The 71,796-nt window shown below is 45.8% G+C and overlaps 1 protein-coding gene and 1 pseudogene across 2 annotated transcripts; both read left to right on the top strand.

Annotated features, from left to right (window-relative positions):
- The first annotated feature begins 40,683 nt into the window (after positions 1-40,683).
- Positions 40,684-40,861, top strand: LOC104674484 (annotated as a pseudogene).
- A 2,330-nt stretch (positions 40,862-43,191) lies between these two features.
- FMOD (fibromodulin) lies at positions 43,192-53,986 on the top strand. 2 transcript variants are annotated; one of them, XM_030930556.1, is made up of 4 exons: positions 43,192-43,401; positions 46,168-47,153; positions 52,117-52,284; positions 52,784-53,986. In XM_030930556.1, exons 2-3 carry the CDS (start codon positions 46,175-46,177, stop codon positions 52,266-52,268), a joined length of 1,131 nt encoding a protein of 376 aa, XP_030786416.1. In that variant the 5' UTR covers positions 43,192-43,401; positions 46,168-46,174; the 3' UTR covers positions 52,269-52,284; positions 52,784-53,986. The 2 variants fall into 2 exon arrangements, with proteins under 2 accessions (XP_030786416.1, XP_010377113.1); XM_010378811.2 differs by having other exon boundaries at positions 52,117-53,986.
- The last annotated feature ends 17,810 nt before the right edge of the window (positions 53,987-71,796 follow it).

The following is a 71,796-nucleotide window of genomic DNA, read 5'->3' as shown; positions in this document are numbered from 1 at the left end:
GGAATCTATAAACAGTCAAATGTGCAGATGCAGATAATAAAACAGCTTTACTGGGATGGAAGCAGGCGGGGGAGGAGTGGGAGGAAGAAATGGGAAGAGGTAGGTCAGAGGATACAATGTAACAGGTGTGTGGAGAGACCTAATACAACATGATGGCTGTAGGTCATAAAATTGCACTGTACTTGGGATTCCTGCTAAATGACTAGATTTTAGCTGCTCTTACAACAAAAGCAACAAAAATCGGTAACTATGTGGGGAGATGACAGAGATGTTCATTTGCTTTGCTATAGTAAATATTTTACTATCTATGTGTATCCCATAACATCATGTTGTATACCTTAAATATACACAGCACTATTCACAATAGCAAAGGCTTGGAATCAACCCAAATGTCCATCAGTGACAGACTGGATTAAGAAAATGTGGCACATGTATACCATGGAATACTATGCAGCTATAAAAAAGGATGAGTTCGTGTCCTTTGTAGGGATATGGATGCAGCTGGAAACCATCATTCTCAGCAAACTATCGCAAGAACAGAAAACCAAACACCGCATGTTCTCACTCATAGGTGGGAGGTGAACAATGAGATCACTTGGACACGGGAAGGGGAACATCACACTTCGGAGCCTGTTGTGGGGAGGGGGGAGGGATAGCATTGGGAGTTATACCTGATGTAAATGATGAGTTGATGGGTGCTGATGAGTTGATGGGTGCAGCACACCAACATGGCATGTATATACATATGTAACAAACCTGCACGTTGTGCACATGTACCGTAGAATTTAAAGTGTACTAAATAAATAAATAAATAAATAAATAAATAAATAAATAAATAAAATAAAATAAAATAAGTAGGATTGAGCTGGGAAGGAGGAGAAGTTTTTCTGAGAGAAGAACCAGGAGGCAGAATATTAAAAAGTGATGATAAATGTACTCCGTGTGTTCACAAAGGTAGAAGAATGTATGAGCATGATAAGGGAGAGGATGTCCTCAACCCACAGCGCTCTGATGCCCTTTATCCAGCAAACTGCAGGAACTGACTCTTGAGGAGGTTAGTCCTCCTAATTGTCTGATTCAATAGATATTTTTCAGTGCTTACCAGTTTGGACCCCTCTGATGCATTGGACCCTGTCAGTCCCTCTTCTCTGCTGCTGTTGTTGTTGCTTAAAAATAATTTCATTGTATAGCTGATGGCAGTAGTTTCTCAGTGATGCGATCATTTTAGCAGAGGGGGGTGATGAGATAAAAATAGACAATCAGTAAGTAACACGGCTGGCAAGTTGTTATAAATGTTTAAAAGTGAATAAAGCAAGGAAAGGTGATAGAGTGTTTTTGGTAATATGACATTTGAATGGAAACCCAAATGAAGTTAGGGAGAAACCCATGGGGACTGCTTAGGGAAGAGTGCTCCAGAGAAAGGGGACAGCACTTGCAAATGAACGAGGAAGTGTGCAAGAAGTTCAGGGTGGTGAAATCAGAGTCCTGGGAGGGGTGGGGATTAAGAGATGAAGTCAGATAATTAATAGAAGTAAGTGATCATGAGTGGCCTTTCCAGCCACATCCGGCATCCAATCAAACCTTAACAGGCATACAAAGAGGCAGGAAAATATGACCCAGGACCGGGCCCGGTGCCTCACACCTGTAATCCCAACACTTTGAGGGGCCAAGGCGGGGGTACTGCTTGAGCTCAGGAATTCAAGACCAGCCTGGGCAGTATGGCAAAACCCCATCTCTACAAAAAAATACAAAAATTAGCCAGGTGTGGCGGTGCGCACCTGTAGTCCTAGCTACTCAGGACGCTAAGGTGGGAGAATCACTTAAATCTGGGAGACAGAGGTTTCAGTGAGCCGAGATCATGCCACTGCAATCCAGCCTGGGAGATAGAGCGAGACTCTGTCTGAAAACAAAACAAAAAGAAAATACGACCCAGAATAAGAAGAAAAATAAATTGATTGAAACAGAAATGACACAGATGCTAGAGTTACATGGAGCAGAATATTAAAAAGTGATGATAAATATACTCCATGTATTCACAAAGGTGGAAGAATGTATGAGCGTGATAAGGAGAGATAAGGAGAACATAAAAAAGACCGAATTAAATTCTATAGATGAAAAAATACTGGCTGAGATGAACAGCATCTTAGACACTCCAGAAGAAAAGACTAGTAAACTTCAAGATATACCTGTAGAAACAATTCAAAATGTAATGCCGAGAAGAAGTCTGGAAAAAAGAAACCAACAAAGCATCAGTAAGCTGAGGAACAACATCAGACGGGCTAATATACATGCCATCAGAGTACAGAAGAGGGAGCAGAAAAAATAGTAAGAGAAAGAATGACTAAAACTTTTCTGAATTTGACAAAACAATAAAGCTGCAGATCCAAGAAGCTCAATGAACCCCCAAGCAGAAAAAAAAAAAACATGAAGAAAACTATATCAAGACACATCATAATCGAATTTTAAGAACTAGTGTTAAAAAGAATGTCCAAAAGCAATGAGAGAAAATCAACAGCAGAACTTTAAGAAGCATTAAACGAAGGTTTTTTTGCACAAAAGGAAAATGATACTAAATGGACATTTGGATTTATACCAAAAAAAATAAAAGAAGTTTCTGGAAATGGTAAATATGCAGATAAACATAAAAAATTAATTGAAATATCTAAAAGGGATAATTTATTGTTTAAGACAAAAATAATAGCAATGCATTGTGAGGTTTACAGCATCTATAGAAATAAAATGTAAGGCAATAATAGCACAAAATCTGGGAGAGCAGAAATAGAAATATACTGTTGTAAGGAGCTTATATTTTACATGAAGTGGTAAAATATCACTTGAAAGTAGACTATGTAAGTTAAAGGTGTGTACTATAAACTCTAAAGCAACAAATGAAAAAAATGAAACAAGGAGGTATTGCTAATATGCTAATAAAGAAGATAAAGTAGAATCATAGAAATAATTAACCAACAAGAAGAACAAAAAAGGAAAAAGTGAATTAGGAAAAGATGGAACAAATAGGAAACATTAACAGGATAATAGATTTAAGCCCAGCTATATTAATAATGACATAAAATGTAGTTAGTATTAACACTGTAATCAAAAGGCACAGATTGTCAGATTGGACTTTTTTTTTCTTTTTTTTTTTTTTTTTTTTGCGAGATGGAGTCTCCCTCTGTCTCCCAGGCTGGAGTGCAGTGGTGAGAGCTCAGCCCTCTGCAATCTCCGCCTCCCAGATTCCAGCGATTCTCCCATCTCAGCCTCCCAAGTAGCTGGGATTACAGGTGTGTGCCACCATGTATGGCTAATTTTTTGTATTTTTAGTAGAGATGGAGTTTCACCATGTTGGTCAGGCTGATCTTGAGCTCCTGACCTCAAGTGATCTGCCCGCCTTGGCCTCCCAAAATGCTAGGATTACAGGCATGAACCACTGCACCTGGTCCATGGGACTTTTTTTAAAAAAAGCAAGACCCAATTATTTTCTGTCTCTAAGATACCCAAGTTAAATATAAAGGCAAAGACAAACCTGGGTACAGTGGCTCGAGCCTGCAGTCTCTGCTACTCAGGAGGCTGAGGCAGGAGGATCTCTTAAGTCCAGGAGTTCAAGGCCAGTCTGAGCAACACAGTGAGATCTTCAACTCCTAAATAAATAAAATAAAAGCAAAGGCAGATTAAAAATAAAAGGATAGAAATGATATACCATTCTAATACTAATCAAAGGAAAGTTGTAATGACTATGCTAATATCAGACAAAGTAGATTTCAGAACAAGAGATATCACTAGGAATAATGAGAGTCATTTCATGATGATAAAGGTGTCAATTCTTCAAGATAATGTAATAATCCAAAAATATTTTTGCACCTAATAGCATAGCTTCAAAATACATGAAGGAAAATCTGAGAGAAATATGAGAAAAAATAGACAAATCCACAGTTGTAGTTGGAGATTTCATAATTTCTATTTCAATAATTGATAAAACGAATAGACAGAAGATAGCCAGGATATTGTAGACTTGAGCAGCCCTACTAACCTATTGGACCTGACTGACATTTTGAGAACACTCTTCCATATAGCAACAGGATGCATATTTTTTCTAGTGCTCATGGAACATTTACCAAGATAGACCATCTGGACCGTAAAGTGAGTCACAATAAATTTTAAATGATTCAAATTATACAAAATATATTCTCTGGCCACAGGAGAATTTAATTAGATAATAATAGAAAGATATCTGAAAAATTCCCAAGTATTTGGAAACTAAGCAACACACTTTTTAAAAAGCCATATGTCAAAGAAAAACTCACAGGGGAAATTAGAAAATACTTTAATCTGAACAAAACATGACACATACAATTACATGGGGTGTAGCTACAGTAATGTCTAGAGGAAAATTTGTAGCATTAAACATTAATATTAGAAAGGTAATACCAGATTTATTTTCAATGACCTCAGCTTCTACCTTGGAGAATTATGAAAAAGTACAAATTAAAGTAAAAGAAAGGAAATAAAGATAAGAGCAGAATATAATTAAACTTTTAAAAATAGAAAAAAATTAATGGACCCAAAAGCTAACTCATGGAGAAAATTAATAAAATGATAAAACTCTAGCCAGATTAATTCGGGAAAAAATAGAGAAGACACAAATGATCAATATCAATAGTGAGAAAGAAGGCAGCACCATAGATCCTACAGACCTTAAAATGGCAATAAGGGAATATTGTGACAACTTTATGGCAATAAATTCAACAATTTGGTCTTAACCAATGCAATAAGACAAGAAAAACCAAACAGACGCATACAGATTGGAAAGAAGGTAGTGGTAGTAAAACCGTCTGTATTTTCAGATGACATGATCTTCTATGTAGAAAATCCTAGGGAATCTACAAAAAAGAATACTAGAGCTTTTGAGTGAGTTTAACAAGATTGCTTGAGAGAAGGTAAAATCAAGTGTATTTGTATATACTAACAATAAACAACTGGACATTGAAATGTTTTAAGTACCATTTTAACAGCATCAAAAATAGAAAATAGAATAAATTTGATAAAAGATGTGCAAGACTTTTACACTGAAAAGCATAAAACATTGTTGACAGAGCTCAAAGAGGGCCTAAATGAATGGAGAAATATTTGTGGATCCGAAGAGTCAATACTGTTCTTTGTTTTTTGTTTTTGTTTTTGTTTTTTGAGATGGAGTCTCGCTCTGTCACCCAGGCTGGAGTGCCATAGCGCAATCTTGGCTCATGGCAAGCTCCATCTCCCAGGTTCAAACCATTCTCCTGCCTCAGCCTCCCGAATAGCTGGGACTATAGGCACCTGCCACCACACCCAGCTAATTTTTTGTAATTTTAGTAGAGATGGGGTTTCACCTTGTTAGCCAGGATGGTCTCGATCTCCTGACCTTGTGATCCACCCACCTTGGCCTCCCAAAGTGCTGGGATTACAGGCGTGTGCCACCGCACCCAGACAAAGAGTCAATATTGTTAAGATATCATTTCTCCCATATTGACCTACAATATTACACAATCCCAGTCAAAATCCCAGTAGTCTTTTTGTAGATATTTGTATGTAAAGGGAAAAGACCTAGACTAGTCAAAATAGTTGGGAAAAATAAGAACTAAGAAGACTTACACTACCTAATTTCAAGATTAATTATAAAGCTACAATAAGCAAGACAGTGTGGTATTTGCATTAAAATAGGCATATAAATCAATGGAACAGAACCCAGAAATAGAGCCATATGTACAGTCAATTGATTTTCAAAAAAGACACCTAAATGACTGAATGAGGAAAAGGAATCTTTTCAACAAATGGTGCTGGAACCATTGGATAACTAAATGCAAAAAAAAAAAAAAATTACTTCATATCATATACAGAATTAACTCAAAGTGGGTCATAGACCTTAATATAATAGCTAATATATAAACTTGTAGAAGAAAACAAAGGAGAAAATCTTAGTGACCTTAGCTTAAGCAAGCAGAAGCAGCACAAACTATAAAGGGGAAAACTTGAGTCGGGCATGGTGGCTCACACCTGTAATCTCAGCATTTTGGGAAACCAAAGTGGGAGAATTACTTGAGACTAGGAGTTCAAGACTATCCTGGGCAATATATTGAGACCCCATATCTACACACACACACACACACACACACACAATTAGCCAGGTGTGATGGTGCACACCTATAGTCCTGGCTACTTGGGAGGTTGAGGGGGAGAATCTCTTGAGCCCAGGAGTTCGAGGTCACAGTGAGCTATGATCACACCACTGCACTCCAGCCTGGGTGACAGAGCGAGACCTTGTCTCTAAAAAATAAACAAATAAACATATTTTTAAAAATTTATTTTAAAGATCAGTATATTGGACATCATTGAAATTGTATTAGTCGCCTATTGATGTCACAAATTATACAAACGTAGTGGCTTTTAAAAACCTCATAAATTTATTAACTTATAGGTCTATAGGTCAGAAGTCTGACATACAGCTCCCTGTACTAAAAGTCAAGGTGTTAGCAGGGCCAAATTCCTTTCTAGAGGCTATAGGGGAGAATCTATGCCCTCTCCTTTTCCAGTTTCTATAGGCTTCCTACATTCCTTGGCTGTGACCCTCTTCCTTCCTCTTCAAAGCCAACAATGGCTAGTTGAGCCCATCTCATATCGCATCATTCTGACCTTCTCTTCCTCCTTCTTCTTTTGTTTTTCAGGACATTTGTGACTAGTTTGGGCCCACGCAGATCATCCAGGATAATCTCTCTTATTTTAAGGTCAACAGATTAACAATCTTAATTCCATCTGCAATCTTAATTCCTCTTTGCCATGAAAGGTAATATATTCACAAGTCCCAGAGATTAGGTTGTAGAAATATTTGGGGTGGGGCATTATTCTGTTAAGAAGAAAATTTAAAATTTCTACTCTTCAAATGACGTTGTTAACAAAATTAAAAAGCAAGCTGCAGACTTGGAGAAAAGATTTGCAAAACATATATTGAAAAAAGACTTGTATCTAGAAAATATAAAGAACCCTTAAAACTCAATAAGAAGACAAACAATCCAATTAAAAGTTAGGAAAAGATTTGAAGAAACAACTCACCAAAGAAGATATATGGATGGCAAATAAGCACATGAGAAGATGCTCAGTATCATCAGCCAATAGGCGAATGCATTTAAAATCACAAAGAGATACTACTACACACCCTAGAACCAGAAATACCATTTGACACAGCAATCCCATTACTGGGTATATACCCAAAAGATCATAAATCATTCTACTATAAGGACACATGCACATGTATGTTTATTGCAGCACTATTTACAATAGCAAAGACTCAGAACCAACCCAAATGCCCATCAATGATAGACTGGATAAGGAAAATGTGGCACATATACACCATTGAATACTATGCAGCCATAAAAAAGGGTGAGTTCATGTCCTTTGCAGGGACATGGATAAAGCTGGAAGCTGTCATTCTCAGCAAATTAACACAGGAACAGAAAGCCAAGCACCGCATGTTCTCATGCATAAGTGGGAGCTGCACAATGAGAACACATGGATACAGGGAAGGGAACAACACACACTGGGGCCTGTCGGGGGGTGGGTGCCAAGGAGAAGGAGAGCATTAAGACAAATACCTAATGCATATGGACTTAAAACCTAGATGATGGGTTGATAGGTTTAACAAACCACCATGGCACATGTATACCTATGTAACAAACCTGCACTTTCTGCACATATATCTGGAACTTAAAGTAAAATTAATTTTTCTAAAAGTAAATACTGTATGAGTCCATTTATGTAAAATACCAGATGATTAAATTATAGTAGCAGAAAACAGACAAGCAGTTGCCTGGAGATGGAGTTGGGGGAAAAAATGTGTGGTGGATTACAAAAAGGCATAATAAAACTTTTGGGAGTAATTTATATTGTACTAGTTTTTATTGCTGCGTAACAGATTACTACAAATTTGTTTAAAACAATACACAATTGTCATCTCAAAATTACTAGGGATCAGCAGTCTAGGCATGGCTTAGCAGGGTACTCTGCTCTAGGGTTCCTCACAAGGCTGCCGACTCATCTCAGTGCGTTCCTGGGGAAGGATCTGCTTCCAAGGTCACATGATGTTTGGCAGGGTGTATTTCCTTGTGGGTTGTTGGACGGAGAGCCTCAGTTTCTCACTGGCTATTGGCCAGGGGCCATGCTCACTTCTTTGCCATGTGGGCATCCCCACAGGGCAGCTCACAGCATGCAGCTTGCTTCATCAAAGCCAGCAAGGGAGAGAGTCTACTGGCAAGATGCAAACTGCACTCTTACATAACACAATCACAGCAGTGATTTATTCTTTTGGTTAGAAAAAAGCCATGGGTCCTGCCCATACAATGGGGTTCACAGGGCATGGATACCAGGTGGAGGGGGGGACAACTGGGGGTCCTCTTATAGTCTGTCTGTCAGAGGTATGGTCATTTACATGATTGTACTGATGATTTTATAGGTATATATTAATGTCAAAATTTATCAAATTGTGCATGTTAAAAATGTGCAGTTTTTGTCCATCAATTATACTTCAACACAGTTGTAAAAAGCTAAGAAACAGGACGGACATGGTGGCTCACACCTGTAATCCCAGCACTTTGGGAGGCCGAGGTGGGTGGATCACTTGAGATCATGAGTTCGAGACCAGCTTGACCATGTATAGTGAAACCCCATCTCTACTAAAAAATACAAAAATTAGCTGGGCATGGTGGCAGACGCCTGTAGTCCCCGCTACTTGGGAAACTGAGGAAGGAGATTCGCTTGAACTGGGGAGGCAGAGGTTGCAGTGAGCTGAGATTGCACAATTGCACTCCAGCCTGGGTGACAGAGTGAGACTCCTAAGAAACAAAAAGTTTGACAAATTGATTATAGAATAATATGGAAACACAAACAGCCAAAGCTAACCATGACAGAGGAAGGGAGTTTTGCCCTACCAAATATAAAGACTTGTTATAAAACTATTTTTGTAGTTAAGAGTGTGGTATTCATACAGGGATAGACAAACAGTCAAACAGAACAGATTAGAGAACCCAGAAACAGAGCCACACATATGTGGAAACTTGATAAACAACAGAGATGCCATTCTTAAACCAACGGGGAAAGGATGGACTTCTAAATAAATGAGGCAGCGACAACTGGGTACCCATATGGAAAAAAATAAAATTAGATATTTACCTCATAGCATTCACAAAAATAAATTTCAGGTGGAGTAGACACCTAAACGTTTCAAAAGCAAAACTTTAAACTTTTAGAAGAAAATATAGATTTATCTTTATGCCTTTTGTGTGGGGAATAAATTTTTAAACAGTATATGGAAAATGTAAGCTATAAAAGAGCAATCAATTTGATTGACTTAAAATTATAATCTTCTGTACATCAAATTACCATCTACTAAATGAAAAGACAAGCCACATAAGAGGGAAAATTATTTGCAACTGAATAAAAGATTTGTACTCATATAAAAAACTATTCAGAATTGGCCGGGCATGGTGGCTCACACCTGTAATCCCAGAACTTTGGGAGGCTGAGATGGGCAGGTCACGAGGTCAGGAGATTAAGACCATCCTGGCTAACACGGTGAAACCCCATCTCTACTAAAAATACAAAAAAAAAAAATTATCCAGGAGTGGTGGCAGGTGCCTGTAGTCCCAGCTACTAGGGAGGCTGAGGCAGGAGAATGGCATGAACCTGGGAGGTGGAGCTTGCAGTGAGCCAAGATCGTGCCACTGCACTCCAGCCTGGGCGACACAGTGAGACTCCATCTCAAAAAAAACAAAACAAAACAAAACAAAAAGAAAACCACAACCTATTCAGAATCAGTAAGAAAAGCATACACCCAGTAGACAAACTGACAAATTATATAAACAAGTGATTCACAAAAGAGAAAACTCCAAATCCTGTATATTTGCAGAAAGATTCTTAAATTTACTATTAATCAGAAGCATGTAACTCAGAATATTAATGAGTCTTTATACCCATCATACTGAAAAATTTTAAAAGTCTGACAGTACTGGACACTGGGAAGAAAGTAAAAAAAATGAACTCATTCACCCCTGGTTGGAATGTAAACTGGTAAAACCATTTTGGAAGAGAAATTTGGCTCTATCTAATAAAGTTGAAGATGCACATAGCTTATTCTTCTGTTAGATAGATATTTTAAAGAAAATCATACAATTGCATAAGGAGACAAAAAATGTTTATTTCAAATGCTTTTAATAGTGAAAAATTGTAAAACTAAAAGTTCACCAACAAGAATATAATTATATTGAGGTATATTCATACAATATTATACTGTACAGCAATGTAAAAGAATAAGCTAAAGCTATACATTGAAATATGGATAAAGCACAAAAAGAATCCAAGTCCTGGTTCCATCGCTCATGAGCTGTGTGACCTTGGACAAGTCACTAAACTTCTTCGTGCCTCAGTTTCCACACCTATGAATAGCGATTATAATTATACAACTTCCTACAGAGGCTGTGAAGATTACACAAGCTCAGTTTAAAGTGTCTACGATGCCTAGTACCTAGTAAGCACCAAGAGCATTAGCAACTATTATTTCTTTAAAAAATCTGAGTAACTATTTCAAAATATTATTTTATTTTATTTTATTTTTTTGAGACAGAGTCTCCCTCTATCATCCAGGCTGGAGTGCATTGGCACGATCTTGGCTCACTGCAACCTCTGCCTGCTGGGTTCAATCTATTAATTATCCTACCTCAGCCTCCCAAGTAGCTGGGACCACAGGCGGGTGCCACCATGCCAGGCTAATTTTTTGTATTTTTAGTAGAGACAGGGTTTCACCGTGTTGGCCAGGCTGGTCTGGAATGCCCAACCTCATGATCTGCCCACCTCAGCCTCCCAGGCATGAGCCACCACGCCCGACCAAATTACAGAGATTTTTAAAAGTAGCCTTTCCCCGGCCGGGCGCAGTGGCTCACCCCTGTAATTCCAGCACTTTAGAAGGCTGAGGCAGGCGGATCATAAGGTCAGAAGATCGAGACCATCCTGGCTAACGTGGTGAAACTCTGTCTCTACTAAAAATACAAAAAAATTAGCTGGGTGTGGTGTCGGGCACCTGTAGTCTCAGCTACTTGGGAAGCTGAGGCAAGAGAATTGCTTGAACCCAGGAGGCGGAATTTGCAGTGAGCCGAGACTGCACCACTGCACTCCAGCCTGGGCAACAGAGCTAGACTCCGTCTCGGAAAAAAAAAAAAAAAAAAAAAGTAGCCTTCCCCTTCCTGAAGCCATTAGGAAGGCAGAGGAAAGTTGGCATCCACAGAGAGGGATGGTTTGTGATGGTGAGTCATAGCCTGAGCAGGGCAGGGCCATTCACACAGGGGAGAGTAGATTGTTATAGGGTGTGAGATGCTAAGGCATCTACATGGGTGTAAAAGGGTGGCTTGCACCTTTCACAGAGCCTCCACAGGGAGACAAGATGTCCACATACAAGGGTGGCCCATTGGAGGATATCAGAGCCCAAGCCAGATGAGGAGGCCATCAACATGGCGCAGGGGCAGTAACAGGGATGGGAAATTGGTTACTTACAGGGGAAATAGATTGAAGAAGAAAGCATTTTTCTTTTCTTTTCTTTTCTTTTCTTTTTTTTTTTTTTTTTTGAGACAGAGTTTCGCTCTTGTTGCCCAGGCTGGAGTGCAATGGTGTGATCTTGGCTCACTGCAACCTCTGCCTCCCGGGTTCAAGCTATTCTCCTGCCTCAGCCTCCTAAGTGGCTGGGATCACAGGTGTGCGTCATCATGCCTAGCTAATTCCTTTTTTTTTTTTTTTTTTTTTTTTGAGGTGGTGTCTTGCTCTGTCACCAGGCTGGAGTGCAGTGGCACAATCTCGTCTCACTGCAACCTCTGCCTCCTAGGTTCAAGCAATTCTCCTGCCTCAGCCTCCCGAGTAGCTGGGACTACAGGCACATGCCACCACACTCAGCTAATTTTTGTATTTTTAGTAGAGACAGGATTTCACCATGTTGGCCAGTCTGGTCTTGAACTCCTGAGCTCAAGCAATCCACCCTGTCTTGGCCTCCCAAAATGCTGGCGTGAGCCACTGCACCCAGCCAAGAATGGTTTTTATGGGGGAACATTCACAATCAATTTGATAGTAGGGAACACTCCCTTTGAACCCAAATTAAGTCAAATGTTACCCTCACAAAAGAATTCCTCTCTTATTAGTAGACCTGCATTAAAAAAAAATTTACTCAATAATTATTACAGTTTTAATTTCATCAATAACAATTTTGCAAAATTTTTTAAATTTCTTGTTGCAAAAGTACCTATATACTATCCTTGATTTTGCCCCCTGGACCACAAAACCTAAAATATTTATTATCTGACCCTTTACACAAAACAGCTGACCCCTGGTCTCAACTAACCTAAATAAATAAATGAGTAAATTCCATGGTTGATGAGAAGTGGGATATTTGAATAGTTTTGAAGTACTGCCCTGCAAGATTCTTTTTAGTTACAAAGGGAAAAGGAAAATGTTACAGTGAGAAGCCCAGCAGACACCAGTTTAAGTAATCAAAGCAAACATCTTCAGTAATGGAACAAACTGGAATTGAGCTCCACCTGCTAAGATGCAATGGGAACCCAGATCACTCCTGTGATCGTCTTTCCAAAGAGGCACAACCTGAATCTAATCAGAAGAAAACAAACAAACCCACACCAAGGGACATCTATTATATAAAATAACCGGCCTCTAATCTAAAAGTGTCAAGGTCATGTCAAGGAAAGACTGAGGAACTGTTCCAGACATAAGAGATGAAAGAGACATGGCAACCAAACGCTATACAGAATTCCAAACTGGATACTTTTGCTATAAAGGAGATCCTTGGGACAGACGCCAAAACAGGAATGGGCTCTGGGGATTAACAGGTAATACTATACCAGTGTTAATTTCCTGATTTCCATGGTTGTATTGCAGCTATGCAGCATACAGGAGAACATCCTTGTTTGTAGGACATACACATAAAATTTTTCAGGGGTGCTGGGGCATTGGTTGGAGACTTATTCTCAGCAGTTCAGGGGGAATAAAGATTTTTGTACTATACTTGCAACTTCACTATACATTTGAGATTATCTGAAAACAAGCAAAATGGAAGGCTTTGACAAAGTTAGGGAGTTTTCTATTAGTCTCACTTTCCTAGACTCCCTTAGAGCTAGGGATGCACGCACAGTTCCGGTGAATGAAACACAAGCAGAAGAGTGCTGGGAATTTATGGTGGAAGCTTGTGCTTTTCTGATACAGACTCCACCCCTTCCTCTGTCTTCCTTCTTTCTGCCCAGAGCATGGACGCAATACTCAGAGGAAGAGCATTCTGGATTTTATAACACCAAGATGACAAGTATGGAGAGTAAAACCCTTACACCAAAGATGACAGAGAGCGTGCACAAAAGATGCTGGCTGCCCCCAAGCAAGATGACTACCTACTGCAGAAAGCTCTGAGTGGGACTTCAGGGTGACTCAGGAGGACAGCAGGGAGAGGTCAGTCATTCTGCTGTGCAGTGTGGCCTCTTCCTCCTGTATTGATTAGTATCTTCGCTCTTGAGGTTACATACCCCCTACTGCATGTACATGGTAGAAATACTATGAAATGGGGTGCTCCTGGGCATCTCCTCCTACCCCCACACTCAGTGACTTCACTTAGGTAGTTCCAAACAGGCCATGGAAATCAGCAAACACTGCAAGGTAATGCCCCACCCCTACCTCCCAGACAGCTGATTGTTAAACCTTTACCAGCATATCACTGGACTCCAGGGGCCCAGGAGGGTCAGTTGGAATAACCACAGCTTCAGCCCACCCTAGGAGCCTGCCATTTTCCCTGTCCAGTGCATGCCCCCTCCTCTGTGCAGGGAGAGGGCAATACTGCATTTACTCACTTGAAGGGCATCCTGGCCAGATGGTTTCCCTCAGACAGCAGTGCTAAGGAGCTGGCTAAGAAAATATTTTCCCAACTCTGCCTGGCTTCCTTTGAACAGGAATAAAACTGGTTCTCAGAAATGCAGCCAGTAGGTAAGTAAATAAAGCAGCTGTGCTGTGAGTTCCAGCTGAAATAAAGAAAACTTATGAGTCTGGTTTGCATAAAGAGAAAGCTTATGGATTCAGATTTTCCTCCCTTCCTGCCCTCCGGTCTCTCTCCTACAACAGGACCCCATCTGTGCCTGCATCGCCCTCCCCGCTTCCCCGGGGATGTGATCAGCACCTGGTTGTTCATTGGCTCTAGTACAGGATAAACTTGCAGCTTTCTGGAGACTTGTTTCCAATGGTGGAGCTATTTATTTCTCTTTTCGTAGTAGACATTGCCTAGCCTCATGGACCCTGTCAAGGGCCCATGTTCAAGGATCTCCTGTTCTGAGCTGGAATAGCCCCCCACCCCTAGTCCATTTGAAGTTAGGTCATTTCACTTGAGGGCCAAGGACAGAAGAAGGAGACGGGGAACCTAGCAGGTTTAGGAATTCAGCTAGATTTCTGACATGCCCTGAAAATAGGTGTTTGTCTACCCTAAAATCTGATGGTGAATTAACCACAAGCAAGATGCACTTTGCACATGCACTTCATGTTAGTATATGCCGGGGGACACTGCAGAAATAGCTCTATTCACTGGTTTCTATTTATTCACATTATGTGTTACAGTGTGGTGTGTATGTGTATGAACGTGTTAGGGTGTGGTCCGTTGTGAACCCAGATGCAGGTATACATGTATGTGTGTAGATGGGCACATGTGAGTGTCATTTTCTAGATGCCTGGGTGTTTAAACGTGTATGAAATTATGTGTGAGTAGCTATGTATGTTTCTCTGTCTGTCTTTGTATAGGCAGATGTGATTGTGTGTGTGCAGGACTGAGCCTCGTGACTTCTGAAAACCTGGTTGAAATGCTGGGAGAATGTCATCGTCTTCTAAAAATAGAGGAGCTGAAATATTTTGAAGAGAGGATTGAACACACACACACATGCACACACCCCCAAACACATTTCTGTTTTGAGATTCCCTATGTTCCCTTAAGCCCTGTGTGTAATGGAAAAACACCAAATATTTGCAGTTTTCTGTCATGATAAGGATTGTTAACTTCATCCAGGGACAGAATTTTATCACTCAGTTGTCAGGGGAAGGGTGTGGGAGGGGGCCCTGAAGGGGTCAGATTTAGACGAATCAAGCCTAACCTTGCTTCTCTGCAGCTGATTCCATCTGTCTTTAAAACATCTTGGCCTGCTGCCCACTGTTCAAAGGGAAGGAGCTTGTCTCTAGCTGTGGATCCATTTGGCATACAGGCAAGGGAACAGAGGGGCCGTGGTCATCTTCCTTTTGAGGACAAGAAGACACAAAGACATGAGATCCTGTTGTAGCATAATGGGATTAGAACCAACAGAAAATGTCTACTTCTTTGTGGGTTGTGAGATATAATAAAGGCTTTCTGAAGTGTTTATGAAGTCTGTTCCAGGTGATTCTAAGAGAAGACTCCTAGTTCTCTGAGATGAATTAGAATCAGAATCATGGAGGTTCATACAATCATCAGAACAACCTCTGGAAGTTTGTTTGTTTGTTTATTTGTTTGTTTGAGACAGAGTCTCACTCTGTCACCCAGGCTGGAGTGCAGTGGCGCAATCTTGGCTCACTGCAATCTCTACCTCCCGGGTTCAAGCGATTCTCCCGCCGCAGCCTCCCAAGTAGCTGGGACTACAGGCGTGCGCCATCATGCCCAGCTAATTTTTGTATTTTTAGTAGAGATGGGGTTTTGTCATGTTGGCCAGGGTGGTCTTGAACTCCTGACCTCAAGTGATCCACCTGCCTCAGCCTCCCAAAGTGCTGGGATTACAGGTGTGAGCCACTGTGCCTGGCCAACCTCTGGAATTTGTAAGAATCTTATGTTTATTGGGCATTTATTATAATAGCATGGATCACTGGCTTTGTGTGCATCAACTTATTTAATTTCCACCACAATCATGTAAGGATAATTATTATCCTATTCCACAGGTGAGAAAAATAGCACACAGAGGTGGAGACACTTGTCCAAGCCCACAAAGCTAGTAAATGATGAAATAATTTTTGAATTTTAAAACACAATAAAGAGTTTAAGTAGAAGATTAAACATAGCTGAAGAGAAAATTAGTAAACCAGAAGAGAAATCTGAAGAAATTATTAAGACTAACAGTTAGAATATGTAAAGGCATGAAGCAATAATGGAGGATGGAATGAGAAATTGAATAAACATCTACTCAGAATTCCAGAAGGAGAGAAGACAGTGAATATTTGAAGATAATTTCTCAGAGGAGAAACATGAGTCCATAGATAGAGGATACAACACATACCAAGCAGAATAAACAAAACTAAATTCATTACTAGACACATTTCAGAAAACCTGAAAAATAATAGAGTCAAAGAGATCTTGTAACCAGTAAGACAGAAAAGAGAAATCACCTGCAAAACAATGGCATAGATTTATTGTATAATCCCCAGTAGTAATAATAGAAGCTCGAAGGAAGTGGAACCATATTAAGAGAAAGAAAAAACAAACCTCTCAACCTGAAATTGTGTACCTAGAAAAATCTGTTCTTCCTAAAAGAGGGTGAAATAAAGATATATTCATAACTCCGGGATTCCAGAACTCATGCTTTTTCCTCTATGTTATACTGTTGCTACCAGTTCTCAGATAGTTTAGATCTGAAGTTTTATAGTCAGTCATGCCTCATTTTATTGTACTTTGCTTTATTGCACTCTGCAGACATGACTTTTTTAAAAACTTGAAGATTGGTGACAACCCTATGTCAAACAAATCTATTGGTGCCAATTTTCCAACAGCATGCGCCCACTTTCTGTCTCTGTGTCACATCTTGGTAATTCTCACATTATTTCAAACATTTTTATTATTATCATACCTGTTACGGTGACCTGTGATCAGCGATCTCTGATGCTACTACTGTAATTGTTTTGTGGTGTCATAAACCGCACCCATGTAAGATGGCAAACTCAATTGATAAATGTGTGTGTTTTGACTGCTCCCACCAGCTTTACCCCATCTCTCTTCTTCTCCTTGTGCCTCCCTATTCCCTAAGACACACAACATTGAAATTGAGCCAACCAATAACCTTACGATGGCCTCTAAGTGTTCAAGAATCACATCTCTCACTTTACATGAAAAGCTAGAAACTGTTAAACTTAGTGAGGAAGGTATGTCCAAAGCTGAGACAGGCTGAAAGCTAGGCCTCTTGTGCCAAACAGCCAAGTTTTGAATGTAAAGGAAAAGTTCCTGAAGAAAATTAAAAGTGCTATTCCAGTGAACACATGAATGATAAGAAAGAAAATAGCCTTACTCCTGATAGAGACAAAGTTTTAGTGGTCTGGATAGATCAAACCAAGCACAATACTCCCTTGAGCCAAAGCGTAATTCAGAGCAAGGCCCTAACTCTCTTCAACCCCATGGAAGAAGGCTGAGAGAGGTCAGGAAGCTGCAGAAGAAAAGTTTGAAGCTAGCAGAGCTTGGTTCATTAAGTTTAAGGAAAGAAGTCATCTCCCTAACATAGAAGTACAAGATGCAGCACCAAAGCTGATGTAGACACTGCAGCAAGTTATCTAGAAGATCTAGCTAAGAAACTTATGAAGGTGACTACACTAAACAACAGCTTTTTGATGTAGATAAAACAGCCTTCCTCTTTAAAGAAGAAGATGCCATCTAGCACCTTCTTAGCTAGAGAGGAGAAGTCAATGTCTGGCTTCAAAGTTTCAGAAGACAGGCTGACTCTCATGTTACGGGCTAATGCAGCTGGTGGCTTTAAGTTGCAGTCAATGCTCATTTACCTTTTTGAAAACTCTACGGAATTATGCGGCTAGGAGCAGTGGCTTACGCCTGTAATCCCAGGTCTTTGAGAAGCTGAGATGGGAGAATCACTTAAGCCCAGGAGTTCAAGACCAGCCTGGGCAACAGAGCGAGATCCCGTCTCTACAAAATTAAAACAAACAAACAAACAAACAAACAAAAAACTTCAGCCAGGTGTTATGGTGTGTACCTGTAGTTGCAGCTATTTTGAAGGCTAAAGCAGGAGGATTGCTTGGGACCAGGAGTTCAAGGCTGTAGGGAGCTATGATTGTGCCACTGCACTCCAGCCTGGGCAGCAGAGTGAGACCCTGTATACTCTGTCTATGCTCTATAAACGGGGCAACAAAGCCTGGATGACAGCACATCTGTTTCCAATATGGTTTATGAACTATTTTAAGTCCACTGTTGAGACATACTGTTCAGAAAAAAAGGTTCCTTTCTAAATATTACTGCTTGTTGACAATAAACCTGGCTACCCAAGAGCTCTGATGGAGATGCACAAGGAGATGAATATTGTCATGCCTGCTAACACAACATCCATTCTGCAACCCATGGATTAAGGAATAATTTCAACTCTCAAGTCTTATGATATAAGAAATACATGTTGTAAGGCTATAGCTGCCATAGATAATGATTCCTCTGATGAATCTGGGCAAAGTTAGTTGAAAACCTTCCAGAAGGGATTCACCATTCTAGATGACATTAAGAACAATCTAGGTCAAAATATCAGCATTAATAGGAATTTGGAAGAAGTTTATTCTCACCCTCATGGATTACTTTGAGGGGTTCGAGACTTCAGTAGGGGAAGTCATTGCAGATGTGGTGGAAATAGAAAGAGAACTAGAAGTAGAGCCTGAAGATGGGACCAAACTGCTAAAATCTCATGATGAGGAGTTGCAGCTTCTGGATGAGCAAAGAAAGTGGCTTCTTAAGATAGAATCTACTCCTGGTGAAGATGCTGTGAACATTATTGAAGTAACAACAAAAGATTTAGAATATTCCATAAACTTAGTTGATAAAGCAGTGGCAGAGTTTGAAGACTGACTCCAATTTTGAAACAAGTTCCACTCTGGGTAAAATGCTCTCAAACACCATCATATGCTACAGAGAAATCTTTCATGGACGGAAGAGTCAATCAATGTGGTAAACTTCATTATCATCTTGTTTTAAGAAATTGCCACAGCCACTTCAGTCTTCAGTGACCACCACCCTGATCAGTCAGCAGCCATCAACATGAGGCCAGACCTTCCTCTTGCAAAAAGGTTATGACTTGCTGAAGGCTCAGATGTTCATTAGCATTTTTAGCAATAAAGCATTTTTAAATTAAGATATGTGCAATGTTTTTTAGACATAACGCTATTGTACACTTAATAGACCCTAGTATAGTATAGACATAATTTTTATATGCACTAGGGAACCAAAAAATTCATGTGACTCACTTGATTGAGATATTCACTGTTGCAGTGGTCTGGAACGAAACCTGCAATATCTCCGAAGTATGCTTATATTACAATAATTATCTTCCAGGAAATTCTTCTTGCTTCCTCTGTTTCCTCCTGCCTCCACTATTCCTTTTAAGGTCAGAGCATTTCTAGGGGAAAAAAAAAAAATGCCATTTTCATTGGCTTGTATTTAAGGGAGCTCCAGGGTCTAATCCTTTGGAAGTTCTCCTTCATAAAAGGCTCTGGGGAGTCAAAACAGCACTGCAGACTGTCGCTGGACCCCAGTGATAGTCTACAGACAAGAGGGGTGGTGGGAGCAAGCACGGAGCATACCATGAAGGCCCTGGAACCCTTTCTAGAAATCTTTTGCGCTCCCTTAGAGACCATAGCTTGGTAAACACTGCACCTTTAAATATCATTTCATTAGAGTGAACAGACCCTGCAGGCACAGCATTAATCAACTCAGCGTTCCCTTCAGGCCTGGGGGCTGGCAGAGTTTTGCCTTCCCTTTGTCCCAAGGTCAGAAATTACTTTGTGGTTCACTTGGCTCAATTTCCCTTTGGATTAGCACTAAGATAGCTTTTAACTAAAGGTTTTCTCCCCCTTGAAATGCACCAAACTCTCAGCTAAGACTGCTGGCCTCAGATCACAAATTCCTCCTCCTTTCCCTCCCCTGAGAACTAACCCTGAAGGGTGATTGATTTACTTAACCTTTGTTGGTACAAATATGAAAGGCAGCTGCCTCTCTCTTCAGCTAACATTTGAACCAGTTTATGTTATTTTGCTCTGAGAGCTGGCATTTCTTGAAGGTCTTCTCTGACCTTACTCCAGAAAAGTGGTAAGGCCTTCGTCTTGGCAGAAAATGGGAGGAAATACAGAAGGGAAAAGGGGGCCAAAGTGGAGAGGTTGTGAAGAGGAGGAAGGGGAGTGGTCAGCAGTGCTGGCATTCAGGAGACTGGAGACGCCAGTAGAAGAGCTGCGGAGTCCCTCCTAATGTCTGTGCCTCAACTCCCCCAGGGGTCCCCTTTCCTTCTTCCCTTTCTCCTCCCCACTCTGGGATGGCCTATGCCTCCACTCTGCCCCCAGTCCTCTTCTTTTTCCGGACCCCAGGACAAGAGAGGACTTTCTTCCTGGGGTCTAAGACTGCCATATTGTCCCCCCTCCAACCTTAATCAAGGTCTCTCAGCCATGGGCCTCTGCAAGCCCTACCCTTCCACCTTGTATTAGTTAAGATAACACTAACTGCTATGATAAACCTAAAACTCTCTATGGATCAAATATGATAGAAATCTAGTTTTTGGTCAGGCATGGTGGTTCACGCCTGTAATCCCAGCACTTTGGGAGGCTGAGGTGGGAGGATCTCTCGAGCCCAGGAATTTGAGACCAGCTTAGGCAACATAGTGAGACGAAGGAAGGAAGGAAGGAAAGAAGGAGAAGGAAGGAAGGAAGGAAGGGAGGGAGGGAGGGAGGGAGGGAGGGAGGGAGGGAGAGGAGAGAAAGAAAGGAAGGAAGGAAGGAAGGAAGGAAGGAAGGAAGGAAGGAAGGAAGGAAGGAAGAAAGAAAGAAAGAAAGAAAGAAAGAAAGAGAGAGAGAGGAGAGAGAGAGAGAGAGAGAGAGAGAGAGAGAGAGAGAGAGAGAGAAAGAAAGAAAGAAATGCATTTATTGCTCCCATAAAGTCCAAAATGGGTCTTCCTGACTGGCAGGCAGCTATCCTCTGAACAGTGATCTGTATCTGGGTTCCTTCTATTCTATGGTTCCACCCTCTTCATCCACTGGCTCCCAAAGTGGGAGGGGAAAATGGCAAAGGACTGTGTGGGGGAGACTTATGCACCAGGCCTGGAAGAGGCTCGTGGCTTCTCCTCACATTCCATTGGCTGGGGTCCAGTCAAATGGCCACAAGCGAGGCTGGGCAATGTAGGGTAGCTGTGTTCCCAGGAAGAAGAAGAGCCAGTCTCTGCTCACTCCTGCCCCTTTCTTACTTTCCTATTTTGCCCGCAGTGAAGATATCTTCACCAGGTATCTGTTAGGGCTGGTTTTTTACTATGTGGTGAAGTTCAGCTGCTTCACTTATTTTTCTACGCAGGGATGCCCACTAAGTGTTACCTTCACATCAATCCCCAAACATGGTGGTGGCTCCCTCAGGCACTCCATTGAGAAGCATTTGCAGCCGCCCTGGGTCTTGGGTGCCAGGATTGACTGATGCAGAGTGGGTGTGATGGCAAGGGTACCATTTTTTGGCCATCTTGCTCCAACAGCCCTTTGGGGGTTTATTTCCCCAGCAGTTGTGTGGTCCCAGTGGTTGGGACCATCAACCCAGAGGCCCATCACTTTTTTTTTTTTTTGAGACGGAATCTTCATCTTGTCGCCCAGGCTGGAGTGTGATGACGTGATTTTGTGGCTCACCACAGCCTCCGCCTCCCAGGTTCAAGCGATTCTTCTGCCTCAGCCTCCCGAGTAGCTGGGATTACAGGCACCAGCCACCACACCCGGCTAATTTTTGTATTTTTAGTAGAGATGGGGTTTCACCCTGTTGGCTAGGCTGGTCTCGAACTCCTGACCTCAGGTGATCCACCTGTCTTGGCCTCCCAAAGCCCAGCCAGCTCATCACTTTTTTTTTTCCTCGAGACAGAATTTTGCTCTGTTGCCCAGGCTGGAGTGCAGTGGTGCGATCTCAGCTCACTGCAACCTCCGCTTCCTGGGTTTGAGTAATTCTCCTGCCTCAGCCTCCCCAGTAGCTGGGATCTCGGCTCACTGTAACCTCCACCTCCTGGGTTCAAGCGATTCTCCTGCCTCAGTTTCACAAGTAGCTAGGATTACAGGCGTGCGCCACCATGCCTGGCTAATTTTTTGTGTTTTTAGTAGAGACGGGGTTTCTCCATATTGGTCAGGATGGACTCAAACTCCTGACCTCGTGATCCACATACTTTGGTCTCCTAAAGTGCTGGAATTACAGGTGTGAGCCACCATGCCTGGCCCCATCACTTTTATATCACTTCCTTTCAATGCCCCCAGGATGATACACCCTCCTTTTCATTTTGCAACTTTAACTTCTCTGGGCCAGTCTCTGTGTTCTAGTTAACCTCAGCAACTTGGAGAGCAGAACTGACTTGTATAAGGCTAATCGGAGAGAAGGAGCAGATTATGAAAGGCCTTCAGAGACAGCCCTGTGGCCCAGGAGACATGGAGAAATGCTGTGGATGGCATGATGCAGGAAGCCACCTGCTGGGGTGAATGAGGAAGACTGTGGACCTGTGGCAGAGGCTGAGGGCAAAGACGGCAGCCAAAGCCCTGGGCCAGAAGGTGGTGCAGGTGTTGCCAAAGTGACAAAGAAATTTGGCCCTGAGGTCCCTTCTCTACACCCTGCCCTCCCTCAGTTCCACTGTAGCTAGAGTGCTGGAAGCTGAGTTGCAGTGTCAAGCACATGTGTGCGTTTGTGCCTGTCCACCTGCTCACACCCCTATGGGGATCTTCATCATTGGCACTGACTCCCTCTCCATTATACCAGATTGTCCACATCCCTTCCTGATGGCTAACAAGATGCGAATACATTCACATCCCTCCCCCAGGTGTGCTTCTCTAAGGTAACAAAGTCCCTCAATTAATCCAGCCCTGAGGGACAGGAGAGATAGGGGAAGATCTTCAAATCCCTAAATCTGAAAAGGAAACAAATGGCCCAACATTGCAGTCCTTGGTATTCATGAGAAAGACCCGGAGAGACTTAAAATTACAGACTCCTAGGCCCCTATGCAGAACCACTGAATGCGAATCTCCAGAGGCTGAGTCTCCTTGGCTGCCTCAGTGGCACCACAGGGAATCCAGATGCGCACCAAAGTTTGGGAACTACTGCCTTCAGGAGCCAGTTCTATAGAGTCTGAAATAAGAGATGCTCCAGAGAGAATCCAAGGTATCATAATTCTGTAACATTAGCCATCGAAATGGGATTAGTAAAGATTCCTAGCACTAACCATTTCCGATGTGCAAGTGCTATTCCTATGTGCTATACATGGATTATTTCCTTCTCACGGTAAACTTACGAAGTAGGTTCTGCTGTTGTCTTCATTATACAGATTAGGAAACAGAGGCACAGAGAGAGTGTTCTAAGATCACATAGCTAGTAAGTATGAAAGCCTAATTTGATCTCAGGAAGTCTTACTCCAAAGTCTCTGCTCTTAACCATTATGCCGCGCTATCACCCTTTCTCCTCTTTTAATAGGTGTGAGAGTTGAAAGGGGAGAGGTGGTCTAGAGAAGAACTGAGAGGAGGATAGGCTAGCTGAGCTCCATCTTTTGCACCTACCACACATCCCCTCCACACTAAAAGGAGGATAGTGAAGGGGTTCAGAGAAGAGATTATGAGAAAGAAAGGCATCTACCATTTGCATTTCAGTCTGGTCACTTAGTTAATAACTTCCCGTGGGTGCCTCCATGCTTCTCAGGAATGGCAAAATCTGTTCCCTTTGTCTGCCATAATTCTTTCTCTTCATTAACACCTGACAAGGTCCTACTGACCCTTCAGGTCTCCCTGGGAAGCCTTAGATAACTCCCCACCCTCACAGAGTCTATCATGACTTTTGATCTTCTGCAATTATAGGTGTTCACATCTTCCTCTAGTTATCGTTTCTTGAAATCAGGGACTCCACAGCCCTGTTTGTCATTGTAGTCCCCATGCTTGGCACATAGAGGCACTCAATAAATCTTGTGGGAAAAAATGAATGAAGGAACGAAACATTTATTGAGCACATACTGTGTGTCAGACACTACAAGACCTTATGGATCTTTGAAGATGTATGGACATATTTCTCACTCACAAAGAATGTACAATCTTGTTAGGAGGAACAGATGTACCCCCAAGAACAGTGAGACCCGGAGGCATCACTGGCTTCCCATGTCACTGTAGGTCAGTCACTGCCCTGCTTCCTCTTTTCCTCCTGGTACAAAGGGTTTATAAATCCTCTGAGGACACTCCCTATTCTCTTGTCTATTTCCACATAGAGACATCATTAAATGGACCCTGTGTACTTGTGGTTTGGAAGGTGGAGGAGCCAGGGAGAAGGACCTGGAAAGGCCACTTCTCGCTGGTATTGGGATAGAATGGTGGTTGCGCAGTGAGCAGGAGAGGAAAAATGACAAAGGTCCTGGGACCCCGGGGAAGAAATAAGAGTCTACTCTGAGTGCCAGCCTGGGAAGATGAAATGTTCCTAGGGGGTTGATTTGTATGTCTTGGGCACCAGTCAAAGGTCGCTTTCCACAGTCCTGTTATTTAAGGGGAGTGGGAGGGTGGAAGGGGCTGCCTCCTTATCGCTTCCTCTCCTTAGCCAGTTCTGCTCAGAGCCCCAAAACCCTAAGACCAGATTGTCAACCCCAGCCTGCTGCGCAAGATTTGTTTAGGCCTTGCACACTAATTGGCTCCACTCTGGTGCTCCAGGAACTTAATTGTGAGCCCATCACGACCTCTTCTGTCCTCAGATAGGAATGTGCACAGGCTTGTAGCAGAAACTGGGATTGCACAAGCGACAGGACGTTGGAGGGTGGGGTGGGAAATCCTGGGTGTTAAGCTTTGCCTGAGTTGATGCAAGGTCATCTTCTGAAGGATGAGATGAAGCAACAAAGTCAGGATCCCCAGTCAGGGCCACAGAGGTCAAGGAGGCAGAGGCATCCTATGAATTTCCCTAGTGGAAAATCAGGTGTCAGGGCACGGGGTGGAAAAGTTAATGGATCTCCCAGATCCTTGCTATTTTCTTTTTCTTCTGATTGCAGACACTTCCGAAATGACTTATCCAGGCCTGGCCAGTCCCTCAGCAGAGGCTGGATAGAAGAGGTTAGGGTGGAGAGGTCAGCATTGCCAACAGGACTCTGGAGCCCCAAGGAACCCAATCTGTGTTCTTTCCAGAATGAGTCAGAACAGGCTGCCACAGAGGGCAGCCTTGCCTGGTCACCATTCCAGGTGACCAGGGGCCACAGCACAGTCCTTGCATCCCCATCCTGGTCCTGTGCAGGAGGGATTGAAGCTGCTCAGGCCCAGTGCTCTGGGACTGTGCGTCACATGCCCTAGCTGTTCATGCCCCTCTGACTGCAGGCCCCAGGCCTGATAACTATCTTTTTTCTGTTTTGTTCTTGACCCCCAGTTCCTTATCGCATGAGGACCTAGACTTCTCCACCAGCCTTATAGTGAAGGCTCCATCCGTTGAACCCGTTTCTGGAAGCTGTTTCATCTCCTGGCCCTCCTGCTCTTGCCCAGGGACAGAAAATCCCAATTAGACATCCATGGTAGCCATTCTTTTTTTTTTTTTTTTTTTTTTTTTTTTTTTTTTTTTTTTGAGGCGGAGTCTCGCTCTGTCGCCCGGACTGGAGTGCAGTGGCCAGATCTCAGCTCACTGCAAGCTCCGCCTCCCGAGTTTACGCCATTCTCCTGCCTCAGCCTCCCGAGTAGCTGGGACTACAGGCGCCCGCCACTTCGCCCGGCTAGTTTTTGTATTTTTAGTAGAGACGGGGTTTCACCGTGTTAGCCAGGATGGTCTCGATCTCCTGACCTCGTGATCCGCCCGTCTCGGCCTCCCAAAGTGCTGGGATTACAGGCTTGAGCCACCGCGCCCGGCCGGTAGCCATTCTTAATTGATCACATCACTCTTTCCTATATTCTTCTGCTAAAGCAAGACTTAAAATCCCCCTTGACACAGAGCTCCAGACAGCCACTACCAATCCATTACACCCAGCATGGGAACTGAATCCTATGTGCCGTCTCTGCTTTTTCCACTTGGACCCCTCCCAGGTCCTGCAGCTGAGACCTCTAGCAAGGACTGCCCTCATTTTCCCTGCCCCCCACCCCTGCACCTTGCCCCATTTTACCAGGCTGTGCCCCAAATATGGCCAGAAGCTCAAAGATGCTAATTATGATTTAAATTCATTTTTCCTTCTAATCTCAAAGACTTGCATTACTCTATCCATTTTAGGAAGAGGGAAATTTTGAAGAGCCAAGAAGATGCAGGACTCTTATTTGACTCTTGGTCCAAAGTTGGGGAAATAATCCCCTGATAGGCTGAGCAAAGTTGCAGAGTATAACCAGAACCCCCAGCTACATCTGATTTCTCACCTACTAAAAAAGCAAAGCACATAATCTCCATCCACCTTAGGGGCAGTCCCAGTTTTCACTCAGCAATAAACCCTCATTTCACACTTCTTTCCTGCTGCTTGCTGCTAAGTACAGAGATGTCTCTCTCTCTATGTATATAACTTCTCTTGCCCTAAATGGGCCCAGAGTCCACCTCCTGACTACCCCCTGAGTGTATCTTTGGGACACACTGACTTAATGCAGATCAAAGGCACTGGTTTCTTACACCTTGTGTTTCAGAATCACCCTCAAGCTTGATAACATATAGATTCCTAGGCCCCATCCAATTCAAACCAAGAATCTCCTGGATAAGGGCCTGAGACTCTGTGTTTATAACTCCCTGGATCAGTAGTCCTTAAAGTGTGATCCCCAGCAGCAGCCACACCTGCGAACTTATTAGAACTGCACTAACAACTTCTCAGGTGATTCTGATGCAATTCCAGTCTGAGAACCCGCTGTCCGCGGTGGTCCTGGGTAGATTCAAGTTTGGGAGCCATTGATCCAAGGGACCCTGTCAATTTCTGACTCCAGCTGTGGTCCCTTGGCTCCATCCAGTGCAGCCCAAATGGTAGGGAGCAAACCCTGGGACATCTTTAGTCTTCTCTAGGTGACTGGCCTGTTGAAAGGAAAAGGCTGGAACAGACAACTTCTCCAAGGCTGTTGATATACCTGGCAGCAGTTTCTGCTGGCCGCCAGAGAGCCAACCAAGCAAAGGCCCTTCTGAAAGGCTCTATTCAAAGCTGTTAAATGAGCAAACACCACCGCTTTTTTCCTTTCCCCTGCACCTGGAGCTGTGACCAGAACTGTTGGCAACCGCAGCTGTGGCCCCACGAAAGGGCCAGGGCAAAAGAAGATCAATCCTTACCTGCTGGAGAGCTAGGCCCCTGAGAAGGAGCTGGCCAGAGGGTTCAGAAAAGGGAATGTGCCCCAGATACAGGGCCAGTTTCTCAGAGTGGGAAAACCCATTCCTCCTCTGCATCCCTAGCACAGTGCTTACATTCAGACAGTGCCTGGGAGGTGGGCTGTGCTGCATGCCCAGCAGATGGAGGCTCTGGGGGTCTCTCAGACTGTAGAGGACAGGTGGACAGGCCGACCACCCACAGACAATTCAAGATGGGAACCTATCATGCCCAGTCTAGGTCAAGGCACTGTAGGGTTACAGCTGTGCACCACTTCAGTTGCAGATAGAGCACAGATTTGAAACTGCCCTGTCCTTCAAGGTCCACATCACATGTCCAGAACAGGGCTCTGTGCTGCACTGGCCACTGCCCAGATGGAATGACATAGTCGTGCACCCTGTCTCAGGACTCTAGCAGTCTGGACCATTTCCCCAAGGCCAGTACAAGTCTTGGTTTCTGGTTTCAACTACAGTTTATTTAATCTCCCATCTTCTGATTCACTTGCGGACCAAGAATCAACCCTCTGGTATTTTATGAAACCATAAGGCTTTCATTATGTCAAACTTGAAATCCAGATGGACTCAAACCCATCACCACTCATGTTCCAGGAAACCTTTCTTACCAGCCGTATGCTTGGGTAGCCTTTGTGCCCCTTCCTGGATCAATCTCCTTATCTGTAAAATAGAAGGATACCATCAACTTCACAATACCCTTCCATCACATTGCAGTCACTTAACAAAGCTTAATTGCCTACTTACTTTCTGCTTTAAGTTGAGAAGCCAGTACGCAAGGCCACAAAATGGTAGAAGTGGGGTCTGAGTCTGGATTTTCTGTCGTCCTACATAGAGTATCATGGTAGTAAGTTGAATTGTGTGCCCCAGAAAGATAGGCTGAAGTCCTAGCCCCCTGTGAATGTGACTATAATTAGAAATAGGGTCTTTGCAGATGTAATCAAGTTAAGATGAAGTCATACTGGATTAGGGTGTGGTGTCTACAAAGAAAAAAGAGGCAGGTTTGGGTACAAAGATACACAAAGAAGGCTATGCGAGGACAGAGGCAGAGGTTGGAGTGACGCAGCCACAGGCCCAGGAACGCCAAGGATTGTTGGGAGCCACGGGACGCTAGGAAGAAGCAAGAAAGGATTCCTCCTTGGAGGCTTAAAGAAAGTGACCCTGCCCGTATCTTGATTTCAGACTTCTAGCCTCTCAAACAGTGAAAAAATAGATTTTTGCTTTAAACTACCCAGTTTGTGGTAATTTGTTCCAGCAGCTCTAGGAAACTAACACTAACGTTCTCCCCCAGACCTGAAGCACTACTGCTGACCTTTCTGTGGCTGGCCCTATTCCCATCGGCAGCCTTTACCCTCCTGCTGATCCCCAACTTTATCTGGCTCTCCATAAAATAACATCATATTTCACATGTGAACCATGCTTTTGTTGGTTTTTTAGAGACAGAGTCTTGCTCTGTCACCCAGGCTGGAGTACAGTGGTGCCATCCTAGCTCACTGCAGCCTTGAACTTCTGGGCTCAAGTGAGCCTCCCACTTCAGCCTCCCAAAGCACTAGGAGTACAGGCATGAGCCACGGCACATGGTCAGAGTTTTAAGGCTTTTGATCTCATTTTATGATGTGAAAATTGAGGATCAGGGAGATTAAGGTGATTATCCTGTGATGCCATGACAAATAAGTGAAACAGCCAAGACTGAACCCAAATATTCTGACTCTTAAGCCAAAGTTCTTTTTCTTTAAATTTTTTATTGTGAAGTGTAATAACACACGTATAGCAATGCACAAACACAAATGTATAGCTCAAGCAAAGCAGCACAACCCATATAAACACCATCTAGGTCAAGGAATAGAATACTGCCTGCCTCCCATGTGCCCCCTGGCAATCACTCTCCCTTTCCTCCTCCCCAAGGTTACTGCTGCCCCATGCCAGGCCAGTGATTGGAACACGCATCCCATTTCAACCTTGGTGTCACTAAGAATCATTGGAGGCAGCAGAAAAAGATGGAAGCCTGTATATGTACTGGGGGAACCCCCTGCACTCCTTTCTCTAAGGCTCAGGATTTCCCTGAAGCTAAGCCTCTCTAGGGCTCTTCCCCATGGCTTTCTTTAGAGATGTCAAAACAAAACACAGCACACAACTCTTAACTGGTCTTGACACTTTCAGAATCGTGAAAGCTGGGAGTGGCTGACAATTTTTTTTTTTTTTTTTAAAGCAGTAAAACCATAGACTTTGAACAAGAAGGGAGGGAGAAGGGGAGATCAGAAGGTACACCCAAGGGCTGGGATAATGGATGGTTAAGGAAACAAAGCAATAATTATCAAGTCCCCGAGAATAGCCTACCCACCACATCCCCCTCCCTTCCTCCTACCAGAGACATCTCTGCTATACCAGCAGGGGTAAGCAAGACCCACAGGAGTTTAGCCTAATCTTGCCTAGAGGCAGGCGCAAGCCACATGGCTTCTAGTCGCGCCTTCCTGTCTGAGTTTGTTATCCCTCTCCACCAGGAGTCTGCACGCCTGCTGTCAGTATCAGAGGATAGATAGGGCAGGAACAGGGGAGAGTAAGAGAACAGGGACTAGTCAGAAGGCTCCAGCCAGGAAATTGAGCCATCATTCCCTTGCCTGACTTCTGGAAAGTCACTTAATGCCTCTGGGCTGCAGATCCTGCCCTCTGAAGCAAGGACAGTGGGTCAAGACCCTGTGGCAACACTGATGCAGACATGAGATGCTCCCCAGGCTCCCAGATGAAGACAGACAAACAGAAGGATCCTTTTGTAGTAGTGAGGCTTCAGCTCGCACCGCCCAGGCTGCCACAGGGAGACTTGATGCAGCTACTTCTGCAGATGCACATGCAAGGCAGGAAAGTGAGGGGCTCTGGAGGGAGGACAGGAGCCGGAGGGAGTGACAGCTCAACAGCTGTCGGTTACAATCAATGCCTCAGTGCCACTCTCTATCTGCTGGCAGGCCTGCAGCGGCCAAGGCACTGGAAAAAGGCAAGATCATTACAGGACTGGATGGAAGGGCTATCTCTGCTCAGTTGTCCTGTCTGTTTTCCTTAAGCCAGAGTGGGTTAGATCTCTAAGCCCATGGGGAAATTCATACTACTAGGGCTGTTTTCTGGAAAACAAAAACAAAAACAAAAAAAAATATGGCCTGAGTTCCAAGAAGACTGGCCTTATGGACTAGGAATTGGAAGCTTTCCATTTAGTTCTGATATCTGCTACTTACAGTGTGCTTGAGCAAGTCACTTCCATTCTTAGTTTCAGTTTCTGCATCTGACGATAGTAACAATTTTTAATTTATTGAGCACATATTATGTGCTAGGTGATGAAGTGGATGTTTAATATGCATTCTCTGTAATATCAGTCCTTTCTACCTCATGGAGATGCTGTGAGGATCAAATAAAAAATATACTTCCTCAAAAACTTAACAGAATTACCAACGAACCAGCAATGCTACTCTGAGGTATACACCCCCAAATAATTGAAACAAAACAAGCCACTCAATAAAACACTTGTTATGAATGCTCATAGCAACTTGATTCAAGTAGCCAAAAGGTGGAAACAACCCAAATGTCCACAACTGTAAACAAGCCATAGTATATACAGACAATGGAACATTACTCAGCCATAAAAAGGAATGGAGTACTGATACATGCTAAAACCCGCATGTCCCTTAAAGACATTGTGCTAAGTGAAAGAAGCCAGACACTGAATCCCATGTTTTATGACTTATTTTATATAAAATATGCAGAATAGGTAAATCCATAGAGACAGAATAGATTAATGATTACCAGAGAATCATGGGATGTACTTCTGGAGTCACACAAAAAAATTGAAAATAGAGACTGGTGGTAGCTGCACAACATTGGGAATACACTAAATGCCACTGAATTGTACACTCTAAAATTGCTAATTGTATCTTATGTGGACTTCACCTCAGTAAAAGATAGAAACACCTGTCCCTGTGGAAGTCTGTGCACTGTTTAAAGTCATGGCTCAGGAGCACAGTTTCCATGTGGAGCACCCTCTGCAGGTTGTTCAGCTTTTTTGGTTTTTGATTATTTACAAATAAACAACCGCCAGCTAACTCATTCCTCTAAAATGAGAAGGAATGGGGGCAGCTTGCCTTAACTTTCCCACACAAGCATATCGCAGCCATGCTCCACTACATATGGTTGAATTCAGCCTCCTGGGTCAGTGTTGTTGCCAAACTGCAGAGGCATATGTTACCCATGCATACACTGATGTGCCCACAGGCTGTGGTGCTCGGGAGCACACAGTTCCCACATGGAGCCCCCTCTGCAGTAAGCAAATGTGCCCAAGAGCTCCTAATTGACCCATCTCAGGCAATGGAGGATTATCAGTGAACATGATGAGTTTCTATTAGCACCAAGCCACTTCCTACACAGCAATGCTTCATCACGGCTCCGATAAGGCAAGACAGGCTCCAGAGACAATAGCAAGCAGCAGGCCAGTGGAGAGTGGGAGGCTGCAGAGGCAGCGGCCATAATGCATTATGCAGGAGGGATTTGCTTTCAGCTAATTAATAGTGTGCCACACTCCCTGGCTCCTTTTCCCTAGCTGATCTCCAAGCTGATCTCCACTCCTGCCTCCCTTCAGGAGGGTCCCTGGAGAAGCAGGGATAAGAAGGGGAGCCAGGGCCTGGTAGGGATGGATATGCACCATGGGAAGAGGGGTGGCTGAATCATTGCTGCTCTCAGCACTCTGGGACTGGTATCCAGGCCTCCTCCACTGATTGCACTGGGTTTTATACTTTACATAAAGATCCCAGCAGGGCTGAGCAGACAGAGCAGTGTTGTGGTGTTCCTGACTCATCAGGCAAAGGCTACTTTCTTAGACTGCCAAGGAGGAGGAGTCATCAGCTCTCTTATATTCATCCCCCATCCCTCGTCAGGACACAGAGGTCTAGCAGGCACCTGGTCACCAACTCTGAATCAGCTACCTTGCTGCTTCTGAGGTCACAGACCCTAATGAACCTAGATAAATTGGACCAGGTGACCCCTTTAAATTGCAAAGCCGAGAGAGGAAGTGAGTGCATGCCACTGGGCTCCTTTGCCCTGGGTTGGCACTGCAGTTACCACATGAACTGCCAGAGGCCCTGCCAGCAGCACTCAAGATTCCCTCGACCTAGTGGCCAAGCCCACTCAACTCCCGGATGCCATGGGCCTTAGATGATGGCTCCTTCGTGTCTCCTTGCATTTCCTCCAGGCCTGGGAGGTACTGAGGCTTCATGAGAAGCTGCTGGCAGCTGATGGCTGTGCCAAACTCAATGGCTGCCATGTGGTTGCCTCTATCATGGCACAGACAGGGGTCTGGATGAGGTTTTGTGGGAAAGGAGAGGGAGCCAGTACAAGCCGGTCAAACTGCTTGACCCATCGCCCTCCCCTACACATGTGAAAAGACACACACATACGCGCACACACACACTCATCTCTGTCCATACAGAATACAGAAGAGAGGAGAGGGTTTGTCAGAGGTGGTCCTCTGTAGTTGGAGTGGCATCCAGCTTAAAGCCAGGAGCGGGAAGAAGACAGGAGGGAAAAAAAAAAAAAAAAAAAAGAAGAAGAAGAAAGAGGAGGAGGGAGGGGAAGTAAACATGAAAGAAACAAGAAAAAATAGGAACACAATCTGACTTGCCTTTACCTACAGCCAGCTGGTGCTCCTTCCCATCCCTTCATCTATGTTACATTAGAAGAGGGTCTCACACAGCAGAGAAGACACTAGTTAAAGCATCAACTTTGTGCCTGCACCCCAGTCACTTCTTTCACTTACTTAAAATCCTGGCTGATGATATCCCCACACATCTCTGAGCCTCCACAGGGTTCCCAGTCTAGGGTTGCAGACACAGGTCTCTAAGGATAACAGTATGATTAGGTAAGCACATCTCTCAGCTACTAACCTTTCAATTCTTTATTTCCTTCCAAATAACAGCACTTGTTCATGTCAAATCCCACTAATTGGTGATGCTAGCTCCTCTTCTTCTACAAATCCACAGTAGCCAGCTACAGACCAAGGACTTTCCGACTTAGAGGACCGCCTCCTGCTCCCTGCTTCCTCCCACTCCTCACTGCCTCCTCCTCGGCTCCCTTCCTAGTCATGCCTGCGGCTCTCTTCCCTCCTGTTGAGGCAAGATGGTGTGTCTGGCAGCTGTTAACTCAGTGCAGTTTATCAAACTGCTATCTACAATGTCCTAGGCATGGGTGCAGAGCTGGGGGAGCTGTTCCTTCAGTAATGTCAGTACAAATCAGGGCCAAAGTCAAAGAATTGGGCAAGGATACAGAAAGAAAGAAAAGGTTAAAAAGGAAAAGCCCTCCTCTTATGTACCCTCCAGGTTTGGTTTTCATGGAAACCTGGTTCTGGTGGACAGAGAGGACAGGGTAAGACAGGCCCGTTGCAGTAGGTAGGGTGGGTCCTGCTGTGGCCTACCACGATCTGGCAGGAAGCTGGACGCCACATGGAGACCCCAGGGGCAGATCTTTTGGAGTTGAGGCTTTCTGGGAGAGCTGTTTTTCAACTCGCATTCCCAGGTGGGGAGAGCTGACTCTTTCAGACAAGTGTGGGTTGTAATGCAGGTCTCTGGGCAAATGCTGAGTGCCTCAGCGGCCACTCCTTTCCACCATTGGTGAGGAGGGAGCCTTGGCAGCAAAAGAAGCATGGATGGTGAAGGGTTGGCAGTGGCTGTGAGAAGCCCAGGATAATCTTTCTGTATATTTCTCTGAGAAGGATCACTGACAACAGCTCCTGGTGGCCCTCAGGCAGGTGTTGTAGTCAAAAGAACCCTGACCTTGGTCCCAATTTACTCCATCCATTCATTTGTTCATCCTTTCATTCATTCATTGGTACTATATGCCAGGTACTGGGCTTGTGTTTAAATCTCAGTTCATCGAAGATTCAAATGATTAATTGAGGCTGGGCACAGAGGCTCACGCCTATAATCCCAGCACTTTGGGAGGCCAAGGCAGGCGGATCCCTAGGTAGAGAGATCGAGACCATCCTGGCCAACATGGCGAAACCCCATCTCTACTAAAAATACAAAAAATTAGCTGGGTGTAGTGGTACGCACCTGTAGTCCCAGCTACTCCAGAGGCTGAGGCAGGAGGATCACTTGAACCCGGGAGGTGGAGGTTGCAGTGAGCCGAGATTGCACCACTGCACTCCATCCTGGTGACAGAGCAAGACTCCATCTCAAAAAACAAAACAAAACAAAAACAAATGATCAATTGATTCAAAAGATTGAAATGATATAGGTAGAGGACCTAGTCTACAGTCTTAAAAAATATTCATTCCCTCTTCTAGTTCTCCAGAAAGAAGGCACCTCCTTCTAATCCTATACCCCACACCCCAGTGATCTCCTTAAACCAGAATGCATTTGCTCTTAGAAGATGCTATTTCATTGAAATTGATGAAATGGGGAGCTGGAGAAAGAGGGGCCAATGGAGAGAGGGGTAGGTCTGAAAAAATGTAGCAGGCCAGATAGAAATACCTTAAGGTGGTGAAGTTTGAGAACTTCTCATGAGGCTCGTTGCTGGCAGGCAGATGGGGAAGAAGCAAATTCTCCCACAGGGTGTGTTTCTTAAAGTGATTGGAAATTTAAGAAGTAGGAGATGGGGAGGGAGTGAATCTTTCTGTATCTTGATTGAAGATCAAAACAGTTTCTATTCTTGCAAATTCCCTTAGAAATACAGCCTCATAGGGATTGGGAAAGGAATTTATTTCTTCACAAACCTTACCAAGCAGCCTGGCTAGGAGCCATCTGGCAGTTTTCCCAGCAGGAAAGTTATGGAAGAAGCAACAGTGCCCCCCAAGAAGCTGCCACAAAAGACATAGGGACATAGGGAGATGGGTATGTGAGTTCCTGCCCCAAGGAAACCTACAGCCAAGGTGCTTTCCCAAGATGCAAACAGGCAGCTCTCAGAGCTCTCCCTCCGGTGGCTGAGGACCTGACCAGTCAAGAAGAATGGCCTAAAACTGTGCCACTCAAGTTGGGACAGCTAGGAGTTCATAAAACCCCAGAGAAGCATGGTGGGTCTAGAGAACCATTTTTATTCAAGGAGCTTTGGGGAAGCAGGGAAATTCTATTGAAATAAACATGAATGTTTGGTAAGATAAAACGCAAACTTTGCATGATTTGTTAACATCAAATGTGAGATTTTGTCTTGAGTGGGCTGCTTTAGATTATGCCCCTTGATCACCTGGGGGTACACAATCATCCTTCTATCCCTTTCTGGTTACTTCTTAAAGAAAAGTTTGAACAACCCCTCTTTTCGGAGCTAGATGTTTAAAGATTATTTTAGAGGTCATTGTGTCCATCCCTCACCTCTGGATAGCACTCTCAAACCTGACTACACACTAAAATCATCAATCAATCAATAAAAAGGATGCCAGGCACCGTCTGCAGAGATTCTGACCTGGAGGGGAGCCTGGGTGTGGGTGTTTTCCAAAGCTCCTTGGTGGTTCTGATTCGTGGCCAAGGCTAAAAACCATTCCTCCTTTATTTGGCTGAGTGTGGTGGCATGCACCTGTAGTCCTCGCTACTTGGGAGGCTGAGGTGGGAGGATCACCTGAGCCTTGGAGGTTGAGGCTACAGTGAGCCATGATAGTGCTACTGCACTCCAACCTGGGAGATAGAGTGAGACCCTTTCTCAAAAAAAAAAAAAAAAAAAAAAAAAGAGAGAGAGGGAGAGAGAGAACCATCCCTCTTAAATGAAGGGCTGTACTGTCAGAAGCTTAGAGGTTTTGGGTCTGCTAAATCCCTACTTCTGTTCTTTTTCACAAATGTCAGGTATGTCCTCTCTTTTCTTTCCAAGCTGCCACCACCTACATTCTACTAAAATAACCTTCCCTTCGATTTTTCAATAGATTAGGACATAGGGTCCTCCTTTCTACCCACCAACTAGTCTCTGGACAAACACCCAAGGCAAGCACTTTCTAAGCATCTAGCACATGCCAGATGTATACTGGATACTTACAATTGTTTCAAAACCACCCACTGAGATAGGTGTTAGTCATCCCCACTCTACACATAAGGAATCTGAGGACCAAAAAAATTAAGGAAATGTTCTAGATTTCTAGAATTCCAAACCATTCCGTCTGACCCAAAATCCACTCCCTTTCCAAGATAACAATGATACATTGGCTTTCCTAAATAGATTCCTCTTTTTAAGAGGTTTCTTTATCTTAAAAAAAGCTGTCTAACTATTGCTTTACCATAAGGACTATACACAGGCAAACAGACAATGGAAGAAACTAGAGTTAAAGAAATCTCACACATTACTAGGGATCATTATTCTGGGTCTTCACTGAACTCCAATGGAACTAGAATCCAAGTTCTTAGACCTTTGGATGGGCACATGGGACATGTCATGCTTTTCACCTTAAAGAAATGTCCCCACCCATCCCAGGTAGGAGCTACCCTGTCTCCTTTGCTCAAGGGAATTCATATGATGCTACTGCTTAAGTGGTATTCTTGGTCAACTCTTCCCCCAACTCCAAACTTGATTCTTAAATTGCCAAGACTCAGGACATCTCTTCTGGGATGCTCTGTACTTGGCTCTTTGATGCTGACCTTTTCCATGACCCACTGTGATATGGTCTGGCTCTGTGCCCCACCCAAATCTTATTTTGAATTGTAGTTCCCTCAATCCCCATGTGTTGTGGGAGGTATTTCATGGGAGGTGATTAAATCATAGGGTCAGTCCTCTCATGTTGTTCTTGTGACAGTGAGACAGTGAGACAGTGAGTGAGTTCTCACGAGATCTGATAGTTTTATAAGGGCTTTTCCCCTTTTACTCAGGACTTCTCTCTCCTGCCACCACGTGAAGAAGAATATGTTTGCTCCCTCTTTTGCCATGATTGTAAGTTTCCTGAGGCCTTCCCAGCCATGTGGAACTGTGAGCCAATTAAACCGTGAGTCTTTTCTTTATAAATTACCCAGTCTCGGGTATTTCTTCATAGCAACTTGAGAACAGACTAATATACCCTGTGTAAGTAAAATATTTTCCTATCTATCCCCTGAAGATATTTTTCCATAGCTGTAGACAGTTCTGCACCAACCCTTCCCTGTTCTCTTGCTCTTCTTGGGGATTTGATTATTCCAGTCACCAAAAGTCCTGCTGTACCCTTGGCTAGCTTCTCTCTGGTTTAAGTTACCAAAGTAGATTTACTAGTCTTTGTTAAAGTCTAACTTCTTCACCTTTCATTTATTCAACTAAGGGTTAGAATGGGCCTACCACAGACCAGCACTTGGCCAAGCACTGCGCTAACTTTTGAAGGCACAACATCATTGCCTCTTTCCTCAGGGAGCTTCCAATCTATTAAAATAACCAAGAGTGGCTGCTGCCGAAGGGCCATCGCATGGCAGCCTCTCTACTAGGAGCCTTTATTCTTTATCTCATTTCATCCTCCTGATGGCTAACAAGGTTATGGTTATTGTCCCCATTTTATGAATGAGGACACTGTGTCTCATTGATGCTTAAGCAGTTAGCCCAAAGTCACAGAGCTAGTCAGTGGTAGGGCTGGAATTTGAGAATATAACTACATTCCAAGCCCATGCTTTTTCCTCTACACTGGAGATTCTATATAGCAGAGTGGTTAGAAACTCAAACTCTGGGAACAGCCAGACTTAAGTTTAGAATCCCAACTTGGCTATTTAATTACTATCCAATCTTGAACAAATTAATTAACTTTTCTGAACTTCGATTTCCTCATCTGTAAAAATAAGGTATGATAATACCTATCTCAGGGTTGTGGTGAGAATCTCAGAAATGGTAGCTGGTATTTTAGCTAACTTAGAGCTAAACTATTTTAGAGCCAATATCTAGGACTGGCATGTTAGAGCTAATATCTGGGTCTGTTCTCTCCTGCAGTCATGTAATTTCCTTAATAGCATCCTGGAAGCTGGTCTATCTTATGTTGGTTTCTTCCAACAGCCCTCAGCACAGTCTGAGGGACACCATTAGTTCTTGGCTCATTTGCAGAACAAAGGTGAATATCACGTACAGAGTCACTGAATGGTCAAATCCTCCAGCCTTCAGGTTTTAGGTTATCCCCTCTGCCTCCTTCCTTATTCAAGTATCTCTCCCTGACTGACCCCCATTTCCTGACTCAAATACACTCATACCTTCTACAAAGAGGTCTTCTGGAATCCATCATGTCATCATCATTTTAACAATATCAAGCATGCAGTAAACACACAGTAAAAATAAGAGATGCTATCCATTAAAAGAGAGAGGTTGTTCTCTGTCTTCTTTTTAAACAGCTTATTGCTAAAAGGAAATTCTAAAACCCTCAGGCATCTTCTAGAACTTGGAAGTTGAGGTCTTTCTCCTACTGCAGTTCAAAGAAAACAAGTATTTCTCCAGCTCCAACATCTTCATGGCTCTCATCCTTCTGGAAAGAGGACACTCTCCATGATGAGGACTTCTAACGACCCTTTGGTGCCAAGGGAATAGGGAAAAACATCTCTCTTGGAAGCTTTGGGACACCATTGTTGGGTGCCAATGTAGCCAAGACTTTCCATTGAAACATCAGACTAGGAAAAACTCCCTCCCTGGCATCAAGAGTTTTCAGGATGGGCCAGCAGCAGGGTCTGGATTATATAATATCACCATGGTCATCTTTCTGTTGACCTCTGTATACTCAATTCAAGAAATCTGGTTGGATGGATTTTCAGTCATACCCTCTTGCCCTCCACCTTCCCTGAGTTATCTGAGATCAGAGGCTGGGTCATGAAAACAAGGGTTGTTGAGTCTTGTGGGGGATGAGGAGGAAGGAAGGGGTTGGTGGCCACAAGAACGTCACTGTGTCTTTGCTGGTGGGAACTTGAGTCAGAAGGGACTTCGTTTCTCCCAGACAGGGTGGGTCCAGCATCAGAGGCAATGAACTTTGCCTAGTGATTGTGGCTTAACCTGTACTTTTCTGGGTAGGGAGGAAATAGCAGTGGCCTGAACCCCTGGAAAGTCTAAAGGTTTTCCTGGCCTGGTTGGTGGTGGTTTTTCCACCCAGCATTGAGTATTGAAGACAGACAGACTCTGTGGGGAGCCAAAAATACAATTCCTTTCATAACCCTTTACTGACTGCCTACTAAGTGCCAACGCATTGTGTGCCCAGCTGGGACAGGGGCTACAGAAATGCATGACATTTTCTCTCTCTTTAGTCTAGTGACTGCATAGTGCTGGCTAGACACCCCCTAGAAGATACTGGTGTCCTCCTTCACAAGTGGACTCCGTCAGCAAGCAATCTGGTGGACATCAATATCTCATTCTTGGCTTCCCATGTTGAAGACAAACTCTGCGGGCCTAGATCCAGGAACCAGGCAAACAAAGCAGCAGTGGTCAAAATGGAGGTAAACACCTCCACTAAAGGTTAGAGAAAGGAACTTTTGAACAGTGAGTGATTCCCTGGAACTCTGCCTCCTGAACTGGTCCCAATCGTCCCTTCCCATCCTTCCTTCATCCCATGCCTGCCTTGAAACCGGATGGATAGCTAAACACCTGGTGCACATCTCACCGCTTTAGAAATGGCCAAAAATCCCATGGAGATACTGCCTTTTTAGCGGCGCCTGGTTGGGAAGAATCCTGTCACTATTTGGTTCCCAGACTGTACTAACTTTCATTGTTAGTAAATGCAGAATTAGTCAGCATGCTGGAATTAAAAAAAATAAACATCTGTACTCAGTGGTGAATCTGTCCAGGCTATCTAGGCTCATTTAAAAGTGTTTCCCAGGCTCGGTTGCCAAGATCAGTGTCCTCCATTGAAAAGTGACTGCTTTCTGGACTCAAAAATGACTAGAACGTTATCTGTGTGTTATTCATAAGCATTTTCACAGTCAGGCCATTCTGCTTCACTCATGAGGTCAGAGTTCACTGCATTCAGATCTGCTTTATTATAAGCAGGCATTATTCTTTGTGTCTCCAGCACTTAGGATCATGCTTGACACATAGTATATGCTCAAATTTATTAAAAGGAAATGAAATATGGGTGGGCTGAGGAAGAGAACCCCTATACCCCAGCCCCCTCTCACCTTTGAACTCCCCTGCCCCCGAATTCAGGCAGATAGGGCAATGACAATTGAGTTTCATCTTAGTTGAGGCCAGCCCAACAGCAAGGTAGTCATTGCCCCTCCACTCTGCCAATCCTCTGTGCTAGAGTCAGAGGAAAGTGTGTGCGCTTTGAAGTCATGTAGACCAAGGTTCAGATCCTTGTTTTGCCACTTACCAGCTGCTCACTTTATATCACTAAAACCCTAATTCCTTGGCTGAATTCAGGGTCAAAAACTAAAAAAAAAAAAAAAAAAAAAAAAAAAAAAAATTAATCTTGACAGAATGAGGTGACACAACAGAGGCAGGTCGGAGTCACTGCCATCGCCATGAGCCGTGGTAACCAGTGTGAGCTTGCCGGCTAGAAGAATAGGAAAAAGCAGAGTGACTCAGTTAAGGGAAAACGCCGAGATGACGGGCTTTCTGCTGCTGCCGCAAGCAAAGGGGCTCAGAGACCAAGAGCAGAAACAGAAAAAGGCAAACAAGAAGAAGGAGGAACCCGAGTAGCTTTGTGGCTTCGTGTCCAACCCTCCTGCCCTTTGCCTGTGTGACTGGAGCCAGTCCCACCACGGTCACGTTTCCTCCTGCAATGCCCGCAGGTCACAGCACCCATGGTCTCTTTTTGCCCTGAGTCTGCAGCGGGTCCTTTTTGTGCTTCCTTCCCCTCAGGTAGCCTCTCTCCCCCTGGCCACTCCCAGAAGTGGCAGGTAGGGGCTTACTCCTTCCCTGTGTTATTTTATTCCTGTGGGGCTCACCCCAAAGTATTAAAAGTAGCTTTGAAAAAAAAAAAAAAAAACTAATTCTAATGCAAAATGTCTACTGTTATCATTGATAACATAAGCAAACCACCTAGTCTATATTAGGTGGTCAGAAAAGGCTCATTCATTAAGTTTCATCTTTTTGAAATCTCTTCTTAAATTCTGAGAAGAGTGGGTCCCTGACAAGGCCCTTTCTGATAGCCCTCATGCTAAGTCAACAGCTCAAACCTACTGGAGAAACCAAAAGGACCATCTGCCTCGACACCTCTAAATTCTTCAAATTCAAGTCATCTCAGGGTTTCTCAGTTGGTATTTTTTTAAGATAGAGGTGTTTCTTTGATGTTGACATGAGCCAGTTAACATACTTGAGGAGAGAACATTTAGGACACATGAGTTTACCTAAACTACCAAGATTCTGTGTGATCCAAATTATAATGGTTCTCAAATGTTTTCTTCTAGCCTCTAAAGTCCAAATTCAGATTCATATGTCCAATGGTCTACATGCATCCCCAAGGGAATGCCTAACAGGCATCTTTAACGGCATATCCAAAACATAACTTTGGTTTTCTACCCAACTCGGTCCCACGTCACCTTTCCCATGTCAAGAAATGTTACCACCACCCACCCAGTTGCTCAAACTAAAATTCTCGGAATCATCCTTGACTTTCCTAACTCCTCAAGCCTTGCCAGTTCTCTGTCTAAAATACAAGATCTGCTCTTTCATTGCGCCAGTCCAATCTGCCATTATCTCTCCTTGAGGCTGGGCTGGAGCCCCCCTGCTTCCACCCTGGCCTCCCTTCTTCACACAGCAGCCCCTCCTACATGCTTTTAAAATGTAAATTAGATCCCACGCAAATCAGTTCCCATGGCTTCTCCTGCTTGAAACATGTTGTTTTTTAAACATTTAGAATAGGCAGGGCAGGGTGGCTCACACCTGTAATCCTAGCACTTTGAGGGGCCAAGGTAGGTGGATCACCTGAGTTTAGGAGATCGAGACCAACCTGACCAATATGATGAAACCCTGTCTCTACTAAAAATACAAAAAATTAGCTGGGCGTGGTGGCGTGGTGGTATGCTCCTGTAGTCCCAGCTACCCAGGAGGCTGAGGCAGGAGAATGGCTTGAACTTGGGAGACAGAGGTTGCAGACAGCAGAGATCGTGCCACTGCACTCCAGCCTGGGCGACACAGCAAGACTCCTTTTCGATCTCCCGACCTCGTGATCCACCCACCTTGGCCTCCCAAAGTGCTGGGATTACAGGCATGAGCCACCACGCCTGGCCAGGATTCCTTCTCAAACAAATAAACAAACAAACAACAATAACAACAACAAAAATTTAGAATAAAACCCAAATCATTTCCATTGCCTAAAAGTCCTTTCATGTTACAGCTCCTGCCCAGCTCTCTGACCTTGTCTTTCCCTGGCTTAGGAACGTTATGGCTGTGAAATGGGTAGGACAGAGTGAGCACCAGCTATGTGCCAGGTCAGAAGCCTCACGCACATCACCTGATACAGTCCTTGCTACAACCCAGCAAGGTAAGTGTTATTAGCTCTGAGCTTGTTGTGAGCATCAAGTGGAAGTGGATGATGCTAGTGTATAAGTAGTGATCAACAAATGTTGGAGTCTCTGCCTTTCCTTTTGTTCCAGTGGTGGAGGTGGGCAGGACCTGTAGCCCAGAAAAGTCCACACTGCTTAGAGGTAGAATTGGAACCAGAGCCAGCTGTCCCTTGTCATGATGCTCCCTTATCCACTAGTCTGATGACCTGTCTATAGGCAGAGCTTAGAAGGGTGAGTTCTGGCTCTCTGGGGGGACGTGTGGGTTACTGAAGGAGTTAAGATGTCTCTTACCAAACCCTGGCCCTCCCCATCCCTGCATCTGCCTTTGTGGCTTTAATGAGAAATCCAGGCACTTCACAAGAGACTGTACAAATAACTTCTAGGGCGCCACTAACTCATTCAGCAGAAAGAGACCCAGGGCTGCCAATGTTTCAGGGAAGATAAGTGAGTGGAAAAAAGGTGATTTTTATAGCGTCAGGCGGACAAGAAGGATTTGCGTGGTTGAGTGTGAGCTCCGCCCCTGCAGCAGTGCTGAAAAAACCAGGATCCGGGCTCCTCAGCCCCTCTTCACAATATTTGATTAGGAATTTGGGGCGGGACCCTGGTCTGGCACAGACGCACACACTCTCAGTAGACTCTCTCACTCCTCTCTCTCTTCCTCTCTCACACGTTCTCCAACCCAAGGAGGCCAGACTGAGGGACGTGGTCACTCTCTGAAAGGTTCAACTCGAGGTAAGTGTAGTCATTTTACTTCGGATTTGTCCCTAGCATTTCCTTAAAAGAAATAAAGGAAAAGTGGTAGGGGATAGGGGAGGCAGGGAGGGTTCATTCCTCCTTCTCCACATCTGGGCCATGACCCCAGGGATGCTGGAGAGTGGCAAAGAGGGTGTCTAAGGGAGGGGTTCCAGCCCTGTACATTTCTCTTACAGTTCCTTTATGGGTGCTGAGGGGACCTCCAATTCTCAGGCATGAAAAAGTGAAGGACCTTCTGTCTAGGGAAGCTTCTTCCCTGCTACTCATAAATCGCACCACGCTGGGAGTGTGGGCATTTTGAAGGGTATTTCAAGACCTGGATGTCCCTGCAATCTCTCTTATAGAGGGGTTTGGTACATAAATGCTATTATGAGAGAGGGGGAAGGTTTTGTGTAGAGTGTGTGTGTGTGTGTGTGTGTGTGTGTGTGTGTGTGTGTGTGTTTGGAGTGGAAGGGAGAGAATAAAAAGAAGTGCTGAGAACTGGCCATGTCCAGATAGCTGTGGATTGAGGTGGGGATGCAGTCCAGGTGAGGGGATGGCCTCTGGCTTGACCTTCTCCACTGATAGGTGGGAGAGATCTTTCTCTAGAGTGGAGAAATGAAAGAACAGCAGTAGCTCCTGAGTAAACTTCCCCCAACTGATAGAGTGGCAGTCCTGGAAACTTTTGACCTTACAGAAACTCTGAGCACAGGAGGGCCTCTAGTATTATGGGAAACAATGTAAGAGTATGCAACCCTGAAGCAACATTGCTAAGAGATGGGGTGGCATAAGGAGAGGCATAAGATCCCCATCAAACCCTTTCAGCAGCCATGGCTGTTAAGAAGAGGCCAAAGTGGGAAGGGTGCACAGCCCCTAGAAAGCTGAGTCTGAAGGGGAAGGTGGCTCTTGTGTGCCAAGATGCCCAGTCTGAAAGAAGGAGAAATGGAGACAGAGGCTCCCTGTGCCAGCCCTCCAGACAGCCACCTTGGTCCTGCAACAGCCCAGGGCTGTGCATGGAAAAATGCTCTGTTGGCAGCGGGCCGCTCCATTCGTCTTCTCTCCTGGCCAGAGCCAGGGACCAGCCAGCTTGCCCAGGCAGTGGGCAGTTGGGTCAGCTTCTCCAAAACACTGTGGCTCTTTGTCTGAGGCCTGAGGCTGCCTGTGGGTGAGCCAGGGTGCCTGCTCCTCTGCAGCCTAGGAACTGGTAGGATGAAGTGGGCCCAAGGAAACTGTTTTGAGGGGACAGAGAGGTCTGGGATGGATGGTGGTCAGAGGGTAACTCTGTTGAGTGTCACAGTTGGGGTCTTTCCCATCAGTTCACTGGATCTGATGACACTGGCTTTTATAGTCCTTTCTTTCTCCTATTTACAGTTGCCAACCCCAGTAGGCCCAACAGCAATGTGAGGGCTATATGTGACTCTTCCAGGCCAAGAAAGGTTCTAAGGTTTCTCTGTCCAAGGGTGACACTCAGGAAGATGCCCACTGCCCACAGGAGTATGTCGTGCATTGGCTATAGGTAACCAGGGTAGGGTACCCAGGCCACACCTAGTCTCTTACCTTCCATACCTTTAGCTTCCCTCTCAGATGACATCAGACCCCACAGTTCCTCTTCAGTCTGCCCTATTCCTATCTCATTAGCATAACAGGCCCAAAAGCAACAGGCTACCAGCAATGTGGGGACCTAGACATAGAGCCTGGTCATCTAGGTGTCATCGCTGGGAGCAGGTAGCTTGGGAAAGGAGAGGGGAATGTCAGGATCCCACCTTAAGTCGCTTTCCCTTGAGCATACACAAGAATTTCCAATCTCTAGTTCTTCTTTTGGTGCCCCTCATTCATTTCTCTTGGCCCCACATGGCTCTTGCATGATGCCCATGGTACAGCATGAGAAGTGCTAACACCTTACTAGGCACCACGGAAGAGAGAAGCAGAGTAACTCAGACTCCACACACTGAGTACCTGCTTTAGAAGACAAGTGCCACACCCAGTGCCAGGGTCCCCAGTCTGGAAAGGATTTGTAACTGCTGTATGAAGACCTTGTCCCAGCCAAGTTGCATGTGTAGCCACAAACTGCTAACCAGTGAGTTTCCTCACTCAGCAGACTGTTACAGATGATGGCATTTCGGAGGGCAACCTGAGCCTTGTGGTGGCTGCAGAGGGACCACACTCCTCCCCAGACACTCAAGACCAAAAACTCCCAGCCTGCCCAAGAGACCAAAAGATTTTCCAGATGTAGTTCAGCTCTTCCCCTTTGATGTGTCAAGCGGCTTCTGGAGGTCTCCCATAGACATGGAAAGGGCTTTCTCCTTGGACTCTTAGAAAAATACGATTTCCCTGGAATATCCAAACTGGATTTGGGTTCAGATCTGAAGAGCATCCCACTACTATCCTCACCACCACACCACAAACACAGGGATTGCTGTCGGCTTTTCAGCTTTCCCACAGGACTTTCAGGGTGCTAGAGGCGCCTAAGAATCTGCCCCTCCAAAAAACATGCAGCCCTTCCCACTCAAAGACTCTGTCTGTGACTCTATGACCAGGGGAAAATGCACTTAACTCACCCCAGATAGCCATGGTCCGGCTGGACCAAGTGCAGAACCAGACTGGGAGGAGGCACCAGAGAAGCAAGAGCAAGGCTCCTGCCCTCAGATATTTGACACTGAAGTCAGTTCTGCATAGCTCAAAGCCTAAGGCTTGCCTACTCTGCCTCACTGCCTCTGTGGAGTCTCATTCATTCTGGCTTGCTCTGTTCTCTCCCTCTTCTCGCAGAGACAAAATGCAGTGGACCTCCCTCCTGCTGCTGGCAGGGCTCTTCTCCCTCTCCCAGGCCCAGTATGATGATGACCCTCATTGGTGGTTCCACTACCTCCGCAGCCAGCAGTCCACCTACTACGATCCCTATGACCCTTACCCATATGAGACCTACGAGCCTTACCCCTATGGGGTAGACGAAGGGCCAGCCTACACCTATGGCTCTCCATCCTCTCCAGATCCCCGCGACTGCCCCCAGGAGTGCGACTGCCCACCCAACTTCCCCACAGCCATGTACTGTGACAATCGCAACCTCAAGTATCTGCCCTTCGTTCCCTCCCGCATGAAGTATGTGTACTTCCAGAACAACCAGATCACCTCCATCCAGGAAGGTGTCTTTGACAATGCCACAGGGCTGCTCTGGATTGCTCTCCATGGCAACCAGATCACCAGTGATAAGGTGGGCAAGAAGGTCTTCTCCAAGCTGAGGCACCTGGAGAGGCTGTACCTGGACCACAACAACCTGACCCGGATGCCTGGTCCCCTGCCTCGATCCCTGAGAGAGCTCCATCTCGACCATAACCAGATCTCACGGGTCCCTAACAATGCTCTGGAGGGGCTGGAGAACCTCACAGCCTTGTACCTCCACCACAATGAGATCCAGGAAGTGGGCAGTTCCATGAGGGGCCTCCGGTCACTGATCTTGCTGGACCTGAGTTATAACCACCTTCGGAGGGTGCCTGATGGGCTGCCCTCAGCTCTTGAGCAGCTGTACATGGAGCACAACAACGTCTACACCGTCCCCGATAGCTACTTCCGGGGGGCACCCAAGCTGCTGTATGTGCGGCTGTCCCACAACAGTCTAACCAACAATGGCCTGGCCTCCAACACCTTCAATTCCAGCAGCCTCCTTGAGCTAGACCTCTCCTACAACCAGCTGCAGAAGATTCCCCCAGTCAACACCAACCTGGAGAACCTCTACCTCCAAGGCAATAGGATCAATGGTGAGACCTTGGCAAAGGGAGGCGGGGACTGGCTGTCTATTTCACTTGAAAGACACTATTCTGAGTGCTAGTGGCAAAACAAAAGAAATAGAAGTAGGGGAACCAGACAACACAAATGAAGCAACTTGACAACCAAGCCACACCCCTGTACAAAAGAGAATACACTTATACTAAATAGCAGTGCTAAGACAATTCAGTGGGGAGTGGGTTGGTACAGAAGAAGACTTTCCAGGAGAGGTAAGTTTCATTCCAGGTCTTCAGAGATAAGCGGGCATGGGTTGGAGGGATGCAGGATGAAGCTATTCTGGGACGGAGGCTTGCCACAAAGGAGCCAGCCATTTTCACAAGTCACCTGTCAATGTAGGGGACAGCTGGGAAATTGCATGTGTCTGAGAGGAAGGGGTCATGTGTCGAGAAGCAGTAAGAGATGAGTCCAGAGAAGTTTAGGAGGGAATAGTTCAAAGGGAGGGAGATTTAAGTTTCTGTCTTGGGAGAATGGTGAGTTGAAGGCTGGTTCTTACTCACTGTCCCAGAAGAGGATGAGTTCTCTTTTTCCACTTGATCTACTCTTGTGTCTACAGCCTGGTCTTGCGTTTTGGTGTTTATTTGTTTTTTAAACATAACAGTTGGTGGACAAAAATGTGCAGCCTTTCAGAGCTGAATGCGGCACTTGTTCTGGTCAGTTCTTCCTGGAGTACAAGGAGCCCCTGGTGGCAGGGCAGAGATCCTTCCTAGGGTAACATGAGCCTGACTAACACCAAGCCTAGGACACTGGGCTTCCTGTTTCATAAGCACTTTCCTGCAATGCCCAAAGGAAAAAAAAAAAGACTGCCTACCTGACTCTAAGAAATATTCATTTCAGATGGAATTATCTAGCTGATTTTCAGCTCCCTTTCGTCTTAGGATCTTGTATTCAGAACATGCTTACATTACCCCAGGGCCTCTGATGTCTTAATCCTAGCTGGAAGGTACTGAGCCAGCACTTAACCTCCCTTCCTCTGTCAGCAAAGTCCTCTTCCTTCTGGTGAAGGAAGGACTCATTAGCGACCACTGGTAAAGGGCTTTGAAGTGGAGCCTGCTGAGATAGAACGGCACCATCAAAGCGCTGAGAAGCACTGAGTCCTCATCCTCTCCCTCTCATTCCTTTCTCCCCATGTGCTCAGGGAACAGATCAGTCATTGAGCAAGATGTTAACAAGCTGGACAGCCCTCTGAGTGAGAGAGGCACCAACCCCAAAGGGCAATTTGGGAGTTGACAGTTGGGTGGGCAAAGCAGAGGCATCTGTCTGTACCTTTAGTTTGAAGTGCCTGACACCATCATGTACAGCCTAAACTCTTTTTTATTAAAACCTCTCTTTCTTTGGGGTCTTCTTATTCCCAAGATGGGGGTTGAGGGGTCCTCTAAGACATCTTGAATATGTTGCATGCTGCTGACGTTTGACATTTCCTTGTGGCTGTCTATCATCACAACAGCAGTTACCGCTACTTACCTGCCACACACTCTGAATCCAGGAGCAGTCACATCAGAAATGTCATGCCGTATGCTGTGCTTCATCCAAGTTGGACCTTGAAACTGTGACAGCAAAGAGCGTTGTCATGGGAAAGACTCTATTAGCACCTACCCATACAATCAGAGAAAGTTAGGGTGGAAAAGGCTTCATCACAGCCTCTTATCGTTCTGCCTTCATGCAGAACCACATCTGCCACTCAAATGGGAGGTGGACCACCTCTTCCAGATGCTTGTCAGAAAATAAAATTAGTGCAATTTCCTAAGGTCCTGCAAAAAAATTGTCTGTTCAGTCAAACAACCCCAAAATTTTCAGTGTCTACTCCTAAATTAATTCTTGTGGAATTTAAGTCCAAGAGCCATGACTAGGTGTCATTTAGTCTTTCTCAGCCTTCTTTTTAGACAAAATAACACCAATGCTTTGTTTTCCTTAAAGCAGTGAATTAATATATGTAAAGTGCTTTGTCCAGGGCCTGGCATAGAATTTAAAAACTAATGATAGCGGTTATTATTAGCCTTTCTTCTCATTGCCACTTTAAAGTTGACAGGCAGTTTTTGTTGTTGTTTTGGGGAAAGAGAGACCCAGAGAAGGTAAAGCCATCTCTAAAGGTCCCCCAGACAATGTAGATTAGAACCGTGACCTAAAGGGCCTAGAGCCAGGCATCTCTGACTGAGAATGGTGAGGAATATCTCTCTGATGCAGACCACCAGCAGGAAAACAGCTCCCCAAGCTCAGCCCCTTCTCCTACAGCAAACGTGAGGGACATCTCCCTGCAAACCAGTCAGGGACTTGGGGATGGAGGGGTGGGTGGAGGTGGGATTGAAACAACCTTCTGAGAGAGGAGCTAAAAGAAGAACAGGAGCTCAGGGGTGCACAGGGGACTCAGACGTGGTCCTCTCCTCCCCACTTCCCTCCTCCATCGGTATCTCCCTCAGTTTTTCCAGCCTGGCAAGAACACAGCTCGGAATGTTATTCGGAAGCTTTGAGATCCAGTGGAGTAGGGCGGGTGCACCAGTAGGAATTTGGAAAGACTTATGTCAGTATTTAATTTGGGCTAGAAAAATGTCCTCCAGTGCCTCCACGCCTGTCCTATTCATGGGCTTGGGGAAGACGGTGGGGGGGGAAGGGGGAGGGGATGGGGGGGAAGGGGGGGTGGGGTGCGGCTCACAGTACCCAGTGTGTGGCTAGAATCCATATACACTGTGTGTCTAGCTCCCCGCAAGTATGTCCCATATTTACCTATCCACAGCTGGGATCTGGAATTTTAGCAGACAGTCTGAGGGCTCCAGGCTGGAAGAGAATCTATCACAGAGCCTGCAGTTTCATCCTAAATAGGGCGGGAAGTGATACTTAAGCTGGGCCACTTTGCTTCTTCTCCTCACCCCACTGCTCTGCTTGTACACAGATAACATAGACCCAGCCCAGTCTTGGCTCTGCCCCCAACCTGCCCACTCAAAGGCCACTTAGTCTAGTCCTTGGGACCAGAAAGGAAACATCCAAAAGCATTCCAGAAATTCTACCCCACCGGGAGTATTTTCCAAAGACAGGTATTTCCCAGTTTCCGCTGCTTTTCTCAGTGTCTTAATTTTCTTTGGGCCTAGATTTTCTGTGTTACGTCTGCAGTAGAAGTTAATTTGCTGCAACCTCACTTCATCTCATCTTGGTCTGTGCTTAACAGAGACTGAAAACCACTGAAAACGCTGATTTAAAAACACTTTTTTCATCAGCCTCTTAAATTCTTCATACTGTCTTTCTTGGAACTGTCTTCTTCATAACTATAACCTCCCCCAATGGGAGCCCTCATGGTCACCCCTAAGAATAGAGTTAGAAAAGCCCCTCCCTCTCCTCTTGCCTGGCCCCAGGCTGACACACCTTCTGACCACTGCTGCAAGCCGAGGGATGCCTCTGGTACAAAAATGGCATGCCCCAGCTCTGGGTCTACCCAAGTATTACAGCTGCTAGGGATGTGTCCATGGACAATCCTAACCTCAAGACCCAAAGGGTAACTTTATTCAAATCCCCTTTGCAGAGAATGATGACAGGAGCAAGTTTCCTGAAAGCCTCATTCACCATGGTAAAGACAGCCCTACGAGGTTTCCTCAGCTTTCAATGGTGACTTTTGCTGTCTCTGCTGGAGTTTTAGCTGAGTTCTTGGCTTTTCCTTTCAAGTTACTGACCCAGCAGACTGGAGGCAGAGTGGTTGATTTGTCGAAGAGGACAACCAGAGGGAGAACAGGGTTAATAGCAACAGAAACATTTATGCTAAAACCAAGCAAGCAGAACTGTTGTCTCTATTAGAATTCTGCGGTTTAGGGGAAAATCTTAGGAGACTTTTTCTGAGGTTTAAAAGAGGGAGTAGATTGTAATCATATTAAATGCAGGAGGCAGGGAAATTATTTATTAGACTTTTGAGGTCCCTAGCAGCCCCAGTGCTCTATGAGTCTCCAGCTTCCTTTAAACTCAGAGCCTTGCTCACTGTTCCAGCAGTATTTAGAATGGAGACGTGCAACCCCCTCAAAGCCCTGACACACAAAGACACTTGTCTCTCGGCCCAGGCTTTCTCTCTTTAATTTCCTGCCACTTTTTCTATCTGCAAAGTAGCAGGAGATATTTAAGATTTAAGTCCTTCCATTTCCCCAGTCTTCTTTCTCACAGCAGTTCAGCAAATCCCTCCCTCTCCAAAAGCAATCAAGTACTTCAAGGTGTCTACAGTTGGTCTTTGGCTACCCTCTGCTTCCCACTGCTGCCCACAGCTTCCCCACCATACCCCCCCACCCTGCCGGAAGGAAGGAAGGAAGGAAAGAAAGAAAGAGAGAGAGAGAGAGAGAGAGAGAGAGAGAGAGAGAGAGAGAGAGAAAGAAAGAAAGGAAGGAAGGAAGGAAGGAAGGAAGGAAGGAAGGAAGGAAGGAAGGAAGGAAGGAAGGAAGGGAGGGAGGGAGGGAGGGAGGGAGGGAGGGGAGGGAGGGGGGAGGTAGGAGGGCGTGAGGAGGGCGGTGCTGGTGCATATCTGGCGATATCGATATATATACGCTATCAACAGACAGACCTCCCCATCAATCCTCCCCCCTACACTACAGAATCACTAAGAAAGAAAGAAAGAAAGAAAGAAAGAAAGAAGAAAGAAAGAAAGAAAGAAAAAGGAAGAAAGAATGAAAGAAAGAAAGGTCCGAAGGTCCCGGAGGGAAGGACACTTAAGAACATTCCTGACCCTGCAGAGTAAAGTTCAGGTTGGTAGTTAGGAGCTGAGCTGCAGACGCCGGCACAGTCCTCACTCCGTCCCTAGTTCTGCCCCTAGTGGCGTCAGTCAGTATGACTCCAGTCCTGGAAAATATCGGCCCTCCACCCGCACGTTCCATTCCTTTTATCTGAACTGCTTCACAGAGGCAAATCTCACTGTGGCTTCGGGTTCGTAATCGGGGCTTCTCTCCCCGACCCGTGCTCCTTTTGTCCCCACAGAGTTCTCCATCAGCAGCTTCTGCACCGTGGTGGACGTCGTGAACTTCTCCAAGCTGCAGGTGCTGCGCCTGGACGGGAACGAGATCAAGCGCAGCGCCATGCCTGCCGACGCGCCCCTCTGCCTGCGCCTCGCCAGCCTCATCGAGATCTGAGAAGCCCTGGCACCGGGTACTGGGCAGACAGACAGCCCCCGTGGCATTTGGCTTGATGGTTTGGTTTGGCTTTTGCTGGAAGGTCCAGGATGGACCATGGGACGGAAGTCCACGGGCTCCCTCTGTAGTCTTCTTTCCTGTAGGTGGGGTTGCGGGGGGATCAGGGACAGGCAGCCTTCTGCTGAGGACATAGGCAGAAGCTCACTCTTTTCCAGGGGCAGAAGTGGTGGTAGATGGAAGGATCCCTGGATGTTCCGACCCCATAAATCTCACGACTCTTAAGTTCTTCCCAATGATCTGAGGTCATGGAACTTTAAAAGTGGAATGGGCAATAGTATATAACCGTACTTTTCTAACAATTCCTGGCTGGCTGTGAGCAGCGCTTGACAGTTCTCCCTCTGTGCTGGGCTGGTCGTGCAGTTACTCTGGGCTCCCATTTGTTGCTTCTCAAAATATACCTCTTGCCCAGCTGCCTCTTCTGAAATTCACTTCACCCACCCCACTTTCCTCCACAGATGCCTCTTCTGTGCCTTAAGCAGAGTCAGAGACCCCAAGGCATGTGAGCATCTGCCCAGCAACCTGTGGAGACAACCCACACTTTTGTCTGAGGGTGAAAGGACACCAGGAGTCACTTCTATACCTCCCTAACCTCAGCCCTGGAAAGCCACCAGATTGGAGGTCACCAGAATGATGATAATATTCGTGACCTGACATGGGAGGAGACAGCCAGCCTCAGGCTTAGATCAATGTATAGGGCTATATTTTGGCAGCTGGGTAGCTCTTTGAAGGTGGATAAGACCAGAAGAGGAAAGGCCAGACTTTGCTTATCATCAGCATCTGCAATGGGGCAAACACACCTCAAATTGGCTGAGTTAAGAAAGCAGCCCCAGGAGTTCCATTCTTGACCAGCACTTTCTGCATTCCAAACAGCACCCTACCTGAGTTTTATCCACAAAGATAGAGGCCACATGGTTTTTAAAGCATGAGAAACATAGTTTGTCCTCTCCTTTTATCCAAGCAGGAAGATTCTATATCTTGATGGTAGAGACAGACTCCCGGCAGCCCTGGACTTGCTAGTCCAAAGAAGGAGGATGTGGTTAATCTGTATTACCTGGTTTGTCCTAAGGCCATAGTTAAAAAGTACCAGCTCTGGCTGGGGTCCATGAAGCCCAGGCCAAGCAGCCAAATCTTGCCTGTGCTGGGCATGAAACCCTCCGCTTTCACATCTTTGAGCTATATCCCCATTAGTGAAGATGGCTTTTGCTTTATAGTTTGGCTGGGGAGCACTTAGTTCTTCCCATTGCAAAAGGTAATGTTGCCTGGGGCTTAACCCACCTGCCCTTTTGGGCACTGTCGGGATGAAGCCATCTGGGGAGTCAGGGGCAAGGACTGGTGGAGGAGAGTTAGCCCAAGTCTGGGCTCTGCCCAGATGCCACCACATCCCTGATACTGTGTTTGCTTTGAATCACCTTCCCTGAGAAAGGAAGAGGGGATCTTTGGACTATGTTCTTGGCTCCAGGCCTGGAATCCACAAAAGCCAAACCAGCTCATTTCAACAAAGGAGCTCTGATGCGAGGGGTAAGGCTGCCCCCTGCCCCTGGGCTCTTCAGAAAGCATCTGCATGTGAACACCATCATGCCTTTATAAAGGATCCTTTTTACAGGAAAAGCATGAGTGGTGGCTAACCTGACCAATAAAGTTATTTTATGATTGCATCTGCAAGAGTGGAGTCATTTAAAACAGACTGCAGGAGGGTTACTTTGGGAGGACCTGGTGAGGTCGCAGGTCACATAGACCTTGGACTGATGAGCCCTCTTTCTAATCTATTCTGTTCGGGCAGATGAAGCTAAGAGGAAAAAAAAAGAAAAAAAAAAAGTCACTTATATAAAAGCTCTACTTAGCAAACTGTGTTCTGGAAGTTCTTCTTTAAGTCTAACTTCAATCTTCTCTACACATTCCCTTCCATATTGTCCCCAAGAGATACAGACTAACTGGGTTTTTTTTTTTGTTTTGTTTTGTTTTGTTTTGTTTTTTTCCAACCCTTTCCACCATCCTCTCTTGCCAAGCCAGTAATTCTAGATCTGGCTAGTCCTGGATATTGTTGTCTTAACTGCTTCTGCCCTCTAGTGGCAACTGTGCAGATCTGAGGGCAGCCAAACCTGCCAAAGCCCACTGGCCCTGGAAGAGGAAAACAAGCCTTTACCCTCTATTTGTTTTCTTATTCATCCTCTGTTCATATCTTGAAAGCCTTTAGGTGCCCGATGTTGTGATAGGTGCTTAGCAAATGTCGTGTAAGTTAGGAGGGCAGACTAGGCTTGTGCCTTCGGAACAATCCACTATTTTCTGATAGGGAAATAACAACTGATATTTATTGGGCACTAAAATCTGTACCAAGCATATTGCAAATGTCACAACTCCATCTTAAGCCAAAGTAAACTAATTTGACTATAATTATCTGACGTGAGAGTTAGGCAGGAATGCTAGTGTGTGAAACTACCAGAAAGAAGTCATAGCTCTAACCACAATCCTCTCTTCAAGGACAGCAGATGAGGCCCCTCTGCCTTGGATCTCCAGTAGAGGAAGATGCCATGTGGAGGAGACAGAGACATGGCACATAGGGCAGGAATTATCCAACTATAAGGAGGAATCCTCTGCCTCTCCGTTTTTGCTTCTTAGCAGCTCCCATGAGCATCCCAACCAAGACAGAGCAGGAAGAGGAATGGGAGCCAGCCCTGCTGCAAGGCTTCCCTTGTTTCTAAACCCAGTGCTTTGCAAGAAACAGAGTAGCAAGAATAGACAGTCCCTCAGGCTCAGTTGACTCTTTTTCTTTAGGCTGCCATTTGATCAGTCTTATTATGTGCTGAGGGCTTTACTTATTCAGTACTCTTTGCCATTCTCTACCATGGATATTATTATTTTCACTATTTTACAGAGGAGGAAACTGGAAACAAAGACGCAGAGGTCACCCAGGAAGGACACATCAAGGCCAAGATCTGACCCCCGCCATCTGTCTCCCCAGCCTGTCAGTTTTGCAATGTTATTTCCACTGTGCTGTCCTGAGGATCCCTGTATTGTTGGATTATTAGGTGTATGCAGGAGGCTTGTGGGTCACTGGCTGTCATAAATGGAGAAAGATCATCTTACTTTTTTTGGAGATGGACCCAAATCCATTCTGCTAGCATTCACAGTTCCTTTATGAATTTCCTATTCAAAATTCACTTCTCATCAGTAAATGTTTAGTGAGTGCCACTGAGCAGGAACTGGGGATACTGCAGAGAACAAAAGCAAACAGCCCCTGCCCTTGGGGGCTTGTAGTCCAATGCAGTGACAGTCCTTGAACAACAGCAACAAAAATCACACTGAGGATCATGCAGTTACAGACTGAGAAAGGGCTGTGAAGATGAGCATAGGTCTGCACGAGGATTATCAAGCAGCCTGGCCTAGATACTCTGAGATACATAGTAATCCAGACAAAGAGATGGAAGGGCCGGTCCAGGCAGAGATAGCAGCATGCATACACACCCTAATGCACAGGGAAGCTTCTGAGACATTAGACAGTGAAAATGGCTGCAGCACAGAGAAAGGGAGAGAATTTCAACTGATCACGCTGAAGCAGTAGACAGGGGTCAACCACTTACTGCCTTTATTCTCTTATTTCAGACACAAGTACAAAGAAACTTAACTACCACCACCTCAAACCCCATGTCCCAAGGCCTGCCCTACAAGTAGGCTCACAGTTCTGCCTTGTAGCCACTAGTGGGCAGCATCTCACCTCGCACCACCAGCCTTTTCTGAAACCTTTAAATTGCAGCCCACTTTTTCCCAACTTGCTTTTTTTTTTTTTGAGGAGTCTGGCTGTGTCCCCCAGGCTGGAGTACAGTGCCACAATCTCGGCTCACTGCAACCTCCGCCACCCGGGTTCAATCGATTCTACTGCCTCAGCCTCTTGACTAGCTGGGATTACAGGCGCGCGCAATCACGCCCAGCTAAGTTTTATATTTTTAGTAGAGATGGGATTTCACAATGTTGGTCAGACTGGTCTCGAACTCCTGACTTCGTGATCCAGCCGCCTCGGCCTCCTAAAGTGCTGGAATTACAGGTGTGATCCACCGCGCCTGGCCTTTTTTTCAAAAAAAACAAAAACAAAAACAAAAACAAAAACAAAAACAAAACAGCATGTCACTCTCGCCCAGGCTGGAGGGCAGCGGCACAATCTCAGATCACTGCAACCTCCACCTCCTGGGTTCAAACAATCCTCCTGCTTCAGTCTCCCAAGTAGCTGGGACTGCAGGCATGCACCACCACGCCTAACTTTTGACTTTTTTGTAGAGATGGTGTTTCATCATGTTGCCCAAGCTGGTCTCCAACTCCCGGATGTAAGCGATCCTCCCGCCTAGACCACATGCCTAGGCTTACAAAGCCTTTTTAAAGGATTACAAAGGAAACTAATTACATTGAAATACAGTTACCAAAATATAAAACATATACATTTTTGATATAATAATATATACGTTTCTTTATTAATTCGATAAATAACAAGATCTAGCAACAGGTCTAATTAATTATAGTCATTTCAAAGTATTGATGCATGTAAATGGCATATCAAACTATTTTAACAACTGTAATGTAATATAAAAATATCTTGGCCAGGCACGGTGGCTGGCCAGGCACCGTGGCTCACGCCTGTAATCCCAGTATTTTGGGAGGCCAAGGCGGACGGATCACGAGGTCAGGAGATCGAGACCATCCTGGCTAACACGGTGAAACCCCGTCTCTACTAAAAAAGAAAAAACAAAAAAATTAGCCGGGCGTGGTGGTGGGCGCCTGTAGTCCTACTTACTCGGGAGGCTGAGTCAGGAGAATGGCGTGAACCCGGGAGGCAGAGCTTGCAATGAGCCGAGGTCACTCCATTATACCCCAGCCTGAGCAACAGAGTGAGACTCCGTCTCAAAAAAAAAAAAAAATCTGTGGGCCGGGCACGCTGGCTCACACCTGTAATTCCAACACTTTGGGAGGCTCAGGCGCATGGATCACTTGAGGTCAGGAGTTCAAGACCAGCCTGGCCAACATAGTAAAACCCTGTCTCCACTAAAAATACAAAAATTAGCTGGGCATGGTGGCGCATGCCTGTAGTCCCAGCCACTCAGGAGGCTGAGGCAGGAGAATTGCTTGAACCCAGGAGGTGGAGTCTGCAGTGAGCCAAGATAGAGCCACTGTACTCCAGTCTGGGCAACAGCGAGACACCATCTCAAAAAAAAAAAAAAAAAAAAAAAAATTGTGATTTCAGCTGGTGACAAAGCCTCAGGTACTGCTAATAATACTACAGTTTGTTACTTTCATAATTGGAAGGAATGCTACATTTCTGTTAGATGTATGAAAAACAAAGATAGGGCTTCTCATTTCTCTCTAAGTCAAGCCAAAGAAAGACAGGCAGAAACATGGATCGTAGAGGGAAGGCAAGAAAAATAGGCAAATCATCCCCTTTTCTCTCTATGAACACAGCTCAGTCACTCAACAAATTTTTACTGAATGCAAACCTTGAGCTAGATAATGTGTCGGTAGTTGCTGCATTTAGTATATGAAAGATGAATGTAAAGTTCTCAAGGTCCTTGCCATGGCATTGGATAGAAATAATAATAAATAACATTCGTTTTGCGTTAACCACTTAAAAAAACACCTAGTTCATTCAAGAACCCGTGAGGTAGTTTGCAATTAAGGCATAGGGACAAAATGCTCATTTTTATTTTTTTCCAAGGGTGGGGAATGATGAGGGGTGGGTCCAGGAATGCTGCAGAACAGCCCCAAGCTCCCTCTCACTGGGGGCGTGCAAGGCACTTCTTTGTTTGTTAGCTTTGTTTGCTAGCTCAGCCATTTATTCTACTAAGCACTCAGATGCAGGGTCCACAGTTGACATATATCATCAGGAGATTCAGTATCCTGTGTAGACCTCAAACTCTCCCAGAAATTATTCTGCCTCGGACACACAGATGGGAGCCAGTAGACATGACTCCTGTTGCCAGCTGAGCCTCTGGGTACCTAGGCTACCAAGTTGTGCCCAGACGGAGCAAACACATTGCTCAATCTTGTGGCAGCCCAAGTTTCCAGAGTAGGAAACTTTTCTGGAAACTAGGCCATGCCCATATGTGCTGCTAGAAGAAATGGTACAATAAATTGGACCTAATTCTTGCCTGGACCATGTGGTCCAGGGAGCAGATGAAGGGTGAAATGAGTCCAGAAAGACTGGAATGGACAAAAGGAGCAAGCAGACCCTGCCCAACCATGATGGGCTCCAACGGAAACTGCAAACACTAAAGATAAATGAGCTGTTTCCATTTATGTGTCCAGATTGTGAGCTACACGTAGGGTAGAAAGAACAAAATTACATTTGACCCAGTTTAAGAAATAAAAACAGGAAATGGGTCAGAGTTCCAAGAGGCAATAAGAAGACCTACCTACATAAGCAAGAGCATTGGAAATCAGAGGGGTCAGTCTTGAACCTTCTTACAACCCACCAGAAACAGAGAATCAGCAGCTTTGTCCTTGTATTCTACCGCAATAATCCCCACATTTTCTCCACAGGTGTTCATCAGAGCCATGAGTCTTGGCAAAATAGGACTCTGGAGGCAGGCAGAGACAACAACAGAAGCATGCCATCGGTGCCAGGCTTAGCTGGCAGTCCCAGAGGTAGATCTGAGTCAGATACCAAGACCAACAATGGCAGTTTGCACAAGACGGTGTGGGGAAAGCTATTCCGGGGAAGGAGCCAGAGAACTCAAGTCCCAAAGAAGAAACTGATATATACAGTCAAGGTATATACACAGTCAGGGGTATATAAGCAGTTCCAAGCCCTGTAGCAAGGGTAAGCCAGGAGCAGAGGGGATGTCCTTATGGCAGCAGGGGAGTGGACCCAGGATAGTCCTGATGGCTTTGGCCCAGTGCAAGTGTCAGGTGGTGTTTCCTGGTCTGTCCTCCCCTAAGGGGACTCTCAGCCCATAGGCACCTTAAAATTATGAAAAGCATTTCTCATTGGCCTCACTTATCGTGTTTTCTGAGCCAAAAATTATGACACATTTTAATAAATACCTATGTTTTCATAGAACCATAAAACCTTTTTTTTTGTTTTTTGAGATGGAGTCGTGCTCTGTTGCCCAGGCTGGAGTGCAGTGGCGTGATCTCAGCTCACTGCAAGCTCCTACTCCCGGGTTCACACCATTCTCTTGACTCAGCCTCCCACATAGCTGGGACTACAGGCGCCCACCACCACGTCCAGCTAATTTTTTGTTTTAGTGTTTTTAGTAGAGATGGAGTTTCACCTCGTTAGCCAGGATGGTCTCGATCTCCTGACCTCGTGATCTGCCCACCTTGGCCTCCTAAAGTGCTGGGATTATAGGCGTGAGCCACCACGCCCAGCCAAAACAGAATATTTTTAAACATTCATGTCCTAGAAGTCCAAGACATAATCATCAAGGACCATTTGGGGCCAGACCACCAACTAGAGGCGGAGTTGTGTCAGTCCCAGTTCTTAGTTTGCAAACAACAGAAACTGAAGTTAGCTGATTTAAACAGAACGAGAATTCATTGTTTGTTTAAAGGGGGATGGCCTATCAGGTAGTTCTGGGAGGGCTCTAGACCAACCTTGAGGGCATGCAACCAGAAACAACACCCAAGAACCCAAGTTCATGCCCATAAAGACCCCCCACACAACGCTGGCACAGACGCGGGAGCTCCATTTATGAGAACCGCTGCTGCTCCTGCCTATGGAATCTGGAGACCACTGCCATCACTGCCCTACCCTCACCAGAGTGGGTTCCACAGGGCCTTTGCTTTATCATGTCATTAACTTTCAATTCCAAGTCAAATTGGCAGAACCAAGTTAGGTGGTAGTGCCCTACCAGCAAATGAGACTAGGAGATGAGTATCTGGCAATCTCATATTTCATAACAGGAGTCAGGCTCTGTCTCACATAGTGGGGAACTTCCCAAAATAAATAAAGGGCTCAGATGCCAAATAGCCAAAAAATAGAAGATTTTCCTTTCAGGAAATCTGTAGAAGGGGTCTGTGAGGTGTATTCATCTTTTTTTCTTTTTTCTCCCCTTGAAAAAAAGTAACTGGTAACTGCTGTTACCCAGTCCAGAGTGCAGTGGTGCAATCATGGCTCACTGCAGCTTTGACTTCCAGACTCAGCAATCCTTCCACCTCAGCCTACCAAGTAGCTAGGACCACGAGTGCCCACCACCATGCCCGGCTAATTTGGTTTTTAATTTTTGTAGAGACAGGGTCTTGCTACGTTGCCCAGGCTGGTCTTAAGCTCTTGAGCTCAAACCATCTTCCTGCCTCAGCCCTTCAAAGTGCTGGGATTACAGATGTGAACCACTGTGCCTGGTCTTGCATTCATCCATATACCAACCACCAAGACAGCTCTGTGGAACTGGGTAAGAGAGACATCAACAGGGGTATAGGATGTCCTTATATAAATTAGGACTGCCACATACAAACACCTCCTTCTTCTTAATCCAGAAACATTTCATCCTGGTGAAAGCTAACACTGCTTCGAATCTGGCTTCAGATCCACATTACCCATGTCTATTTGTTCCCTAGGGCTGCCATAACTAAGTACCCACAAACTGAGTGCCTTAAAACAATTTTTAAGATGTATTTATTTTCTCATAGTTCCAGAGGCCAGAAGTCCCAAGTCAAGGGTTTGCAGAGCCATGCTTCTTCCAAAGGCTCTAGGACTCCTTCCTTGCCTTGTTCAGCTTCCGGTGGCTCCTGATGTGCCTTGGCTTGTCTTCACCTTCCTGCGTCCTCACATGGCCACCTTCTCCCTGTCACTCTACGCCTTCTGCTTCTTATAAATACACCAGTCATAGCCAGACACAGTGGCTCACACCTGTAATCCCAGCACTTTGGGGGGCCCAGCCAGGCAGATCACCTGAGGTCAGGAGTTTGAGATGAGCCTGACCAACAAGGTGAAACCCCATCTCTACTAAAAATGCAAAATTAGCCAGCTCTCGTGTCAGGTGCCTGTAATCCCAGTTACTCGGGAGGCTGAGGCAGGAGAACCGCTTGAACCCAGGAGGTGGAGGTAGCAGTAAGCTGAGATTGTGCCATTGTACTCCAGCCTGGGCAACAAGAGCGAAACTCCATCTCAAAAAAAAAAAAAAAAGAAGACACCAGTCATCAAATTTCAGGCCCACCCTCATTCATTAGGATCTCATCTTTTAAATTATTTTTATTTTTAATTATTACAGACATGTAATATTTGTACATATTTATCTTATGATCTCAACTTGACCCTTAATTAATTATAACCGCAAAGACCTTGTTTCCAAATAAGTCATATTGTAAGGTTCTGGGTGGATATGGATCCTGGGGGGACACGATTCAACACACTGTACCATCTAACAGGGACTTCCGTAAGGCAGACAAAAGAGCTTCATCTAGGATATCAGACAGATGTTTCCAGGGCCTTGGGAATGGAATACCAGCCAAGCACTAAGGCCCAGGCACCTGAGACCCAGACCTTGGTGTATGATACCCTGACAACAGCAAAAACAGCCCAAGGAAGGCATCGTCTATTCACCAAACTAAACAACAGAGAAAAAGAAAAGGGTTGGTGTATACAGGTGACAACTCACATTTATTTTTTCTTTTCTTTCCTTTTCTTTACTAATAGAGGTAGGGTCCTGCCATGCTGACCAGGCTGATCTTGAACTCCTGGCCTCAAACCATCCTCCCATCTTGACCTCCCAAGGTGCTGGGATTACAGGTGTGAGCCACCACGCCCAGCTCACATTTATCCTTGAGTCCATATCTTTCCTTACTTTGTTAATTATGAAACATTTAAAAACCTACAATGGGCCGGGCGCTGTGGCTCATGCTGTAATCCCAGCACTGTGGGAGGCTGAGGCGGGCAGATCATGAGGTCAGGAGTTCGAGACCAGCCTGTCCAATATGATGAAACCCCGTCTCTGCTAAAAATACAAAAATTAGCCAGGTGTGGTGGAGCATGCCTGTAGTCCCAGCTACTGAGGAGGCTGAGACAGGAGAATTGCTTGAACCTCGGAAGCGAAGGTTGCAGTGAGCCAAGATCACGCCACTGCACTCCAGCCTGGGCGACAGAGTGAGACTCTGTCTCAAGAAAAAAAAAAAGGAAAGGAGCAGAGTCTGCTGGCCCAGCACTGGGAATCTGGAGCTGGGAGCTGCCTGCTGAGCATGCAGCAACCGAACTGGTCCTCTTGCCAACCCAGTCTAACACCCTCCACCAAGGAGGTGTGCCGTGGGAAAAGATGAGCTCCTTGCACCATTTTCTTGTTTTGTTTTGTTTTGTTTTTGAGACAAGGTCTCACTCTCTTGCCCAGGCTGGAGTGCAGTAGCACAATCACGGCTCACTGCAGCCCAGCTAGTTTAAAAATTTTTTTGTACAGACAAGTTTTCCCTATGTTGCCCAAGCTGGTCTCAAACTCCTAGGGCTCAAGCAATCTACTCACTTTAGCCTCCCAAAGTTCTGGGATTAAAGGCATGTGCCACTGAACCTGGCTACCTTGCATCTTTTCTTGGTGACCTGGCCTAAGGAGCAAATGCCGAGATTAGAGGGCTACACTAGCACTCTTCTTCCTCTTGCAGAAGGGGGAAGAGAGATGGCCCTTTTATCCCAGGGTGGGAGAGGCAGGGACAACAGTACCCCCAAAGTCCCATCCAGGGTCCACCCCAGAGTAGCAGCTGCAGCTATAATGGCTGTATTGGCATTTGTAAAGAGCGGTAGTGGCAGGTGCAGGCTCGGGAAAGCATCAGGAACAGGCACTGCGTGACTGCAGGTGAAGGGCAGCATCAAGGGTGAGGAGGAGAGCAGGCCGCAGTGAATGCACTATCATCCCAAGCCTAGGACAACGCATCAGGCCATGGCTCATGAACACTGAAGGCAGCAGCAAGGGTGGTTTGTAACACTGAAAGGACAGAAAGGGAGAGGTAAGGGGCCAGCACTTGTGCTGGTTGGGGTGAGGTACATCGCTGATTGTCACATCACCAGATGATCCTTTCATTGCAGGACAGAACTGAATAGGTTGAGGAACCATTGTTAGAAACCACAGTAGTGCCACACATCAATGTTTCATGTGTTAGTTGAGAAACCTGGTTAGATTGTAAATTCTTTAAAGGTAGGGATCATATCATATGATTCCTGCTAATACTCCCCAACAGTTAACACAGAGCTGCATTCATAAGTTTTTAATGACATCTGTGGAATCATATTATTTGGGGACCAATGAAAAGAGTGGCATGAAATGGATTTAACAGCCCATTACACACCCACCCCTACCACACACTTTTTTTTTTTTTTTTTTTTTTTTTTTTTTTATGTTTTTGAGATGGAGTCTCGCTCTGTCACCCAGGCTGGAGTGCAGTGGTGCAATACCTGCTCACTGCAAGCTCCGCCTCCTGAGTTCACGCCATTCTCCTGCCTCAGCCTCCCAAGTAGCTGGGACTACAGGTGCCCGCCACCACGCCCAGCTAATTTTTTGTATTTTTAGTAGAAACGGGGTTTCACCATGTTAGCCAGGATGGTCTCGATCTCCTGACCTCGTGATCCGCCCGCCTCAGCCTCCCAGAGTGCTGGGATTACAGGCGTGAGCCACTGCGCCGGCGCCACACCACACCTTTTTTTTTAACCCAGAAAATATAAAGTGCTTTCACTTCTATGACATTTCTTTCCCTGACACACCTATGCAGGAAGGACACAGGTATGAGACACCCTACTTTACAGACAGGGTAACTGGGACCCAGCAAGCTTAATTGACTTGTCTGCCTCAAGACGGAACCCCAGTCTTACTGGCTCCCCATTGAACTGTATTCCGTCTCTGTGTGTTCCTTATCCTCCTCCCTGACCCCGCCGTCAGGCGTCACTGAAATGCCCCAGACGCATCACTGCTTTTGTTCTTAACAATGTGAAACATCAACCAAGCCCAGCAGGTGATAGAACTGGACAGCAGCCAGGGGTCTGTAAGCACTGAACAGCCAGTCTCCATGTTCACTGAAGATAATGTATGTATCAGCATGTGGTATGTTTCTGGCAGGCAAGAGAATGCAGAAGGGGTGAGTCTCCAGGTGACAAGAAAAGACTTCGGGAAAGGGATTTGGGGAAAACATACAAGCCCATCTTAGTGTTAATGTGCATATATGGAGAGAACATTTATGGAATGCTCTACCTAACAAAAGGAGAAAGTTAAATCCTATTAAAAAGGGAGTTGTAAGTCCTTGAGTGCTGCTGTTCTAAAAATTTTTGAGAGGTGGAAATTTGAAGAAAAGACCTTGAAGAAAATGGAAATTCAGTCTTGCCAAGAGATTTCTCCCTTAGCAAAAATCTAGGAGCTAAACGCAGGACCCATCCCAGGGCCTTGAAACCATACCACGTTGTATTCTGAGTCTCAAATTACTTTACTAATAGGACTTTAAATGTCCTTAAGATCTAGTGCTATCTCCAGCACCTAAATCAAGAATGGTGAGCTGAGGTAAAATATGAGAAAGAAATGCTCATTCATTTGTTATTAATACCTAAAATAATATCAGCATTTATTAGGCAATTATGTGCCAGGTATTTTGTCACCATAATGCTAGGAGATAGTGCCATTATTATCATTAGTATTTTTCACAGGAGAAAACTGAGGCTCGGAGAGGTTAAGTAACTGCTCAAAGTAACACAGCCAGAAAGTGGCAGAGGCTAGGGTCGATTCATGGTCACCTGTCCCTTGAGTCTACATCTCGCTGCTACTGTGCCAAATTCTTTGAGTTTGTAGGTGTGTGTGCGCTTCTGCGTCCTGGGGCAAGAGAACAACAGCATTCAAGATTCGTTAAACCAAGTTTACAATGTACGTGCTGGGGAACTGCATGCTGTCTTAGAGGCTGAGGCTGGCGCCCGTGGCCACAGTACAATGGAGGGGGTGGTTAATCTGGTTTTAGAGGATGGCCGATTGGCGATGGCAGACAGAGATCAAGTAACTGGGCCCACAGGAGGGCGCGAGCACGCAGAGGCACGAGAAGAAAAGGAAGAGGGCCTGAGCTCGAACTTGGGGAAATCAATGCCCAAAGCCTGAGGGACTCTGGAGGGAGGACGGGAAAGGGCCAGAAGTTCATCCCCGAACTTCCAGATTGCTCAAGAAGCGCCGGGCGGGGCCCTGCAGTCGCTCAAGCTGTGAGGAGGACCTGAGAAGCGGGGACGCCTTCGAGGTCCTCGCTGAGCTCCGGCGAGGACCTGAGCTCCGGCGGCAGGTGGCGAGAAGGCCCAAGCCCAGCGGTCGCCCCGCCTCGCCCCTTCCCTGCCTCCCCCTTCTCTGAAAGGCCCCATTCTCTACCGCCGCCGGGGGAGCAACTGCGCTGGGAAGCCACCTAGCGCCGGGCCCCACCTTTCTTTTTTCTTTCTTTCTTTTCTTTTTTTTTTTTTTTCTTAATACTTTTCGGCCAATAGCAGCGGCGTCAGGCAGGTCTTGGATTGGTCCGCGCCGCCCCCGAGCCAGCCAATCAGCAGCTTGTTGCCAAGGTGGGGGTTCGCCAGAGCGGGAGGAGGCTGCTGCGCGCCCGCTGTTGCCCAGCGAAGAAAGCAGACTTGTGAGGGCGTTTGGTGGCGCTTTCAGGTCCCAGCCAGCTGCTGGTGGGGATTGAGGGACGTGGGTGGGTAGCTGGGGGGTGAGAGGCCGAGGGCCCATATCCGGGAGGGAGGGAGCCAGTCACCTGCTTGCCTTCGCAGGCCCAGCCGGCGCTGTCTCCCTCCTCCCCGAAGCTTCCTTGCCGGGCAGGTTTGACTCTAGGCAGCCGGTGTGGGATCGCCTTGGCCGAAGCGGTCCCGGGTTGAAAGGCATTGCCGTTGTCTCCTTACCCTCACCACCAAGCATACTGAGGAATAGGGACCTGCGAACGTGAGAAGGTGCAAAAAACACCCAACTAACTTCTGAGGCAGACCAGACTATGACCTGAAGACAGTGCTGTCTTGCAGTGTGTGCCCCAAAAGGGACCAGCTGACCTCGCAGGCCCGGAGGGGCTAATGAGAGAGTGAAAAGGGCCCCGGGAAGCAGAAGACGTAAATCGCACACCTCCCCGTGTAACAATAATGCCCAAACCGCCACAAAGCAAGGGTCTGGACGGTAGGGTCTCACTTTTCCAACCATAACTCAGTTACACAAGGGAGAAAGGGCGGAGGCAAGTCTACCCCTCACACATTCTCCTTTGGCCTCATACTCAATTCCCCAATCCTGTTTCTCTCAGTTTCCATTGTGTAACCTAGATAAATGCCTCCTGTTCTAGTAATGGCCATAATAATATTTAATCACATTTATTGTGTACTTTCTAAGAGCGGGGTACCCTTCTGAGCACCTCACAAAAATCAATCCTCCCAACAATACCAACTAGGAACTACTTTTATCTGATCTTAAGGTTGAAAAAACAAGCAGTGAGAAGTTAGGTAACTTGCCTGTTGTCACAGAGCTAGCTGTACCTAGGTAGTCTGTTTCCACCTGGGAAACCCATCTGACTTTGCTCTAGAAGATGTGGACATTCCTGCTATATTACCAAAGGAAAAGGCTAGAATGGTTGCCTTTTTGAAACACCACATGCCCCCCACCCAAGAGCAGGACTTTCAGTTAAGGTCCTTAGGACTCTCAAGACTTCTCCAGACTCCCAAGAGATTCCCCGTGTGGCTTCACCACACAAAATGAAAACAGATAAAATGCTGAATTTTATAGGTGAATTTCACCACTATGCAAAAAAAAAAAAAATGGAGCCAGAGAAAATCCTCCCATCTGTGCAGTGCTGATCCCCTGGACCAGCCTGGAGCATGCCTCAGAGCCAGGAGAAAGGTGAAGTATTCATCCCCCAAACTTCACAGCTTTGTTGTATGTTTTCAAAATGGATCTCGCGTAGGACAGACACCAGCTTTGAAGTTGGGCAATGGTGTTAAGGGGTACAGGAAGAAGAGGCTGAGAACCTGCCCCCAGCTGGTGTTGGGAAAGGCTATTTTCAGGGCGCTGCTTGGGTCGGGAGGGCAGTCCGCTGTTTCACTTCCCATTCCCCCGTGCTCTCACTCTCTGAGCCCTGCCTCTGGCTCAGTCTCCCCTACTCCCATCCTCCACCCCACCCTGCACCCTGCACCCGTTTCCCAGCTCCTGGGGCACACCATCTGCTTGTCCTCCCCCTTCCCAAGGGACTTAGCTCATCGAATAGAGACCTTTAAATAATGAAACGCCCCAAAGCCTCCCCACACTGATCCCCAGCCCCTGGCTGGGGTGTTTATTCAAAGACCAGGAGCTGGGCTGGAGGGCTGCCAACCCCACCGCCTCTATTCAGTTCCTTTCTTTTCCTGCTCAGCTGCCGGGCGGTGGCTAATGGGTCTTTTCTCTGGCTTTGGCCCCTCCGCCTGCCAGGCCTAGTGCACAGAAAAAAGCAAACAAAAAGAACAGAACTGTAAGGAGGAAGCAGGACTTTGGATGTCAGCTCTTCCAGGCTAGGGGTGGGGAGGGAGGAGGACACCAGATCCACCTCACACTGGGAAAGGGACAGGGACGAGGGTGGAGAGAGAGGACCCAGAGGCTTGGCCTGCTCCTCATCCCAATGCAGGAGCCAGAGCATCTCCCTCTGACTCTGGGGAGCTGTGTGACCAAAGGAGGAGGGGGAGAGTTTGTGAAGTGGGGAGGGGGTGTCACTTGGGTGGTTTGGGGCTTGGGCAGCATCCTCATGCAAATTAACCTGGTGAGTCACTGAAAGTTTGGTCCAGACACAAAGAAGCTGCTTCTCTCACCCACGACCTCCCTCCACTACAGAAGCCCCCCTCCCCAGCCAACCAAACAAAAGGCCCAAGCCCAGCGGTGCGTGAAGGAGTGAATGGGCGAGACCTTCCCTGGTGACGTCCCACCAGACAGATGGCAACAGTTGCACCACACCAGTTGCAAGCCTCCTTTCATCCTTCTCCCAAGTCATAAAGGAGAAAGACCCCAGTCCCTCTAGAGCCCATCAGCATCTCAGGGCCAACCCGAAGGCAGGATGGGGGCTAGAGGGTGGGTTGCCAGGGAGCAGGAGGTGAGAGGGGAACTGATGCTGCGTGTTTGGCTGGAAAACAAAAGTGTGTTGAAAGCACGGGCACTGCGGCCAGCCTGCCCATCTGTCCTCCTTTGGGGAAGCTCTGCCCCCACACGCCTCCTCAGCTTCTGGCCAGCTCTGCGCAGAGCCGGGGCCCCTGGGAAGCAAGACTTCAGTTTGGGGCAGCAGCACTAAGCCACAGTAATTTGGTACGTTATACTTTGAGGCTTTCATCAGGCAAACATCCCTGACCGGCATTGTTTCGCCTCTTCAGAAATGGGTCTAAGTGGAAAATCCCAGGCCTCTGGGACAGGTGGGGAATAGTGGGATCTGGGTGCTCTACAGTTTAATGATAAAGTTTGAGTTGTTCCAGAATGGGATTCTATTAAAATCATCCACACATTCCCGCAAACATTAAGAAGCTAGGAGTGGGCCAGGAGTCAGAAAACTCAGCTTCCAGTCTCAGCTCACCGTCTGCGTGTTGTGTAATTCTGGGCAAGTCATCTGGGTTTTCCGAGTTCTAGTTTCCTCTCTGTAAACTGGGGAGTTAAGAACCCCCACTGCCCTACCTCCTAGTGTGGTAGAGAGCAAGCTGATGCCCAATCTAGTGCCTGGTAAACAGGAGAAGCTGCGCAAGGCTCTCCTCTCAAGTTCCCCACACCCACATCTCCCAGGAAGTGGAGTGGGCATGGCACTTTAAACATAGTTCAAAGTACTTCACATCTATTACTTCATGAGGCAACTGAGAGTAGAAAGGTCTAAGGCTGTGCAGAGATCTTTTTTAGAGAGTAGGGATGGAGGCTGAGCTAAGGCTAGTGTCCTCCCCGCAGCCTCCTGAATCTCAGATTTGTGTCTCCCTTCTCCCTCTGCCTTCCATCAATCTAGCCTGACTTGGGAGGATTTAAGGGGAACTCTGGGCTAAGGTGCTAAGAGTTTATTTATTGAGGTCAATACATTCAGAATAAAAGGGAGTCATCCCTATGTCTTCATCAAAGGTTTATTAAAGTCATGATTCTGAGGCCATAGGCATGCTTTCTTCTAGGCTAAATGCTGCTGCTGTTCTTTCTGCAGAGAGCTAAGCTGGTGATGCTGGTGTCAGGGGAGGATAGGAAGCATGGGGGAGCAAAGTGGCTACCCAGAGAACACAGGGAACAGCCCTTGACCCTCTCCTAACTAGCCTCATGCCCTGCTCTTCTGCCCACCCACCTGACCTCCTGTTGTTTGTGTTGGCCAAAGCTCCAGTGCCCAGAAGTGGTTGGAATGTCTTCTGCTGGGCATAAATAAGGTAGTAAAGACATGCTAGCTGCAAAGGCATTTCTCGAAACATCTGTCTTTCCCAATCCTTGCTCAAGCTAACCTCACCCATCTCTGATCATTTCCTCTTGTGTACCTAACATCCAAGCACTGATGTAGATCATTCTATGTAATTCCATTAGTTTGCATTCAATCCCATGTAGTTAGTGTTTAGGTACTTTGATATATAATTTTCCTGTCACCTCTTTTGGACTGGCAACACTGCAGACCAATCCCTGTTCTTTCTCCTCTGCTCTCCTCTCTCCCTGTGCTTCTCGAAGGGACCTGTCTCTGCCCATAAGAGGGCACTTACTGCAGGACACTCATTACTTGCCTGCCAGACTGATGGCTGAAACCTCAAAACCATAAAAAATGGGTTTCAAGCTGCCAGTTGCAGCTGGCCCCATGCTAGACCCAGATAACAACCTCTGGACTCCAAGGCCAGCATGGATCCACATCAGTCCCTCACATTCAAATAGCACCATAATCTCAACAAGTGCTTTTACATCCTGTTCCACCCCCCTGGATATCTTTGAATCTCATCCTAGGAAACAATCAGTGCTCCGTTTTCTTTCCCCTGGGGAGGTGTCACAGGAGAAGCCTATTGGTCAAGCAGTAATTATGACAGCGATTATTTTCCTTTTGTGAAAACAAGAGAAGCCACTGAGACCTAAGCCTCCACCCTGAGCAGGCTCCAGTAAGAAAGGAAGTGGGTCACAATGGACACAAGGAGTTCCTGTGTTTTGTACCAGGGCTGGGAAGTCAGCAGCTGAAATTCCTGATTAGGATGATGCAACCCATCTAGCTGGCCAGTCGGTATTGAACTGGGATTTCTCCAATTGGAGTGGGGCAAAGGGTAAAAGAGAGGCTTCCCTAAAAAGTCTAGACTATCTGGTCTCCTCAGTCCCTCTGGCTTCAGCTTCATTCCCAGGTACTGTGTTAGATGCAGATGCTGTGTGAATGTTGGACAACATCAGAGGTGATCTCTAGGACCTTATATTTTAGTTGAAATATGACATATGCACAAAAAAGAAACCCATGGAATAACACCCAGTGGGAGGGAGCAGTGGCTTCTTGCTATAAGAACTCAGCAGGTTTTTAAAACATCACTTAACATTAGGATGAATGGCAATGATTTCACAGGGGAGAGGTGATCTGAGCTTGGTCATAAGAGATGTATAAGATTGGGATGCCAGACTGCTCATCTTATGTAGGCTATCTGCAAAGTGAACTGTGGCTTTGTGTAAAAGTTTCTGGATTCCAGAAGACAAGAGCACGAAGCGTGACAAGAAGAAATAGATGAAACCCTGGGGTTTTTGCTGTAATTTTTCTTGTTTATTCAGTCAGCCTTGGATTCAAGCCTGACTGCCAGTTACAAGCACTGTGCCCATAGGTAATTTGCTTAACCTTCTGAGCCTGTTTCTTCATCTATCGTCTAAAGGTAATAATGCCAATGCTATGGAACTGCTCTGAGGAGGCCAGGCATGGTGGCTCAAGCCTGTAATCCCAGCACTTTGGGAGGCCAAGGCAGGTGGATAGCATGAACTCAGGAGTTTAAGACCAGCCTGGGCAATATGATAAAATCCTGTCTCTATAAAGAATACAAAGATTAGCTGGGTGTGGTGGTGCATGCCTGTAGTCCCAGCTATTCCGGGGGCCGAGGCAAGAGAATTGCTTGAGCCCGGGAATTTGAGGCTGCAGTGAGTCAAGATCATGCCACTGTAAGCCAGCCTGGGTGACAGAGTGAGACCTTATCAGGGAAAGAGAAAAGAGGAGGGGAGAGAAGGGGAGAGGAGGGGAGGGGAGAGAGGAGGGGAAGAGGGGAGAGGAGAGAAGAGGAGAGGAGAGGAGGGGAGAGGAGGAGAGGGAAGAGGAGGGGAGAGGAGGGGAGGGGAGTATAGGAGAAGGGAGGGGAGGGAACGGGAGGGGAGGGGACGAGGGAGGGAAGAAGAGAGGGAGGGAAGGAAAGAAGGGAAGGATCACACATACACAGACGAGTGTATCATTTCAGCTGGACTGGAAAAACTGGAACCAAAATACTGTCCTGCCTTCTTGGGAACAGTGTCCAGGGGGAAACCCATGACAGTGTCTCTGTACCAAGCTGGCTGGATTTGGGGACCTCGGTGAAGATGGGGAATGTGTAGCTGTTTCAGGTCTCAGGTAAGGAAATGGAGGC

The sequence above is a fragment of the Rhinopithecus roxellana genome, chromosome 1, assembly GCF_007565055.1.
Source record: "Rhinopithecus roxellana isolate Shanxi Qingling chromosome 1, ASM756505v1, whole genome shotgun sequence".
NCBI lineage: Eukaryota > Metazoa > Chordata > Mammalia > Primates > Cercopithecidae > Rhinopithecus > Rhinopithecus roxellana.
Note: the sequence above shows the minus strand (reverse complement) of the source record. Positions and strands in the feature narration are given on the sequence as shown.

Coding starts and splice junctions, on each gene's coding strand:
- FMOD (XM_030930556.1), top strand. CDS start 46,175: ATGCAGTGGACCTCCCTCCTGCTGCTGGCAGGGCTCTTCTCCCTCTCC. Junction 47,154..52,116: donor CCAAGGCAATAGGATCAATG/GTGAGACCTTGG, acceptor TTGTCCCCACAG/AGTTCTCCATCAGCAGCTTC.